The sequence below is a fragment of the Lutjanus erythropterus genome, chromosome 12 (assembly GCF_056507025.1).
Source record: "Lutjanus erythropterus isolate fLutEry1 chromosome 12, fLutEry1.hap2, whole genome shotgun sequence".
Taxonomy (NCBI): domain Eukaryota; kingdom Metazoa; phylum Chordata; class Actinopteri; order Lutjaniformes; family Lutjanidae; genus Lutjanus; species Lutjanus erythropterus.
Window position 1 is genome coordinate 38,240,520 of NC_139328.1, and position 60,948 is coordinate 38,301,467.

At 38.3% G+C, this 60,948-nt stretch overlaps 1 protein-coding gene across 1 annotated transcript; it reads right to left on the bottom strand.

Annotated features, from left to right (window-relative positions):
- Positions 1 to 38,889: 38,889 nt before the first annotated feature.
- cahz (carbonic anhydrase) lies at positions 38,890 to 55,947 on the bottom strand. The gene is made up of 7 exons (XM_084732631.1): positions 55,770 to 55,947; positions 54,416 to 54,613; positions 51,878 to 51,996; positions 49,814 to 49,906; positions 49,616 to 49,678; positions 49,326 to 49,481; positions 38,890 to 40,544 (listed from the first exon to the last, which is right to left on the bottom strand). The coding sequence occupies exons 1-7, from the start codon at positions 55,801 to 55,803 to the stop codon at positions 40,425 to 40,427; spliced, it is 783 nt and encodes a 260-aa protein (XP_084588757.1). The 5' UTR covers positions 55,804 to 55,947; the 3' UTR covers positions 38,890 to 40,424.
- Between the last annotated feature and the right edge of the window lie 5,001 nt (positions 55,948 to 60,948).

The window sequence follows — 60,948 nt, forward strand, 5'->3', positions numbered from 1 at the left end:
TTTCTGCTTTTATGATGCCTACAAAGTTCAGGTTTTGTTGCATAGAGGAGTTCATTCAATTATAAGGTGCAGTGTTTCCTCCATCCTGGTCCTCAGAGCTCACTGCCCTGCATGTTTTAGATGTTTCCCCGCTCAAACACACCTGATTCACATGATCAGCTCGTCACGAATCCTCTGCCTGATAGCCTGAAGCCTGATAATGAACTGATTATCTGAATCAGGTGTGTTGGAGCAGGGAAACATCTCATGCAGGGCAGTGAACTCTGAGGACCAGGATAGAGGAAACACTGAGGTCATGCAGTTAGTGGTGGTGTGGTACTGAACAGAATTACACTAATATTCTGTCCCCTTCATGCAAGTCAAAAGGGATGATACATGACTTAAATATTATTATGACTTAAATATGACTGAATTTACACATTTCTAACATTGTCCCCAAACACTGATCATTACAAGTTTTAGCATAACACTGCTTAATACACTGGTCCAGTGTTTCCTCTACATTCATTTAGGAGTGGCGGCCCACCTTCAAAACAGACTCCTGTCGGGTACTTGCGAGCACTAAGGTAAACTGCAGATATCTATCTTGCTCAGTATGGAAATATACTTGCGCGTGCTCATTTGCATGATGCTAGCGTTGTTTGGGGGGCGCAGTCATCAAGCACGTCAAGCACCTAGGCGACAGGGCAGAGTCAGAGGAGCGAATTCCCGAATTACAAATAAACAATAATTAATAATAATAATAAGCGAAATTACCGGCCGGAGAAGAGGTAGACGTAAGTTATTAGCTTGAGATAACTCGACATAGATTTTACAAGTTAAACAGACATTCACAATATGTTGATGACCAGCTAACGTTATGTAACTTATCGGTAGTTTAAGTTAATTTGGCCCGGTGCCAACTCAGTGTCGCTAATGTGAGTAAACTAATTGATAGTATTAGGCTAACGTTAATATCTACACACCATTATGTAACAACTGACTGCATTTTTCAGATGAGTTTATTGAAATATTTCTCTAAGAAGAGAAACGGAACGCCTGCCCCCGCTGCTGAAAAAAATCCTAGAGGAAACACTGTGGTCTATTTGTTTCTCAAGAGGAATTCTCACAAACATGTTAAATTAGAAGACAATATTTTAGTAGCATAAGAAATGTTTAACTTGTGTAGACAAAAAACTTGACGTCAAACATCTTAAAGGCTCCTCACACCCACACAGGTGTTCTACTCAGGTTGAAGGTGAGCAGAGCGATGGTGGAAACAGTATTTTCACATAAACCAGGAATAGGAAGAGTATGTGTGAACCAATTTCCACTTTACACTAAGCAATATGGTGTTAGACAGTCCAAACTGTGATCTATTTCATGATCTATCATTTGTGTTTTACAATATAAATATATTTTCGACCTCAGAGCACACATCTGCTCTCATTAACTTGTATTTTTATTTATTTTCCTCTGACAGTCATGTTCATAATATAATGATTTGATGTGCAGCTCAGCGGCTTGCTAATGACTGATAGAAAATGTTTATGAGCTGCCATCAGATTTCAAACTCGTTCTTTTGTCTGTTAGCAGAAAGACAAAAATATGCAACTGTGAAAAACTATATGATGAATTCAGCTGCATTAAAACACAGTGAGGATGATCAGACACTAAACAGAGCTCTCACTCTTCTCTCTCTCACTCTTCTCTCTCCCACACTACTTGCAAAAAATTAGTTTTACAGTGAATGTTTGAAGACAAAGTCAGAAACCACTGAAAACATTAAAAATATGTTTAAAGTCAATTGCTGATAAATATAGGCCTCTACATACAGACAGAGATCTCTTACACAGAGAGTGAGAAAGATGACAGAAATGATGTGAATAGTATGGGTGCAGCATAAGAACGACAGCAGGAGGAATGATGGGTAAAAGAGCAGGGCAGCTGAAAGGCTCAGGGAGGCTCTGGGCATTGAGGCCAGAGAGTCCATCTTCAGTATGGCAGGAATATAAAGTGCAGGACCACACAGCTAGAGCTTATGTATAATTTATCACAGTACACCAAAATATTCCCACTTAAACTTGGACATGAAGGGTGGCACAGGGGAGGTGAGGGAGGTGGCTACAGAGGAACACAGAGCCAGCATTTCACTGTGTGATGGAATGGGCCTTTACAACTCAAGAGCAGTGGGCGCTACATTTTGTCAACATAAGGAGTTTTGATCTCATCCTCAGTCCAGTCAACAAGTTTAACAGCTTGCAGCCATAGATGCTGCTGATTGCTCTGAAACGCATGTGATCCTGTTGTAATCCAGTACAACTTGAGTCGACCGGTGCAATACTGATTCTGACAACTGCATATGCAACAGCAGACATTTTGCTGATTTTGGTGCTTGTAAAAAAGCTAATTCAATGTTTGCAGCTTGATAACTCATCTGGATGACTGGGGGAAGCTGCTTCTTCCATTTCTGAAATTCACACACAGCTTTATGATGATGTCAGCTGAAAAATCACGCCCCTTCCAGTGTGTCATGTGGGACCCAACTTTGGAACAAAATATGAAAGGTAGTTTATGGCAGTCATTCCCAGAGATGGTTGTGGGTCACAGGAGATTTTATTTGGGGCGCCAAATAAATAAGACTATGAAAAGAAATTGTGCAAATTTAAGATTTATAGCTCCAATACACATTTTAGAAAGCATTTAAAAAGTGTATATTTCGAGCCTATTAATTTCACCTAAAGGCACTTTATGAAGAAGCTACAATGTTTTATATTGTTTTCATGATCAGAGGAAATAAAAACAATGAGATGGCCTGTTAATGAAGTCTAAATACATTTATTCCCATTTATACTGACTGATAAAGTATTTAATAAGGTTATGTTTTCAATAACATATAGTAGTAAAAAGTAGAGTAGTAGTGGAGTAGTAAAAATGGCCACGAATGTTCATTTATGCACAAAGTAACTCGTCCCAAGATTTATTGATAAAGCTGATTGTGAACTGGGTCATGAAAGAAAGTTTAGTCTGGTCTGTGGTAAGAGACAAATCATGTTTTGATCCCGTTTGATTTGTGCCATGAATTACACATATGATGTTTATACAAGACAAGAATTCTGCAAATTGGTTGTACAACTGTCTGAATTTTGGAGCTTTATGCAACCATATAGTTCTAATTACGTATCTTCACAGTCTGATACGGACAGTTTTATGACAAACGGTGATGTTGTTGACGTGTAAATATTATCTTTTAAATCAACAAACATCATAATTCATGACACAATTCAGACATAATCAAAAATGATTTGTCTCTTGCCGTTGACAGCTGTTCATATTATTTACGAAATAAGTACCCACGGTGGTCCACCAGAAGGGCCATGACTTTGCCTCTCTATGGACAGTTTTCTCTCTGGTTGTCTAGTTGACAGGAGATAATTATAAACTCATCTTTAATAACTAATTTATGCATTCATCATTAAATAATTAATGCCAATAGAAGTTTGTGCTGTCACTGATTCTTCCACACCATAAAAAGGCCAAAGAAAACCTTACAGTTGGTGTGTAATCATCTGGTATCACCTACTGGGAGTCATTAAAGTTCCCCTGCATGGTGTGCACTTCCAGAAGACAGCTCTGATATTCACTGTACACAGTTAATGCACTGTGACATCAGAACAAGGAACCCTGAAGCTCTTCTGAAGTCACAGCCGCAGCCTACTACTGTACTTATTATAGACTACATAGATGAAGTCATGAGTACTCACAAGTATGTCAGGATACCTTACATACTATGAGTAATAATGAGTCCATGTGAAGTTTCAGTCAGGAGTTAGAGAACCTTCATCTCCAAAGACACAGCACGTTCTTATTTGAAGCAGGCTTTGGTACAAGCTTCTCACTTGCATTTCCACTGATTTTTTTCAAGCCAGCAATTAAAACAGCTACAGCGGGACCAGTCTGACTCACCAGATGCATGCTGTTGGTAGAAGTCCTGCCATTGGTCGTTTGCTTCAAGTGACACTGCAGCGTCCACTATCTATGTTATCAAAGTCCTGGGAAACAAGAACAACCTCTGAGCCGAAAACTCACGCTGAAAACAGCAAGACAGTGCCTGGGACAGTAATGGTACAAACCTGAACAAGCTAACAGCTGTTAGCTTTTCTTCTGCAATAATGTAGTCATCTTAATAGATTTGGTTCAGTCAGAGCTGTGAATATTAAATCTAGGGCTGCAACTAACGATTATTTTCAGCATTGATTATCGGCCAAGTATCTTCTCAATTAATCGCTTAGTCGTTTGCCTATAAAATGTTAAAAAAGAGTGAAACGTTTTGATCAGTGTTGACCAAAGTCCAAGATGACATTCTCAGATGTCTTGTTTGGCCCACAACCCAAATTCAGTTTACTGTCAAAGAGAAGTAAAGGAACCAGAAAATATTCATTCATTAATTATCTGTTATAGGTATACATACATATTGTACATCACTGTTTTTTCTGTGTGCTCCTGCATACAGTATTATTCTTTAGTTTTCTGTCACCTTGTTTCATCTTTTTAGTTTAATTTTTACCCTACAATCTAAATTTTATGTCATGGTATATTTCTTTTTGTGACAGTATTATATCACAGTATTAGAAAATAATAAGGGATAGTCCACTCAACTTGATTCTATTTTTTTTCACTCTATTGGTGATTAACAGATGTGCTTATTGGCTCCAAACAGAATGAAAATGAAGGATGAAGCCTGATGTGTTTTTGGATAATGTACAGTAGTTGAATTAAGAAATGTTGACTCATTCTCAAAGTTAGGATTGGATTATGAATTTCAACTGAATGTATTTGGCAGAAAGCCCAAAGTATTTAAATGTAAGGACAATCGTCACTGTACCACAGTGCATGTTTATCGGTATTTTAGAGCAGCAACAAACCAGCACAGATCACACAACAGAGTCAGCATTCTTTTGTCTAACAACAAAACCAGCTGAGCTGAGCTTGTGTTGCAGTGTGAAGATCCACAAAATGTAACGTGACATCTCACATCAACCTACTGCTCTGTTATTTACCTACTCTGCTGTTATTTAACTGGCCTCAAATGAGACTTAACTTTCTACATCTGTCCCTCAGTATTACAACACTGGTCCAACATTGTCCCAGCCTGTGGGAGTACAACAGTTTGGCTACTAGCCACAGCCTGCAACATGCCAACACCATCTACAACAGGCTAACCTGCAAAATAAACAGTAAAGCTACACAAAATAGTGAAACTTAGAGCATCGATCAATCCTTGAGCTTCAGTGTTGAAATAGATCTTGCTTTGTGTTGGCCTTCATTAAGAAAGTATTTCAGACGACAGTGGTAAACACACATACTTAAGAGTTTTCCAGTTGTTGTGGAGATTTCCATCAAAAATAAAGTTAATCCTCTGGTTCTTCACAACCTCAGGTGGTGCGAGTTAGATGAAGTCAGATGGTCTGGGTCATCAAAGTTACATATAGAAACAATATATATATAATTAACATTCTGATTAATAACAGATGGGCTGCAGGTGCGTGGAATCTGTCTGTCCTTATCCGAACTTTGTGAGTGATTTAGGTACCTGCTTCACTCCAAACACTTCACTTTATGAATCTCACCTGTGTGTGAGACCTTTAGATGTGTAGTGGAACATAGAACATTAATTGACATCAGTTCCTGATGATCCTGTCAGATTTAAACAATCAGTGAAGTTAGCGTTGATGTGTATAAATTGGAACAGTGTTTCTTTTCTGCACATACAGCCTCATCCTCTTTCACCCACCTGCAATCAGCAGCTATTAATAAGAAGGTTAATTTTTATGGCACAAGGATTAACCGCAGTGCATCAGAAGTGGGGTGTACGCATCTGTCAGCAAACAGCAATGACAGCTGCGCTGCACTGTGTGACACCTGAAAATGTCAATGAGGTTGTCGATGCATCACTTAGAGTTTGGTTTCCATTAAAGGTTAAGTTGTTTAGGTTGTTTAGACGCTGGCTGCAGGCATGCTAACTTTAGCTGCAGCTGCTGTGGGGGACTTTCAGGCTATGAAAAGGGGTGCTCTCTTTAGCTTTCAGATGAACTGTATTTTGTGTTTGTTAGAGGTGCTGCCCTCGCCAGTTCTGCACTTCACATTACAAATAGTGCAGCAAGTGTTGTCTTTGTCGAGTTTTGAAAAGTTTAACCACACTTGTGACCGTTTTCAGCTCGTTATCGCCCTGACTCACTCACTCTGCTCTGTGAGCTGAACAAATTGTCACTGCTCTCTCTTTCCCTCGTTTTGTCTATACTCTCCATGACTCTCTCGCCCAGATGCACTCCCAGATATTGAAATTTGACAACAATTGAGTTAACATGACTTGGTATTTGATAGTATTAATGTAATTAAAAGTACAGAGTTTGATGCCCAATGCTAACGCTGATCCTTAGGTGTATTAGTGGCTCTCAACATGAGATTGACCCTTCAAAATAAAATTGTGGTGATGATGTTAATGAGCTTGTGGGCATCACAGGCCGTGGTATTGTGGTAATATAGTTATCGTAGCCCTTGTTACAAGTAAAGGCTAAAGCAAGAAAGAATGCAGAAGTTTCCTCTAGGATTTACTAAATCGTAAACAAAGGAGGTTTAAAAGATCCCAAGATCACTGGATTTGGCAGATAACAAATGCACAAATGGACTCATCATAGTGTTCTTTCTGTTAAAACACTGTCATCCAGTGTTTCAACTGTGTGCTGCTCTCCCGCATGAACAAGCTATCTCACAGAATGTAGGCAACCTGAGATGGCCCTGTGTAAACCACAGCGCTGTGGTCCATTCAGAGTGTTTCACCACATAACTAAGTGCTGCCTATTCCAATCAGTCTGACTCACTAACCACAGTTTGACCCTTATGCAGCCCTATCAGTTGGTGGCAGAATTTTGGACTGTTCATTCACTGAAAGAAATGTTTAAAAATGTAAAAATACATTTCCAATTTTTTCTCTTTCTGTCTCTTTTCAGCTAAACTCAGTACTGGTTCTGCAAAACAAAACCTAACAACTTTTATCTCAGCAATCCCCACTTGTCTGAAGCAGGTGTGAGGAACTGGTGTTGAGAAAAGACTTTCTGTGAAGTAGAATAAGTGAAAAGGCCAAATGATACAGGTTGAAGGAAACGCTGTCACAAACTAACTCCATGAGTGCAGTGAACATCGCACACTGAGTGGAACTAACAGTGGAGGAGTAACAGGCCGTTCAGAAAGAACTTGTCACGTCATATTCTAAGTGTCAAGTCACTCATTGTGTTCACACGAGATGTGTTGTCTAGGCAGCACATCAGAACCAAGAGCTGTGAAAGTACCAACAGGAATTCACTCCGACACCATGGGTGACTCATCAACTGGCAAATGTATTGAAATAGTTCAAAGAAGGTCAGAGACAAACTGTTCTCTCAAACTGCACTCGAGAAAAAGCAACAGAAGGGCTTAAACATATCTCATTAATCAGCACAGCTATTTCCTCTTCATGCTATTGTTTTTAAATGCGTGGTGGAAATGCTGGTAGTGGAATGCCTGAACACCTGATGAATCTATCCTCTCTCATACTGAGACCGGGAGCACCCGAGGTCAAATGTGAAGTTACACAGGTAACACTTAAGAAACATGACAAGACTGCCTGTTAATTCTAGCACTCAAACACTGATGGACACCACTTCTGTGAACACACACCTGTTTTAAACTAAGGTGTATTTGAAGATAATGTGATATTATCCAAGGGTGGAAGACAGTATATGACAGGGGTGGGCAATTATTTTTCATGGGGGGCCACATGAGAAATTGATCAGGCTGCTGTGGGCCAGACACAAATAAGGTCCTAAAAATGACCAAATCTCTAATAACTGAATGGTCAGAAGTGTTCTTTATAGACCACTTCTACTGTTAGTCACCCTTTCTGAATCGCCATGTGATGAACTGTGGGCTAATATTTTGTTGGCAACGTCCAAAACTTGATGCAACGATAGTAGCAGCAAAAGCAGAAGGCCAACAACATAAACAACATGGATGTACAGCACTGAGTGAGTAAAGTTACAGTTTAATATAAAGGATACAGTTCATTATCATTACCAATGAACACAGCACTGAGCCCTTTCAAAATAAAGGTCTGATAACAGTTCAATGATGGGCAAAATTCTAGATTTTAATTTTTGGTATTTCCATGATGGCCTTGAGGGCCACATGAAACCTTTCAGAGGGCCATATCCAGCCCCTAGACCATGTTTTACCCAGGTCTGGTATATGAGGTTGGCGTTTTTACATGCTTTACCTCTTTGCTTCAATCTAGATGAAGTGCAGGGCCAGACTTACACCGCCACATCACACACACCCAGTTCAGACAGTGTGCATGTACACATGAACGTGGCTCCAAGCTAAGGATCTACAGTGAAGATTCAGGCTAAAAACATGGTGGAAATTTTTTAGTCAACTTGTCATGTTGGGGCTTTAGGAGACTTGGATTACACCAGATGAACAGTATGAAGGCATTTTATTTTTTTATTCTGTTGTTTTTTGTTTTTTTTTTCATTAGACTTGCACCGATTAATCGGCAATGCTCGGAATCGGGCGGGTTTTCACGTGACTGGCCTTGACCGGTGACTGGCCGGTCAGCGTCACAAATCCGGTTCTGTGCCCGTCACTGTCACACACATGTTCTGCACGATGGTCACGTCATGCGCGCAGCAGACAAACTGACCATGACGTCAACACAGTGCTGATAACAGCTACACACTCAGACACACGTCTGCTTGAAGATGGTGTCAGAGACAGATTCCAAGAACAGGATAAAGAGAAGACAGACAGTCTACAACGAGACAGAGCAGCTGACAATGTCGCAAAACAGCCGTAAACTCTCTCGCACTTCACGCTAATGCTAGCAAGCTAGCAGCAGACTGCTGTTCACAGAGGGACAGTTAAAATCTCACCTCCTGTTCTGGATGAAGAATAAACAACCTGTGTTGATGCGTCTCCTCAAACAATTTCTCATCCAGACTCCTTTAACTTCTGCTTCTGTTTTTCTCACGGCAAAGTTTTACTTCAAACTGTCGCACCGCGTTAGTCTCCGGTTTGTTTACATCCGCTTCCACAAAAGATCACGTGAAATTGCATCCCGCTAAATCCCGCGAGATGATCTCGCGAGATCACGTTCACCCAATTCATAATCTTAATATAAAATTATAATAAGGCCTGGTTGTAATCTGGATGATTTTGGAGAAAGTATTAAATGTATATTTAATAGTCAGTGTCTTATTATGAACACATTTACAAGAAAAGTTGCAAAAATGTTTGTGAATGCTGTCAATTACAGTTCTTAGAAAGACTGAAAATCGGAACCGGCCAAAATCGGAATCAGTAGGTCAGACCCCTCAAAAATCGGAAATCGGAATCGGCTAATAAAGTTGAAATCGGTGCAAGTCTATTTTTCATTAGAAAACTGGTCATCATTCACTTCCATTGTTTGGAAAATTCTGCAACACTGTTTTCCTGTGAAACTCCAGCAGTGTTTTGTGGACTAAAAATCTAAATCCAACCTTCAATCAGCTTGAGGGTGAGTAGATAATGACTGATACAGGCACAGCGGTTTGACAGCTTTTGATCTATTAGTCAGGGGAAACCTCTGCGCTGTACATTTGTGTTTTATAACTGATCTGTCAAACACCAGTGCCAAAAAGGGTCTACTGAGGTTCCATATGCAGCCCTATTTACCTCTGTAACTTGAGTTATCCCTGATTTTATTACAAACACACATTTGTTTGCCTCTTGATTAGGGCTGCACAAGTAATCATAATATTATCAAAATGGCAATATGGCAAAGCACTACATCCAAATTGCAGAATCAGAACCTATTTTTAATTTTTTGAAAAAGGAAGAATGTTAGTAATAATATTGGTGTAAAAAAGCCTTTTTTTTTCACTTCAACAAAAGTGGCAGCCAGACATGCAAAGTTATTTTTATTAAGTTGAGTTAGATAGGTAGGGAAAACCCTGGGTGTATCAGAGAGGTTTAAGAATCAGGCTTGTGTTAATTAATAATCATGTCAACTATCGACGACTGAAAAGACTGCTGATGTTCCTGCTGAATTTAAGATTAATATTTTATTGACTTAATTCACTCACAACTTCCTGAATCTGTGTTTTACATTTAGAACTAGAAGATAAAATAAAGCAGTGTGAGCTGCAGTCGGCTCCTTCCAGTGGACATAGAGTATTGGTGCCATTGTATATAGAGCTGCAACAATTAATTGATTATTTCATTACTTGCCAAATTTTCAATAATTGATTAATCACTAACACTGTGGAGCTCCACACCTTTGAAAAGGGCTGGGCGAGTCATTGACAAGTTATCAAAAATGTCATTGTCTAGCCAACATAATTTCAGACTAATTTTATATTCTGCTGTATACATTCATTCCTTCAGGCTGCCACTGACCCCCTGTGATGCATCTCAAGTTACATCAACAGTACTGTAATCTGAATGAGGACACCATTGCAGACCGCTCCAGCTAAAAAAGGGCACAACTGGCCACCAACAAAGTTTAACAAGCCTCAACTTTTGCTGCAAGACAGTGTCAAGTACACACAGTCCATACAACACCTAAATTGATTGACCACATCCCGTTTTGTACCCACACTGCACACTGGTGGAAGCATGCCACATGCGACCATTAGTAGCCTGACTCGCCGTATGTAGACTGAGGGTTTAAGCCTGCTATTGGCTGCCTGTTTCAGGCAGCATCCATCTGCCATATCCCCTGTCTGCATTTTCAAAGTCATCATCGCTACAGAAAACACCAACAGCCTCAAAGCTAACAACCTACACACTGAAAATGGCAAGTTAGCAGCTGCTTGCCAACAGTACAACAAACAAGCTAGCAGCTGTTACCTTTTGCATGGATTTAAAAATGTTAATGCCAGGGCTCCCCTTGTAATGAGCAAACGTTCCATCAAAGCAAGTCGCTGCTGACACTATTTTGCAGGGGCACCGTCACTGCATCCCGGGCTTAGCACCATCCAAGATGACTGGCTTATTTGTTCTTAAACCAATCACAGAGTGGCTTTTTTTTTTTGCCTTACAGCAGAATGATAATGCGTGGAGACAGATTTTTCTCTAGCTCTGAACACTGTGGAGACAGGTCTGGCCAGTCCTTCCAGAAAGTTACAATGTTGTGATCGCAACAATTCACGCAAATTCAACCAGTCCCTGTGAATTCTGTGCAACTTTGCAATTTTTTCCAAGTTCTGAAACTTTTACCGAAATCTCCTGTGAGTTCCACCAATCACAGCCTCAAACATCATACATGTATGTCTCAATGAATGTTTTGCTTTATTATTAAGTGATTTTTTTGAATTCATATTTTTTGATTTTGTCACAGGTACTGAAAAGAACACAACATATGTCATTGTTATTGACATTTCTCCATATGTTGTGCACTTCTATTATACCCGCCTGATGCACTTCATTTACAAATAACGACAATTTTTTTTATAATTTTTGTAATTCTGAGCTTTTTTGATACAGTTAGTTAGAACACTTGGAACAGAGTGTAGTTTTGTTCTTCCTGGAACAAGTTGCCTCTGATTTTTAATGAATTATACAAAAGAATCGCATATTTCTTTTGCAATTTTCTCTTGGTCCTGCAATTTCATTGCAACAAATGCCTAAAAGCATTACAACATGCACTAGAGTTTTTTTTTAAAAAAAAGCTGCCACAATATCAGGCATTTTAGGCCGCAACAGTCCCAAAAAAGGCCCACGAAATCCTAGAGAGAGTATTTGGCTATGCAAAATGATGCCATCAGTAATTGTACCAAAATTTTTCGATTGACCCTCACCGTCCACCATCACTACAGTTACACTTGCTTATCTAGCTGGCTACATGACTGATAACCAGTACAACTGGTACAACAGAGGGGAATTTTCCTAACCACAGAGAGAGACCATTTAGTGTAGGTTGACCGGATCAATCTAAGAAGACAAACGAAGAGCACGGTGAGGTATGGTTGAAAAAAGATTACCACTAAGTGGCTTCATAGATTTGCAAAGCTAATTCGATGAGCTTGACTGTGTGGATGATGAAATGATGATTATGTTTATGGATTCAGTCACTTTAATGGAGTTAAATGGAGACACGTGCACTGTAAACGATCTGATACAGATACAAGCGTTCTTCCTACCGACAAGAGCTTCATGCTGTGCTGTAAGGGAAGTTAAAGTCAAATTCTGACTACGATGTATGAAACACCCACTGTAGATAGACTAATGTGACTAATTAAATACACAAATGTGCTCTGGTCTGCTGGTAACACCTCCTGTTTCTCACACTTTAATGTCAGACCTTTTATCAAACTACACATCAGTTTAATCCAACTGAGACTCTTAAGTGAGGCCAACCATAAGATGATGAAACCTAAAAGACATTGTTAAAGGCTACCCCACTGGCAGGACCTCTAAACTTCTCAACTTCTCAATGTATGGAATATTTTATAGAGAGTGAGCTTGTTATTTAGCCCTCCCTTACTGATACAAATGGGGTGGACTAAATAATAGAAACTCCTGTAGGTGTTTTTGATGGACACATCCAAACCTCTGGGGTCACCAAAGTGTCTGACAGTAAAGTTGATATGAATGTTAGTCCATTCAGCTGCAGCTCTGTTACTCTCCTTGATTAAAAATCTATCTCACTGGTGGTGACAGGAAGTGTTACCAAAACCCGAAGAAGCTTGAAAATGCTCAGACAGCTCTCGATTAAACATTTACTGCCACCAGGGCATCTTGTGGAACGACTGTGGCATCATCTCTGCCAAGAGTATGAGAGATATATCCACTAACAGGAGAACAGGGGAGGATTTTTGAAATGGAGATTGCAAAGCTGAAACGTGGGAAACGTGGAGGTGCCGATTCTGCAGAGCCCAAAAGGTTTCCAGACACATTACAGCCTCATAGTACAGAGAGGAGCTGAGGGAAAACCCAAAGCAGGTTAAGAGATGTTGATGATAAAAAAGTGTATGATATGATATTTATCACAACATCATTGAATAATAACCTGAATCTCATGTCTATAGCATTTTTGTCTGATTAATCATTAATTGATTAATTGCAATTAAGAATTTAGAAAATACTTTTTTTGTCCCTCATCTGACATTATTTTGTCTGGGATTTGTAGAATAAGGACAACTTCCAATGCCAAGAAAATGAGAATAAAAATGATTATGATGATTAAAATGGTGGTTTCCAAACTGGGGGATGGGCCCAGCTGGTGGGGCGTGGAGCCACTACAGGAGGACCAGGGGAGACATAAAGAATGAAACAAAGTTGAATGAATATGATCTATGTAGAGTTTGACGATTCTATCCTGCCAACCTTTATTTCACTTAAATTCAACGTTTGAATTCTATTTTTATCAGTTCCATCCCCAGTTATTGTTAATAACTGCTAAGTTCAGTTACGGAAAATGCAAAACAAAATTACAACTCTATTTACTGCTCTACTTGATGCTTTAAACTCTACTTTTAACTTAAAGCCCTTCTGCTTTCCTTATCATAATAAATAAAATAAAAGTTGCAGCAAAGACCAAAGCATGCAAACAAAAATTGTCTTTAGCAATGAATGCTTGAATTATGTTTATACAAACTGCATAACAAAAACAATGCCAAGTCCCTAGCAGTCCTTTAATAAAATAAAAGAAAAATTTGAAAACAAAATGATTAACCATCTAATGTATTTTTTATTGTGATATTCAATATAAGGTTATACATCAACAATGGGCTGAATCCATTGCAGACTGTTTTTTTATTTTTTGGCAAATTTTTGGGGCAATATTTGGCTTTTTATTTTGCTACTTTGTCACCACGCTCTCATCCAACAGCACAGGACACACCCAGTTCTCTGAGCTGGGTGAGGAGTGAGAGGAAAACAAGTGAAACAAGGATTTAATTTGACCAACCCAGAGATGGTGATTGTTAGAAAAGTGTTTTACGAGGAGTTAACAAGCCAGTGAAGCTCGTCTCGGTTCAGTAAAAGGGAGAAACCTGAATTCAGAAAGTGAACGGTTGTATTCCTCTGTTTAAAAAGGAAAATAGGTGAGAGATATGAAGATATCACCAGGCGCCAATGGAAGAGCTGACAATGGCTGGTTGGACATTTCTAACATACTGCCCAACCCTAATTCAATATATTGTTACATCATACATACAGGGTTAAATGCCCGAAACAAGATCTGTGGCTAACAAAAGCTTCCTTTAAAAAAAGAAAAAAAAAAGAAAAAAAAAAATATTTTAATGTTTTGTTCCACAACATAAAGTAACGTCATTAAACACCTCACTCACTCACTCACTCACTTTTACTCCTGGCGACTCTGTTTACACTCCAAAACCGTGGTGTTCTTTAGTGAAGATTAGACTTGTACCGATTTCAATTTTCTTAGCCGATTCGGATTTCCGATTTTTGAGGGGTCTGACCTACCGATTCCGATTTTGGCCGGTTCCGATTTTCAGTCTTTCTAAGAACTGCAATTGACAGCATTCACAAACATTTTTGCAACTTTTCTTGTAAATATGTTCATAATAAGACACTGACTATTAAATATTCATTTAATACTTTCTCCAAAATCATCCAGATTACAACCAGGCTTTATTATATTTTTATATTAAGATTATGAATTGGGTGAACGTGATTTCACGGGACGCGATTTCACGTGATCTTTTGTGGAAGCGGATGTAAACAAACCGGAGACTAACGCGGTGCAACAGTTTGAAGTAAAACTTTGCCGTGAGAAAAACAGACACAGAAGTTAAAGGAGTCTGGATGAGAAAATGTTTGAGGAGACTCATCAACACAGGTTGTTTATTCTTCAGCCAGAACAGGAGGTGAGATTTTAACTGTCCCTCTGTGAACAGCAGTCTGCTGCTAGCTTGCTAGCATTAGCCTGAAGTGCGAGAGAGTTTACGGCTGTTTTGCGACATTGTCAGCTGCTCTGTTTCGTTGTAGACTGTCTGTCTTCTCTTTATCCTGTTCTTGGAATCTGTCTCTGACACCATCTTCAAGCAGACGTGTGTCAGAGTGTGTAGCTGTTATCAGCACTGTGTTGACGTCACGGTCAGTTTGCTGCGCGCATGACGTGACCATCGTGCAGAACATGTGTGTGACAATGACGGGCACAGAACCGGATTTGTGACGCTGACCGGCTAGTCACCGGTCAAGGCCAGTCACGTGAAAACCGGCCCGATTCCGAGCATTGCCGATTGGTGCAAGTCTAGTGAAGATTAACTACAGTAACAGAACTTTTCTGCAACAGGAGTGTGATCCCTCACTGGCTTCCCATCCACAAACACTACCAGATGAGTTAGTGCAAGCATGTGACCAAGCTGCTGGCACTGCTGCTGGGAGGTGAACCTATCACTGCTGTGGTGGGTGGGTCTTTTACTTTATCTGACTGTCCGCAGACCAACAGAGGGATGTCACTCCAATGTTACTTCAATTATTGATTCATCTGTTATAATTTTCTTATCTGACCAGTGACTTATAAAATTTGGAAAATTGACATAGACTATTTCCAAAACTCAAGGTGACATCTTGCAGTGTTTTGTCTTGCAAACATTTTAAAACTCACAGGTATTCAATTTTCTACCTTGGAAGACTAGGAAAATTAGTCAGAAAAAATAAAACCAATTTATTGTTAGTTTTGCTTTTATACAATTATAAACTATGATGACATTAAATTTCTATCAACTGAGTCATCGTCTCAGCTGCACAAAAAAGGCACTTTAAAACTCAAAAGCATCTCGCCTTTCAGGAGGAAATGTCACACTCTGACTAATCCACAGACCTCTCAGTGTTTTCTTTGGAACTGCTTTGTACCAGTGTGGGTTTCTCTTGCCTTTTTTTAGTTGGTATCCTTGTTCCCTGTCAAGTCATTTTTTATTTATTATTAATATTATTACCCAAGTTAAATTAACCACGGCCCATTGGCCTTTGGCCTCAAAAATTTTTTCTGCAAGCCTTCTCCAACACATTACACTTCCACAAACATCCTGATTCCATCACACCTTTTAGTTCAACATTCTGAGCAGATCATCACTGGCTAGCTACAGATATGTCTGAGTTTACTGCTCCAACAATCCAACATGATCCTTACAAAAGAACCAAACAACATAAAAACACACAAAGGCTGCACATTAAAAAAAGCAAATACACAGCAAGAAGTGTTGGACATCGGTTTTTGGCTTCATTGAAAATGATATACCTGACGCTTTGTCGCCAGTTGTCTGAACATACCATAAGGATGTCAGTTTCCTTGACTAGCTGACAAGTTGAGCTTGTTTTTCATTCAAACACCACATCATAATCATGGGGAAAGTGGACAACAGTGTATCAAAGATTAAGTTAACATAAATTTACATCTGGGCCACCAAATTCAGGGGCTTGGTAGCTTGTGGGGTCAGTGCTTAAAATTATTAGTGTCCATCCCTGATTACTGAATTATTGTTAGGACTGAAAAATATCTAGTTGCGATTATTTTGACTGATATTTCAATTGCGATATGACTTGCAAAATCAGAGACAAAGATCATTTTTACATCATTATTCTTATTTGATTGAAAAACGTGTTAAAAATGACTATTGTGTGATTTTTTTTTGTGCCAAATGAAATTAGTTTTTTTAAGTCTGTAGAATCTGATGTGTAGGACAGGACATCTCTGCCTCAGGATCTCCATTCATTTAAAAGTTTTTTGATGCACATGTTGCCTTTAACAAATATTGCACCTCCTGCAATTTGAAAATTGCAGAAAACCACATTGTGATTTTGATAAGATTTGAATTAATTGTGCAGCCCTAATAATTGTTGTAATAAATGCCAAAAAAGAAATGCTAAGACAAATGACTTTGACTTTATTAAGAGCCACACAAAATTATTCAACACTCTTCACAATGTAATGAATCACTTTGTATTAGGGATGATAATGAAAAATCAATGGTTAAGAATTTGATCTTTTAAACATATTGGAGATTACTTTTATGAGCATGCTCTGCATGTTTTTTCATATTCCATTATATGTGTTAAATATGTTGCCCTCTATATTGGTCTGAAACGATTTATGGAGTCAATGTTCAACAATCTAACATTACTGATGCAAGTGAAAATATCTATATCATCTTTAAGGTATGCCTTTATTTTGAAATTCCCATGGCATGTCTGTGTCTCAAATGTCTGGAAGAGTTCAGTTCTAAAATTGTTGAATCATAATTTAGTTGCTTTTGGTGAGTTAGCACAAATGTAACCGAACTGAATTGGAATTGTTTTGTGAAAGACTTTGTGATATCGGCAAATAATGTATCATTGTCCAAACAATTGTGGTCCAAACCTGTGATTTACACCCCATATCTTCAAAGGCTATGACTTTTTCTTCTTGCATGCAATTACCAGTCATTAACAAATAACGGATTCTAAAAAAAGAAGAAAACTGAATTTTGTTGAAGTTAGTTCATTTAAGGTCAGTGTGATAGCATCAGTTAACTCTTGTTTGTTCATTTCCCTTGGATAAATAATTTTCAACCATATTCATTTAAATTTATATCACTCTATATTTCTCCCATGATCATATACGCCCCTGACTGCAGCCCCCCCCCCCCCCCCCCCCGGGGCACGGTCCACTGGTTTGGGAACCAATGGGTTATGCAATGCTGTCAGAGAATAAGCAATATGTGGCTGTGGGAATAAAGTTTGACTGAGAGTTTAAATCACTTTTGGTATTATTGTTTACAAATAACGATTAATAGACTAATTGATTGATTAATTAAATTTCTTATAATTAGCAACAACTTTGTATAAAACTGCATTAATGGATAAGAATACAATCATCTAGCATAATAGAAGTCCAGGCTGTAAGAAACACTAAAGTGATGGTGTATTACTGATTCACCTTGCCATGTTGAGTGGGACTAGAATAATGAAAAATTCATCATTTCCGAGCTGACACTCTGCCCACACTCTTATCATTAGCAGTTGGTCTTCTTGAATTAGAAACACGCTGGGATCTGCATGTCCTCTCATCCTCAGCCACAGGCGACAACTGACGCTGCTGCTGCTGCTGCTGCTCCTCTGAGCTCACAACTTCTCTGTCAGTGAGGCGGAAGATCCAGAGAATTACTGCAGCACACAGCGCTCCTCCTGACATCACATGAGAGAGAGCCTTTACATCTCATCTCAGCCACTGTAGCAACCGCAGGAGCTTCTCAGTCTCTCCTGCATAGCAACCCTCCATCCAGCTGTGCTGCTGCTGGAGCCGCCCCCCTCCTCCTCCTCCCCGCAGCATCCAGGAGGTGTTCCAGCATGTGCGGGGACCCCCTGTCATGGTGTCTGTGTGACATGGAGCCAATGTCACGTCACTTCTGACTATTCACAGTGTGGCTTTTAACGGTGCTGACACAAACCCTGTATTTTAAGTGATTATTAAAAGAAGAAAGCCTTTTATTTTGACCATACAGACATGAAACCACCGCACCTGCGTTGACGAGGCTCTGGCGTCTCATCAACACTGTTTCCTCCCACAGAAATGTTTGCTAGCAGGGCGACAGCGAGCTGTCAACGCGTCAATCAACCCGAAAACTTTCACCTATACTGAAAATTAATGTGGCTTTGTGTCTTATCTGAATCTTTCACCAGTTTTTCAGCGTTCACTCTAAGATTTTTCGCCATATTTTGATACACACGACGTAATGTTACAGAAGCGTTTTGGAATTAGCCAGGCGACAGCAGCGCGAGTCTCCCCACGCGCGAGGACGGCACGTATCAGGCTGCTGTGGAGCTTCCCTCAACCGCTGCAGCTCAATGAGCGGCATACGGCGATACAGAAAGCACCGTTTTCCTCACCGGTGCTGCTTCTCACCGGTGTGAGTCACCGGTAACAGCAGCAGCGGCAGTGGCGGCGGTTCTGACAAGCTGTTGAATCCTCACGCGCTCGAACCCGAACGTGTCGGTACGCGGTTCAGAGGCCAGCTTACCTGTAGCGGCTCTTCACTCCATCGCTGAACGGAACGGAGCCACCGGCGGCCGGACGGGCTGCTAAATCCAAAAGCACGGCGGCCGTTTTCTGCAAGCAAGACGTGCTCCACAGAGACTCACTGGTGGAATGTGTGTGTGAAGGAGCGAGAGCGTGAGTGTGAATGTGGGGGCATCAAGTGGCGCAAGCCTGCGGTCCGTCATCTGCAGCAAGTTAACCACAGTGAGATAGAGTGACAACGGAAAACAGGTGACTCTACAAAATAAAAGCACAAGAAACGTTTCTTGCGTGACATGAAAGGCATAAATAAAGTGTGGAGTGGAATGATAGAAGTTATCTTCTAATTTAAATTATCTTGTGTTGAAATAAAGAACATATTCATTATATCAACTTCTTACATGCCCCCATCTTTTGACTCAGGCCGTGGCAGGGGTGAAAAACAACAAATGGGCACCAGTGTGTAACATTGCCATGCATTTATGGTGAAACAATCACCATTTCAATTCCTGATTTAGTACTAGTGCAATCTACACTGCAGCCTATATGGCATGGCATCAGTTTTTCTCCACTTGAAGGCACTCTAGAGGACACCACCTCACATTCTGTCCACAGGAAGTGCAACCCAGAGGGCACTTTATCATGACTTCTCTGTCATAGAGGCATTCAAGAGGGCACTTTTGGGCTGTTTTTTGACCACTGGGATACTTCCTCCGAATGTGACAGCGGGTTTGCACCAGGTCAGTCCTCCAAGCAGGTATGTATCTACAGACTATCATGGCCAAGCATTAGGAGGAAGGAAAATGTTAAAAATGTTATTTTGAATTTTAAGTTGAAATGTTGGGAATAAAGTTAAAGTACCATTTTGACTTCATTCTTTCAGCTTTATTCTCAACATTCCGACTTTATCATCAACATTTTGACTTTCTTCTCAAAATGCAAAGTAAAAAAAAATCTTCCTCCTCTGATTTATTTTTTTTTTCTAGTGCCTGACGTGAATGCTGAAAGTTTGACTTTATTCTTCACATTATGACTTAATTCTGATTTTTCCCCTGTGTGCCTGGCCCTAATACTCTTCCATATGCATCAGATTTGTTTAATGCGAGATTATGATTATGAGTCCAGCATCTCTACATTTCAACATCAGTTTCTCCTCAGCTTCATAAACTTGAAAGAGAAGTGTGGTTGTACAAGGTTACTGTAGATAATGTACAGTATGTGCAAGCATGTGCCAACCAGATTATTTATTTATTTTACCTCAGCCTTGTCCAGAACAGGACAGATTAATGTGGGGAGGCTCAGTCTTACCTTTAAATCACTTTACTTCAACAGTACCTGCTCCAGGTTAACTCTGTCCATTTAGTTTGTTGTTATTTGATTAAACAGATTTTTTTAGAAATGGGACAATAAAAGTACAATAAGTACAATTATAAAGATATTCAACTACTTTTGTACATCAGCTACGTTTGACACAGGACCCCTCTACATGTCTGTGCCTCAAGATGAAGTCAAATGCAGGAACTACCTCAAAAGTCATTTCATTTTAATTTATACTGTTCTTTAGCAGGGCATATTCATGGAATGCCATTTAAGTCTGTTTTATAATAAATAGATAAATATGCCTATGAAATGAATATGGTTATGACATTAATATTTATTTATATATTACATACCTCATTTTTTTTTTTTACTTTTTTTTTAAAAACACATTTGCACATAAATCAAAACCAAATCCACACAAACGGCATTATGGCCCTCTGGTCTCTATGGCACATGACTGTAAGTCTAGGGTTCTAGCACAATTGGTAATTCAGCCTTTGATCCAATTCATTTCTGACACTTTTGACACATGAAGTTTGAGTCTCAAATATGAACTTTATTTTGAAGCAAAAAAGGAAGCAGAATGTTGTTACTACAGTGGACTTCACTCAGTGGACTTCATACATGTGAGAGTGAGATGAGGAGAGAGAGAGAGAGAAGGACGTTTCTTTGACACGTTGCTTATAAGACCAGAAATGGAATAAGTTTAATTCATTTCTATTCATGTATATGTGTACTGCAGAATCACAATATTTAGTCTTTAAGGCAAAATGGTCATTTGAAGTCCTTTCACTTTGCACTGAGGGACGATTTATCCTCCTTACACCATTTTTGCTGCTGGAAGAGAAAACTTAAGTGTCAAAACATTTATAAAGGTCACTTTGATTTTCAGTATGTTGTATTGAAAATATTTTATCCATCTCTGTCTCCATGGGAATTATATGATTTATGTGCCAAATCTTAACTGAAGGCATATATCTCTAATTTATGTGCTAACAAATTTGCCCTTGTGAGCTTGGAAAGTTCTTTAACTTGGAATGTGGCAAGGATCCAGTATCTTTTTCAACCACATCATTCTCCTCATCAGCAGATAGACTGAGACATGGTTGAAGGACATTTAAATAATATATATATAAGAGCCCCTGAAATAGCTTCTATTTCAAGTTCTTCTAGTTATATTTAAGATGAACAAACCAACAGAATTACTCCAACCACCACTTCATCCTCATTAAAGAAACTAATCCATATATCCTGAGCACCACATGTCAGATTTACATTTACACTGACAACACACTGATCCAGGGTGCAGTTTGAGTCTACACTCTTAAAAAATGAAGGTGATTTCTAGAACCATAAAGGGTTCTTTGGTGTGTCCCCAAAGGAGAGCACTTTTTGATTTCTGATAGAACCTTTCCACCCTCTCATGGAGTTCTACCTCAAACCCAACATAAAGGGTCATACCCAGAACATCTGTGAAAGGTTTCACCCAGAACCCCCTACTCTACAGAGAACCCTTTTATGGTGTAATGACTCCACCCAGAACCTTCTCTGGGGGTTCTATCTAGAATGGTTCTATCTAGAACCATTCCACCCTCCCAGGGTGATAGCAAGAACCTACTCAGGGAGTTCTACTGAGAACTTTTTTATATTATAAGGGTTTTATTTAGAACACACTTTGGGGATTCTACAAAGAACAATTTTTATATTCCAAAGGTTTTATCTAAATGTTACCCAGAGATTCTCCTGAGAACCTTTCTGTATTCAGATGGTTTTATTTAGAAGACACTCAGGGTGTTCTATGGGGAACCTTTTCTTATTCCAAGATCTTTATCTTGAACCCACCCAGGAGGTTCTGCTGAGAACCTTTTTATATTCAGAGGGTTGTATCTAGAACCCACTCAGGAGGATCTGCTGAGAACCCTTTTATATTCCAAGGGTTGTATCGAAAACACACTCGGACTGGTCTACTGAGAACCTTTTAATTTTTAGAGGGTTTTCTCTAGAACACACCAAGGGGTTCTACAGAGCACCTTTTTTATATTGTGGTACCAAGAACCTTTGGTGACAGGGCTCTTTAAGGATTTCAGCTATCCTTGAAGAACACTTTCTTCCAAGAGGGGTTCTTTTGATGAAAAGGGTTCTTAATGATACCCTTAGTCTTAGTCAAAGAACGCTTGAGTAATATTTTCTTCAAAAAAGGGTTCTTCAGTAGCAAGTGGTTCTGAGTAGAACCTGAGCCCTTCAGGAAGAACCCTTGTGGAACCCGTATTTATCAGTGTGTATTCTCTGATGATAACAGGTTGGTGTATTTAGCTCAGGGAGTGCTAATGATTAAACAGTTCACACAGCAATCAGCACTTCATTATGAGGAGCAGAGCAGGAGTCACCTGAAGAAAAGCTGTGAACTGCCTGATGAGGAGGGGGAGGAGAGGAGAGGAAGAAGAGATGATCTGCTACAATAAACTGGGAGAGCGGGATCGATCACATTAGCACTGATCCTCCGAGGGACATATTGAGTCCTCCACAGGACCTGAAGACAGGCTGAACCTCAGCTAATGAGACCATGGAGCTTCAAATACGCTAAAACTATAATCAAGTTTCCTACTGACTACTGGCTAGAATCATCCTTCTGTTACCAACCTCCTCCTCCCCTCTCAGCTTCAAGACTGATGGTGCAGAAACGTGTCAACATGTGCATTAAAATCTGACAGCTCCGACTTCATAATGTCTACAGTTCACTCCTTCAACCCTCATCAAGCTTTCAACAGCGTGGAACTATGAAATAAGTATGTCAACTCCATGCAGGTCAGCTGCTTTAAATGTCAGGCTGTGATATTTCAAGATTTCAAGAACACTAGACATAAATGTTTTTGTCTTACCACCCAGTGACAGCACTAACAGCTGTGGTAAACAACCCAGAGTGATGGAAATTAAATGGATAAATGAGAAATGCAAATTATCAGCAAAATGTACTTACAGGTCCAATGTGTAAGATTTAAGTGGCTCTATTGGAAGAATATAGCAGAAGTGGAATATAATATTAATAAGTATGTTTACATTAGTGTATAATCAGCTGAAAATAAGAATTGTTGTGTTTTCGCTGCCTTAGAATGAACCCTTTATATCTACATTGGAAGCAAGTCCTCTTCCACTGAGGCCGCCATATTGCACCACCATGTTCCTACAGCAGCCCAGAACAGTCAAACCAAACGCTGGCTCTAGATTAAGCCTGTCACGGTTTGCGCTAGTTTCACGGCCTCTGTTTGTTTTCCTACATGCCTGCGAGAGAAGGATGATATGAGGTGTTTGCAATCTACGAGCTCACCACTAGATGCCACTAAATCCTACAGACTGGTCCTTTAAAGAAGTAAAAGTATTCATGTTGCAATAAAATATTACCTGTCAGTGTTTTATGATAACACTTTATACTAAGGTCCTTCTAATAAGTGTTAGTTAATTGGTAATAAGGCCCTTATAAGATACTTATTAACATTAACATATGTTAATAAAACTATATAAAAGTTAATAATAGCATAATAAATATGTTTATTGTTAGATTACAAGATATTAACAAGGATTTATAAGGACCTTGTTAACAATGTTTATTACAAATAATTCATTCTTTATTATGCAGTTGTTAACAATTAATGCATTTTGGGGGTACTGGCTCTAAAGTGTGAACAAAGCTTATTATGGTTAATTAAGCATTTATTGTGCAGCTATTAACAATTAACCCAGGCATTTTGAGGGTACTAGTTCTAAAGTGTGAACAGTGCTTATTAAGGTTAATTAATCCTTTATTATGCATTTATTAACACTTACCTAATGTATTTTGGGGGTACCTAATCTAATGCATGAACATTGCTCATCAAGGCTCATTAATCCTGTTTTATGTATTCATTAATCATTATTTATCTATTTTGTGGGTACTGGAAGTGAGAACAAAGCTTAATATGGTTAATTAATCATTTATTATGAATCTCTTGACAGTTATCCATAATTTGTATTATTATTATTATTATTATTATTATTATTATTATTATTATTATTATTAATTTGTTTGAGTTGGTCTTAAAGCTACATGGTGTCCCTTGGTAGCTCATCTTTTATGGTGCATTCTGAGTCTTTCACATAGTGTTGCATAAAATGGATATACTGAAGTTAAAGTATCATAAATTTGTTCTTAAATACAGTTCTTAAGTAAATGCACTTCATTACATCTCACCACTGATTATAAATAGTTACACAAATTAATACGGACAAAATATGTAATATAACCATGAAAGTATGACAGAATCAAACTGATTTTATCCAATTAACAGATTTTACTGGATGTCATTTTTCTCATTTCATTCCAGCTGTTACTGTTCTTCTTCCAAATTCTGTTTTTATTTCACAACACCATCTTCTCAATCGCTGTCAATTGACTGTGCCACTTTTATTCACGTCCCCATCTGTCAATCAAGACCAACAGACCACAGCCAGTTATGGGACTGGCTGTCGGCTCATTCAGACCAAAGCAACAGCCAGTAAAAAGTGCTGGACTGAATTAATATGACCTGCAATAATCTGTGTTATTGAGAGGAGGATGAAGTAACATTTCATAAAAATGAGCTGTGTTTTAAAATGCACTGGGCTACTTCACAATGTCATGGTTATACAGTATATCTTTATCTTTGTTCAGCTTTATTTGTCCCTGAAGGGCAATTGGTTTTGCAGACAGACACAGACAATAAAAATGACAAAAAGTGGGTGTAGTTTGGTAGAAAGAAAATAGTTCCTCAATGAAACTGCTTACAACAGGCTCTGTGGATTATCCTAGGCAACTGGGACATGATTTTTTGGAAAGAGACACTGCTGTTGAGTTTTTCAGATGTATTTTTGGTGCTTTGAGCACCACAAGACTACTGTCATCTACTTCCGTTACATCAGACACAAGGCAGACATCTCTACAGTCGATACCCATTGTATCGTGTAAAACTGTCAGACCGCAATGTTAGTCAGGAAGTGTTTGAATCCTAATGATAACTGTTGTGTAACAGTAACTACGGGGTTATCTTATATGGTGAAATGACAAAGATCTGTCAGATTTTCAGTACGTGAGCTCCACCCTGAGTGTGATGTCAGAGGAAAATGGCTGCCACGTCAATATGATTAACGGGGTGCAAGCTTTATCAAGTGAGCTGCAGGGGTTCTCTGTCCTTATGTATTTATGAAGTGTTACTTAATGTGGGTGACAAAGAGCATAATTACATGGCTAATTATGATTCAGTAATGCTTCTTCAGCATTGATACATGGTTAATGTACATATTAACTAAATAATGATTTTATAACATGATCAATAATTTATAGGTTAGACTATAAGTGATTCTGTCATATCTCAACCTTTTCCAAAAATAATTTTGAGGACAGATATGTAAGTCAACAATTAATACCCTAAATAAACATTTAGAAAAACATTTTCCCTAAATAAAATGGCCTAGCTGAGAACTTCATGATAAAGATATGAATTCAACATTTTATCAATCATACACACACACATTACTAAGTACCCTAATTAACATGTACACCTTTAAGGAACATTTATTAACATTATGTTATTCTTATTACAGTGCTTATTAGCTGTTAGTTAATGCTTATCACTGTGTTTAAGGGATAGTTCACCCACAAATGAAAATTCAGTCATTATCTACTCATCCTCATGCTGACTGAAGGTCAGGTTTATTTTGTTTATAGAATCTCCCAAACAATGGAAGTGAATGGTGACCAGTTTTCAAAATGTAAAAAACAGCAGAATAAAAACATAAAATGCCTCCATACTGCTCCTCTGGTGTAATCCAAGTCTCCTAAACTCCTGACAGGTCGTTTGCACACCGTCACAGCACACACACCCAGTTCAGACGGTCTGCACGTACACATGAACGTGGTTCCAAGCTAAGGATCTACAGTGACGATTCAGGATAAAAACATGGTGTAAATAACTTCTTTTTTTTTGGCCATCTTGACGTGCTGGGGCTTTTTGGGACTTTTTTTTCATTTGTTGACTGGTCACCATTCACTTCCATTGTTTGGGAGATTCTGCAACACTATTTTCCTGTGAAACTCCAGCAGTGTTTTGTGGACTAAAAAACTAAACCAGACCTTCCATCAGCATGAGGGTGAGTAGATAATGACTGAACTTTCATTTTTGGGTGAACTATCCCTTTCACTAATGTTAATAGCATCTTGATAAACTATTAAAAATGTATGAATTAATGTCATATTTAACAGGGATTCTGTCAGTAAATGATTACTATACATATTAGTTAACTCATTAATTAACTATTATTAATACTTATTTTTGTATTAACTAAAGTTAATTTTGGGACACATATTGTAAAGTATTACCCACCAAACATCTACAGAAAAGACTACTGTATTTCTGTAGTTATAGCTCCCTTAAAATGTTTCGTTACAGAGGTGGTTTGGTCTGGAGGTGTATTTCCTATTGAACAATCATAGAAATATTATTAGTAAAGTCTCAGACCACACGTTGCTATTTGTCACTTTGATCATAACATGACACTCACCTGTAGAATCTATAGGCTCCAACAAAATTGAGTGTTTATAGTATATAGATTAAGGACAAACTCCCACATGGGTGGGACTGAGAGAAAAAGAAAACTGTCTGCTACTTCAGCACCACAGACAGCTCCATGGACTTATCAATACACAGCACAGTTAAACTGCTGATATGTCCTCCATATAATCCCAGTCAGGAACAGCCCTCTGTGCATTATGAATGACACACAAGATCTAAAGAACATGATCACTTTTTACCAGAAAATGATCAACACGAGGTCCAGCTTACTCGTAGTTTTAGAAACTTTCAACCATATCTTGTGGCCTTCTTCAGAACGTGAACCCACACAACAAGTTCACCAGTGAATAGAGGATGGTCAGCTCCTGTTCCTACACAGCTGTGTTCATGTCAAGGCTGACAGGAGAATAATGACCACAGTGTGCAAAAAAAAAAAAAAAAAAATTCATACACACACAGACCAATATTTGAACTTGAACTCTAAGCAGCACTTGAAAGCTCAGCGCTGAGGATCCTCCCACACAGTGAAGAGGAAGCTACAGACTGGCCCTCAAAGTCTGATCAAATGGTGTCAGCAGGGATCAGATTACTAAACATGTCATATCTCCTCAACGCGCTGCAAACACATTTAAAGGGACAGTTCACCCCAAAATCCAAAATACATATTTTCCTCTGGTCTATAGTGCTGTTTATCCATCTAGATAGTTTTGTGTTGTAGAGTTTTGGAGATATCTGCTTTCTTTCCAGTATAATAGGACTCAGTGGCACTCATGCTCAAAGCAACAAAAGAAAAAATAAATGAATAAATGAATAAATAAATAAAATACATTTTAAAAAAATCTTTCCAAAAATCATGACCTGGTTACTCAAGATAATCTGCTGATGTAGGAGCTACTTTCTTTCTGCAACAGAATCTACAGGAACTTCCTTAAAATCTACTGGAACTACTTTCTATTAGATTTGGAAAATGTGAGGAGTAGAAAGTACAGATATTCGTGTTCAAATGAAGGGAGTAGAAGTAAAAAGTTTTAAACCTGAAAAATCTATTTAAGTTCAGTAACAAAGTATTTGTACTTATTGAGCTGATGTACATCTAAAAAAAAAAGATCATTTTTTATCATTATCATTATTCTTGTATTTAATAAAAAGGGCCTAACATTCACTTAAATATAATTTGCCCATATTTCCCTGTGCTTTTAAAGGTTATTTTGTTTTTCAAATCCTTCCAAAATAAAGTGATGTTCTAAAAATTTTAATTTCTGTCTTACTATACCTGTATAGCTTTGATCTATCCTCCTGAGACCTGGAAGAAAAAGGTTTTAACATTTTTTTAAACATAATTTATGTAATAGGGATCTAAGGAACAGATTTTTTGAAAGATTTTATTTCTCCAAAATGTTGTTTATTTGTTTTAAGTTTTTTTAAGTTCCTTGTAGTGGACATTAGGTCAATATGTTCCACAGAAAACACATTACAAGGCATCAATTTGGTAAAGATACATTTTCATTTGCTCTGCATTTCTATTTTAGTCTTTCATTTGTTATTTTAACAATGGAATTTTTAATGATAAGTAGTACTTCATGCAAAACTCTGCTTAACTGGTAAATCTTGACTATATAGGTGAGTCATGACATGAACATACTTACATGTCATGAATACTACGTTAGGAAGCAGTTCTTGGTCTCTGTGACACATGTAGTACTTTACAGACTTCACAAACATCTACACCATTTTGGAAAGAAAGAAATGCAGGATGGTGCAGAAAAAGAAAAGAAAAGAAAAACAGTAGAATAGAAAATGCTTTAAAATAAGAAGAAGCGATGTCCTGGTAGCTCAGTCAGTGGAGTGTTTGTCCCCATGTACCAGGCTGTGAGTCCTCTACAGCGGCTGTGGGTTTGACTCTCACCTAAGGCCAGTTGTTGCATGTCATTCTTCCACTCTCTCCCCCTTTTCTGCCATATCGTCATCTTTTTTTTTAATTAAAGGCATAAATGCCCAAAAAATATTAAAAATGGAGGGAGAAGAAAGAGAAGTAGCAACCCTGCTGTCCCTCATATAGGACATGGGTTAAAATGTGTAAATCTGAAATCTGAAAGGCTTAAACTTAAGACATACGTACAAAATCTTAATATAATACAGTTAAGACTCCGAAATAATAAAAAAAAAAACATCCTAATGAAGACCAGAACAATTTATTATTATAAATTTGATCACAGAACATTCTTACTGCCAAAAACATCTTTGCTGAAATTTCTGCCTTTTTGAAATAACAGGAGTTGTGCTCTGTTGGCCACACCCAGGTGTGTTACATCACTAGAAAGCACATGATGTGCTTTTAAGAGGACATTAGGACTCAGATAAATGACACACATGATGTTTGTCCACAGAGGACAAAAATGAATTGCCAGGTCTTCAGAGGCTGTGTTGGATCTTCAGACATGAGCAGTGAGCATCACAGCGATCTCTTACTCTGCCACAAGATGGCAGCAAATAACCAGTGTATAACAGGAGGTCAAGTCAGGTCAATTTTATTTGTATAAGCTATTATCACAAAATGAGAGTTTGTCTCTCCCTCAGGGGGCTTTACAGTCTGTACAGCACAGACACCCACTATCCTCAGACCCCTGAATCAGAGGACAGATGAATTAGCTTTCAGTAAAATTAAAATTAAGTATTAACTCAGAGTATTATATCAGTGTTATTATTGTTGTTAATATTATCATACATACATACATATTCTGTTTCTGTGTTTCATAATGATACTTCCAGGGGTGGAAGTAACTAATTACAAATACTCAGATTACTGTAATTAAATCATTTTGGGGGGTGCTTGTTTATGAGTAGATTTTCAAGGCTGTACTATAACTCACACTTAAGTATGCATTACAAGATGTAATCTACTTAATTACTTTCAAACCCACAGCTGAGTACAATTTGGAATAATAAACAAACCTTTAATCTGCATTTTAGTAGTCAGTCAGGTGATCTGATCACAAATGGGCCGATGAAAACAAAGATATACAAATGAAAAACAAAAAAAAGGATGTTAATGTTAATTTTGACTATTGATTAAGGAAAATGCATAATATTTGCAACCCTAGTCTGGAGAGGTGATGTGACATCAACAGATAAAAATAACTAATACTCTGAGTAGTTTTTGTGAAAAATACTTTTTACTTTTACTTAAGTATATTTCTAACATCAGTACTTTTGCCTGTAACTAAATAATAAGCAATGTAACAGTACTTGTACTTGAGTAGAGATTTTCAGTACCATTTCCAGCACTGGATACTTCACAGTTACGCCTGTGGCAAGTTTATTAGTGGAGACTCTTCATTAACAAGACAATTTATCCTGCTTTACCTCAGACATCAAGAGCAGACGTCAAAGAAACAAGGTGATATAGAGAGCAGAGATTGTTCCAAATATGTTGTGAATACAAAATGAAACCTTCTCCATGTTCATCAAGTCCAGACCTGTGTTGTATATTCCAGGAAAAAGAAGCAGGCCTGTGAGCTAAAAGCTTTAAGATTTAACCAGACTGATGAAACAGTTTGTGCCTTCGGGCAGTCATTGGTTTGCAGTGATATTGTGTGTGTGTGTGTGTGTGTGTGTGTGTGTGTGTGTGTGTGTGTGTGTGTGTGTGTGTGTGTGTGTGTGTGTGTTACACTGTTAAAATTCATGCAAGAACCTGGTAGAATCAACTAATCTTTTCTCATTAACTATACAAGTTTTATTTATTTACATTAAGTAAACTTAAAAATTCTATTTATTTTAAGAACACATCACAACTTATTGGCATGTGTTCTTCAAACTTGAAGTATTTTGACTTAAAATGCTAAGTTGAATGAATATTCTGTCAACAGTTAAATCAATGTATTAAATTTAGTTTCTGGAGTTCATTTAATTAGAAAAGTTTATTTGTTTTGAGTCATTACAAAATTACCACAATTTTTCTCCTCAGATTCAGTCAACTTTAAAATTCTAGGGCAGCCAAGACACATTTTTAAGTTTGTTTATTTTTCCAGTGTACTTCAGCCATATTGTGTGATGATGGAGGTGAAATTGCATTTGGCTCATTTCAAAAAGTCTTCAGAGACCATGGTTACTGTGTGTACAATCTTAAGATGGTGATCACATCCCTCCAAAGAGTCTGATGTTTGAACCGCAGTGAAACAAAGTCTTTGAAATCTGGTGCAGTGTGTTGTTCTCTACCTGTTCCCTTCAGTGTCTCACCTGTGGACTGCCCACTGTCACCGTGACACTCCAGATGCTACCACCAGGTGACGTCAAAGACAGGAATTTTCACACAGTGGATGTGTTTAGTGAAGAAGCTCACTGCCTTCTAAATGTAGCCGCTAAGTGGCTAATCTGCACATCAATAATAAAACAAGTCATTATCAGCCACTTTAATTCTGAATTAGTCATCTGAACAATAGGAGTGTCCACAAGATTTGTCTGCTTGTTTGTAGTCTATGTCAGTTATTCCCAAACACTGGGTCGTGACCCACAGGTGGGTCACAGGAGATTTTATATGGGCCACCAAATAAAGAAAAGATTTTGGAAGAAATTAAGCAACCTTTAAGATTCATATCTGCAGTACACCTTTTAAAAATCATTTAAAATGTGTGTATTGTTTTACTGATAAGACTAAAAAACAAGATCATATTAATTTCACCTAAATGCACTAATTTTGCCACATTTATGAAGTCAGCTAAAATGACTTGTACAAAAAAAAAAAAAATCCAAAGCAACTTACTTCAATACATTTTTGAGCCCAATTCAAACTCTTAGGTCTTGGCAAATAATGACAAATCAGCTCATTGTGAATAATTTTTTAAACATATTTTTTTGGAGTTTCTCCATAAAGTTTCACATTTATCTAAAGAAGAAAACCCAGCTAGGCTGGCAAAACTTAAGAGTCCAAGTTTGATTTAAAATTCAAAAATTTGTTATAGTAAGCTGGCTTGAAATTTTGAGTTGTATGAACTTTTTTTTGTTGTTTTTTTCTATTGTGAATTGAGTCATGATGGTTTGTCATTTTTAAAAAGTGGGCCCCAGAAACTCACGGAGGGTCCCCAAGACTTTGTCTGCTCTGAGGTTGTCAAAATTAGATTTGCACATGTTCACCAAAATCACCATTTTATACAGAAGTCTGTATACAAAAATACCATTGTAGTTTTTTGCGGGGGACAGAAAACGGGATCCCACAGACAGCAATGCTTTGTTGCTTGTCTGATGTATGAAGCTAGACTTCCTGATGGGGACGCACCTGAATATGAATTCAGAATTCGGGGAAGCACAAATAATGGGATGGAAATAAATATTTCTTTCTATCTTAAATTGCACATTATTATAGTATTGTATAATTTTATTGCAATCCAACATATTTTGATACTATCAGTTTAATTTTTCATCTTTGCCTTTTTTGTGTGTTTTAATTGCGCAAAAATAAAACTAAACTACTGTGAAAAGTCAGCTCCATAATTACCTCAGCATACTTAAAAAAAAGGTCACATCAACATTTATCAGTGACTCCAGGATTAGTCCCTGAAGGATATTTTCTTTATAAATCTGTATGTTTTGTTTTGTTTATATTTATGTATATGTATTTCCCTTTCAATGCAAAACATAATCTTCTGATTTCTAATGTTTTTTTCAGTTTCTGTCTTTTCAGTATCCCTCAGTTAAAAGGATTGTTATGGTGAACTTCAGACAGTCCAGAGAACTAGACATATGAAAGAGAAAGATGGATGGAAAGTACAGTGTGAGGAAGTGGAAATGACAGACAGACATAATTAATTATAAGCTAGTATTAAACCATTTGATGTTTTGTGTGCACAATAATTGCATTGCCAATGAATGTTAGATTAGAAAATAAAATATTTGTCCAGTTCAATATGTCAGTTCTACCACTAAGGGTCTCTCATATTAAAACAACAAGAAAAGATGAAGTAGTGGTGGATCATGGGAGCTGTTGTTTTCATTGTTTAACAACCACAATTGCTGATGTAAATCTATTTGACATGACTCAGGCAGGAGTCATGTTCAGGTACTGTATTAAAGTTTCATTTTGTCACTTTTTTTTCTCAGTTGCTATGTTACCCAACAAAGCTGCTGTCACCAGCCTCATGTGTGTGACACTGTATGAGGATCTAGGCCAGTTATGAATCTTTGAGTGTGTGTCACATTATACACAAAGTGTAAATCAGTAAAACAAAATGTTGTGCTTTTACATCGTACATATTTCTCATGTTTGTCTTGTCTTTCTAAATCTGAGTCATCACCTCCCCCTCCCTGCCGTCCATCACTGCAGCTGAAATACTGACAGAGACATTTGGAGACAAAGTGGCCGTTTAATGGCCAACTGTCCAACAAAGAGCATCCAGCTAATGGCTTGTGATGATGACGACTAACAAAGGAGTGTTGGTAGAGACACCAACAAACAGCCAAACAGTGTTACATAAGACCATCACTCGCCAACACCACTCATCCCCTGCCAATACTGCAGCACTCTTCCATAATAGAATCATAACCAGAACTCTATTCTATTTATATGAAAGTCTGCATCGTGTCAAGTCTTAAAGTGAAATGTGTTAATTATTAATTTTACACTAAATCTCAACACAGCATCCCATCCTCGCCTCAAAATGTTAACAAGCTGATGTTTAACAGGTATTGTTTGACAATTTAAACATCTTAGCATGTTAACATGCTACAATTTGCTAACTGACACTAAACACAAAGAACAAATGAGGCTGATGGAATGTCACCACATGCACACTGTGGGTATAACCCCTGTCATTGGTTGTGGTATTGTGATGTCCGCCATCTGTGTCCCCGGGAAATAAGAACAACCTCATAGCTGCAACATACTGGCTGAACACAGCAAATTAGTGCCTGGGATGCTAATAATATGAACATATACAAGCTAACAGCTGTTAGCTTTTATTCTGCAGTGGTGTAGTCATTTTAATTCCAGAACTCATCTTCCAAAGTGCAAATGTTCCATCAAAACAAGTTACACCTCAACACTATTTCGCAGCAGCACCATAACTGCATCCTGGGTTTATCTCTGTCCAGATATGTTTGTGATTGGTTTAAAGAAAAGCAAACAAGGCAAAGTGGGTTTTTTTTCCTCTATAAAAATGTGTTTATCTGGAGCCAGACCTTTCTCCAACACTGAGCACTGTGGAGAGATGTCTGACAATGCAAGACTAGCTTTGTGTGTATTTAGTCATAAACCACAACATTGACGATGCAGGAAGAAAGTCAGAGGATCACCATCATCCTGAAACCATGGATACTCAATTACATGATAATCCATCAGTCAAGACATTTCTCTTAAATCCATGAATGTCAACCTCACGGTGGCACCATGCAGCGACCTCCAACATGTGACAAAACCTGCACTTCCTCAAAAAAGCCACTTGAGGCTGTCTCCCAAAACTAGTCAGTTCACGCAGAGCCCCATGACCCCCATGTTCTTGACAACTGTACAAGGCTTTTTTTTAAATATATAACTCACCACAATCATTATTATCATGTAATAATTTCTGTGTGCGTGAGTCTGTGTGATCACTGTACTTCCAGCTTGTCAGCAGCTAATCTCCAACACTAAAGAACCTACCAAAGTAATTTTTTTTTTTCACATTCATGACTGTATGCTGAAGGACCTCTGTGATTCTGAATTATTGAAAAACCTTTAAAAAAAATCAACTGTATTCCTTTATGTTTGTACAACCAGGGACATTTTCAGATTATCTCATTCTTGTGAACAAGACATCTCAAGAATGCTTTGAGGACATTTCTTCAAACTTGACACAACTGTTCACTTGGTGCAAAGATGAACTGGTTTTTGGTGATCAAAGGTCAAGGTGACCTCACCAAACACATTTTTGACCCTCACAGCAATCAGGATGTGCACCTCATCACCAGACTGGACAACAAGGCTCTGAATTGTCATGTGTTTTTGACACCGCAGGGAGAAGTATGATGCCACTTCCTGTCTCAACTAGCTGGCACTACAGCACAGCCACTAATTATATGTTATATCCTGGTATATTAAGTGTAGACAACACTGAAAATTTCATGCAAATCAGATGAAGACTGTCACACAAGGCTTGCTTCCTGTTGCCAGCAGGTGGCACAATGAGTATAACTCCTGATTGGGATGTAAATGTGATCATGAAGGGATTTTTATCAAACATGTAAAGGGGCTGATTGGATCATTTATACTCAAATTACAGTAACTTCCTGTTTCATGGCGAGACATTAAAACACCATGCCACACCCTTCAACAACAGATAAATCTTTTGATCACAAACTAGTCTAGATGACACACACCAATTCTGAAGTCAATCTGATCAATTCTCTAAAAGGAGTTTGTTAAAATAACGTGGGAAGCGCCAACATTGATAATTCATTCATAAATGGCCGACTTCCTGTTGGGTTTAGTCTGTGGCTCCTAGAGGCTTTTTTGAACGCCTGGACATGAAACATGTGCCCACTGATTTTTGTACATGTTGATGAAACATACCGTGGGGGCTGCTTCATTGAAATATTGTAGGGGGCACAATGGGGCCATTTTACAACACTGACTAAATATTGTCCTGTAGATGTATTTAGGCTGGGTATCTTATCAGATGTGTTACGTATGTGGTTGATGAAGTTACAACAACTTCCTGTTTCATAATGAAACATCAAAACTTGACGCCACACCACAGTGATGTCCTTCAATGATAGCTAAATCTTTTAACATAAGGTAAATTAAAAAAATACCTGTGGTGAGAGGGGTGCCCACCCCTGGTAGCCACCTTGGCTTCTTCCAACATGGCGGCCAGGCTCAGATCTTCATTCCAGAATCTTTCAGACCTCTTTTACAGCAGCTGACACAAGTTAGGTGATATTTTTGATGTCAATGAAACATGCAGCATTAGAGACACTAATGCAAATAATTTGATTTCAGTTATATTCCAATTTTTATGTTGAGGATGATGATGACATGAGTGTGTTCAAGTTATTGAAGTTATAATTTAATTTCTCAGAAGTTATACATTTGAGTTAACTTACTAAAGAGAATTTTACAGTGTTTACTATTTACAATTTTACAGAGTTAACTATACAACTATTACAATATCATGTTCACAGCAGCATCTTTAAAAATTGGAGAAATGAGAGAAATCAGTCGAAGTAGAAAGGAGGACATTTGGTCCCACTGGTTTCGACAGGACATTAATGTATAAACTTGCTACAGGTGATGTGGACATTGTGGACTACAGGAAATGGTGGAACATGTAGTTTTAGATTGCTCAAGATAGACATGAGACACTTAAAGCTACACTTCAAATAAACTAAATGACACTAGACAATAGAGTCTGATGAAGTCTGTCTTGTGCAGACTGGACAAAAGCTTTAAATATACATGTGAGTTCAGGACAGAGACACAATGAAATGGAGGTTCTCCTCCATTTGTCTCCTCTAACATTAACACTAAACATTTCATACAATGAATGAATTAATTCTTGAACGTACCTGTGAGTCTATAAAAAGCCTCTTTCATGGAGCAGCTGTCTCTGTGGCTGAGGAAGGAAAAAAAAACTGTTGTGGATCCAGCAGTGAACATATATAGAGACCAAGTCAAACCAAATAACACACGAGGGGAAAACAAGATGGACGTCAACTACAACTAATACAAGACAAAAACTAAATAAAGCCTGACCCCCCTCTGACTCAGCAGCACATGGTCTGGTCTCATGAGCTGGCTTTCAGATTTAAGAGGCCCCGCCCCTCAGACACACCTTTTGTTCAACCAGGAAGTGAACCACCCCCAACAACCACAGTAAGTCAAAGACAAAGAAACACATGATTAATATAACAGAAAAGAGCTGGTTTAACCCCACAGTGTGAGAATGTGTTCACTCCATTTAAACAGTGTGAGGATACAAACAAATTATTCATATCAAACAATCTGTGTCATGTCAATTGTTTGGGTGTGTTTGACTGCAGATGAAATGAACATGTGCAGCTCAGTGTGAATACTGTTAGCATGTGTGACTGTGGTCATTAAACATGTATCACTCTTTTTATAGACACCACTCGTACAGAGCAGCAAATTATTCTCTGCCTCTCCAACCGTGTACAGAAATGAACCACAAACGGTAAAACTACTGGCGTTTAAGTGTTTAAAGGGACATTCATCCCAAGATCATTTTACTTCTTCTTATCTGTTTACCCATCTAGACAGTTTTGGTGAGTTGCAGAGTTTTGAAAATGTCAGTTTTCTTTTGATTATAATGGAACTAAATGGCACTTGACTCATGGTTAAAAAAAAAAAAAAGGCACAATATCTCTTTCTCCAGTTTCATGTAGGAACTATTTTCTTTCTGCAGTCGTATCTACAGGTTTTGTCACGGTTACTTTAAAAATGTATTCCAAGTTACTAATTACCTGTTAAAAATGTAGTTGGTAACCTAGTCTAAGTATCACAATATTAAAGTAATGCAATTTTATTACTTCCTGTGACTTTTGGATTGTCTCAATATAAAATATGGTGAAATTGTTTAGCCTGCTCTTTAAAGGGCGTAGCCAAAGACCATTGATGAAAGTAGTTTCATATATTCAGGCCTGGACTGTTTCAGGGAGATTTGACCACTTATACTGAAGTTAATACTACTTCCTGTGTTTTGACAACATATGGAAGTTTGCCCTGCTGTCATGGCAACACTGTTTGATGATACATCACAATTTTCACAATATATTATTACCAAGGTCTTAAGGCCTTTCTGGCCAGATTTTGAGTTGGATATGATCAACCAGCTAGGAGGAGCATGACAGAGCCCAAAACATGACCAATATTTGGGCTAGTTACTCAAAAAAGTAATATATTACATATTACATATTACTCTCAAAAATAGTAATGCCTTACTTTACTTTATTACTCCCTGGAGAAAGTAACTAGTTATATTACTGGTTACATTTTTTTTCTTAATTACTGTATATTTGCCTGAGATGCATCAGATGGAGGTAGAACAGACAAAGGACTTATCTTTCGAAAAGACAGCGATTCGACGGTAGAAAGAGGTAACATTTCTTCTACTACGTATGAGGCAACAAGCTTATTTATCTCGGATTTTGATGTTGGTAGTACTTTATGTTCAAATGAAAGTTTTTGCTGCTTGCGGGGCTGCTTGTTCATGTCACTCCGTCGCTTCGCAACGAGTATGTATGTTTTTATCTTTGTGCATGTGCACATTTAGCTGCTCAAAAGTGTGGCTGAAGAGGATGAAAAAGAAAAAGAAGAAGCAGAGCAAAACCAATTCATTTGGTGCTCAGAACAAAATTACACACAAATATCTTACAGGATAAAATGATGAGGCAATGCCATTTTATATTCAAAAGGTCAAAGGTCAACTTCACTGTGACTTTATAATAGTCAGCTCTCTATCCTCTCTAAAAATGTTTCTCACTAGAAATGATTCATTTTGCTGCCACTGCATTTTATTTAGTTTTTCAGTTGTATGTCCTTGTTTTCACTGGCCCATTTGTGATCAACAAAATACAGATGAAAGGTTTGGATATTAATTCAAATTGTATTCAGTACTCAACTTTGGGTTTAAAAGTAACTATGTAGATTACATCTTGTAATGCATACTTACGTATGAGTAAAAGTACAGACTTGAAAATCTACTATACTAATTTAAATACTAATTTGAGTATTTGTAATTAGTAACTTCCACCCTGATGACAGGTGGGTGATGTCACAGATGGCTAGCTGCTTCATCTGGCTGCCTCAGCTTCCATCATACTCCACCTCTGTCCAGTTTTTGATGACCTGAGAGTTTAGGTTAAAGTCAGACGTGCCAAGATGGCAACAGCCAGACTGCTAACATTGCTAAAAATACTGAAAGAAGAATGTTGTGTTGAGTCATCCTGAAGTGTGAATGTGAGGACTGTAAGAAATAAGGAGACATGTGCAAGTTATGAGTTTTTATTGATAAAAATGATTTTTCCATTAATGACATGATGGATTCAGGCAAAACATTTACCCATCTGATATCTGACAGCAGTTTGACATGATACACTACATTTGTTTCACAATAGCCACACTCTGAAGCTGATGTTTTCTTTTTTTTAAAATAACATTTCATCTTTTTGTAACACTGATATAAAAGCTAAAAAGTCACATTGCGCTGGTCTGATCTCAGTTCAGTTGGAGTAATGACCGCAGACATTGCTGATAAAAGTATACTGGTTTAATAAGAAATTCTATCATATATGGTGATACTGTAGCATGTGTATATGAATAGTCATCAACTATCCTTTAAATTATTTCTTTCATTCTTTAACATAACTGTGTCTCAAATGAGGACAGTGTTTAATGCACTGTGGTGTTAGGTAGTTCAGTTGTCATAGTTGTTATAAAAAATGGAGTGACACTTGTGTAGAGCCACTGAGCTTTAGCCACTCAGTTGGCTAAAGCCTTGACCACAGCAATGCACATGTTCAGAGGGTTCTGGATCATTTTTACAAAAACACTCCATTTATCCAGAGTGGACAGAACAATGACACCTTTTGTATTTCCATGCATTAGTGTGGACGTGGTCCCAGGCTGGACCATCAGCCAATAACTGGGTAAGATGGTCTGTACAACATACTGGAGCGTTCCATTAACATAACCATCATGAGCTGATCATGAATCTATAAAGCTACTTGCATAGAAGTGGCAGCTGTGTAGTTCCCGCTGACGAATTTCACGTCCACACTCGGTCTGATCACTTTGTCTCAGACAGACAAAATGAGGCATCAATAAAAACATTAGCTTTCACAATCTGAGCAGCTGTCTGCAGAATGACTCACAACACAATAATGTGCATAGAGAGGCCTTCAGAAAAGGATAAACAAGCACATAATATATATTTTGAAATGATAAATGAATTCTTCTTATTGTTGTTATTTTTTGTTACATATCCCTGCATGTAATTTTGGCCTACATCCACCTTGGATGGGCTGCGTGTGCTTTTCAACTGTAATATATGACCACATGATCCCATAATATCCAGTTGCCTACGTAGTCTTTTCTTCAGTGCACTAATGCTAACAAAGTATATTACTGTTAATTAATTAATTAACTATTTTTTTTATTAATTAATTGATCTTATAGTTATTAATACTTACTATAATAAAAGAAACATAACTTCTCCTTTTAGAATATTTGAATTTCTGTGAAACACTTGAAATAACAAGTATAATCAGAGCCTATGTCTCAATAGTGTCAAAGCGTAAAAATCACGTAAGCTCTTTTATTAAAGATACATCCAGGTAGTCTATGTAGTAGAAAGCGTAAGCAGATGGTTTTTATTCTATTTTCAAGTTGATGTCAGCAGAGCTGATATAAACTAACTAAAGACTAAAGCATGTGGAGAGCACTGGGAGGAAGAGGTGAAAGGTTTGAGAGAGGAGGGACGGAGAAGCACAGGGGGGAGAAAACTTAGAAGATGAAGCAGGGTTTATCTGAAGGAGGCGCGGACCTGACGGCCCTTCAGAGGCTGCGGGGGCCGGTAGTTGTCCACCATGCAGCACGGAGCTTCTCCTTCTGCAGTGAACAGCAGGCTGCGGAACGTGGCCATCTAATGAGGATGGAGAAACAGAAATGGAGAGACAGCCAGTCAGTGTCTGATTTCCATGGACTGCATTTGCATGAACTGAAATATCAAAAGTGTCATTTCTAACATGTTTAACACCATCATCACCTGCAGGAGCACAGCGGGATTACCAAATGACAGGGCTGGAGGTACTAAGAGCAAAGTTTAAATCAATAAACCTAACATTACACAAGTTGCAAGGTCCTGTGAAGTACACAAGGGCCCTGCCTCACCCTCGGGTGTCAATGTTCTCAACTTTGATGTGAGGATGAAGCAGAACTAAAGAGAAAATAACGCCACAAGAGCGAACAGTAATCAGGTAAACTTGTGTTTCCTCCTCCACAAGTTAAGTTGATGTGACAGTTTGCAATATGTGATGCTCCTCCCTCTGTCTGTCTGTCTGTCTGTCTGTCTGTCTGTCTGTCTGATGTTAGCTGTGCTGCAGGCTGTCTGTCTGTCTGTCATCTTACAGACACATCCAGGGCGGCTCTGTGACTTTGTGTCTGACAAAAGTGAGAATGAAATATAACTATTTATCACATTTGATGAGCACCAATGTGCAGTGGTGTTCATAATCTATAGCACAGAAAACATAACCGTATCATGCATGAACATGCATTCATATGCGTTCATATGCATTCATATGCGTTCATATGCGTTCATATGCGTGTGCACACTGTCCTGCAGCAGCTTCTGTGGAGGCCAGTCTGTCTGTCTGTCTGTCTGTCTGTCTGTCTGTCTGTCTGTCCAGACAATATATGGACATGAAGTGACTCCTCTGAGGTGACCAGGAGTGTAAAAAGTATTCAGATCCTTTACTGAAGCAAAAGTACTAATATGACACTGTAAAAATACTTCACTACAAGCAAAACCTTTACTGAAGTAAAAGTATGGCAATATTATCAGATAAATGTTAAAGTAAACGTATTCATGTTGCAGTAAAATGCTTCTGTCAGTGTTATTATGTCTGATGTTTCTGTATTTATATTATTACATTAATGTTACTGCTGTTTAGAGGCCACTGTGGTTTAATCTACTGCAATATATCATGGTCTATAAGACCAGCAAATGTCTGTAGAATAACTGTCCTGTGAAAACCATGTATCTAAAAAATCAGAAAACAGCCTTTTTCAGGTTTGTGGATTAAAACGTTTTGCCTCTGGGATGTAGTGTAGAAGCATAAAGTTGGATAAAATGGAACTGTATAAAAATAAGTACAGTACTTGATATAACTCTGGACTGACCGATGATTGATTAAATATTGAATTTAAAATAAATTAACTGACTAATTACCAAACATCAGACCCAAAGATCAGTATTATGTTTTAGTATTTTCTACATTTTAAATATTCTAAAATTTCTTATTTATGTTAATGCAAATATTTACTTTTCTTAAGATTCTATACAAAACATTCTATTCATTAAATATTAGGTGTTTTTTTTTTTGTACCTCATTCTGTTCTGTTCTGTTCTTCTTTGACCAACAGATGGAGCAAACTGTTTCAAAGTAAGGAGGACTGTAGTGGGAGCACTGGGGTGTGACTGTGTGGCAAATGGTTTACATGACTGTCCGGTCAGTTAGTTGGGCCCCTAAGCAGAATTTTGCTCTGGGCCCCATGGAGGTCAGGACCGGCTCTGCTCAGGCTGTCCACTTACAGGCTGTTCACACATCAACTCAAGCTGGGAGATTTAAAAGTTTTCCACCATCATTACAGGGACATTCCACTACTGGTTCATACCTTTAATTGTTGACAGTTACACACGTCAGACGTCATATTTTACAAGTCCTCCTACATCTATTTCTAGAATGATTCGTATATAACCCAGTATCATAAATCACAATTTGCCTCAAGGGGCTTAGTTATGTTACAGCAACAGTAGTGTAGTCTACTGAGTTCTTGAACAGGCCACACTGTGCAGGGACACAGGGGACACTGTCTGAGCAGCACACAACCAAGCATGGACAGCAACATGCATTCCTGAAGGCAGCGCAGAGCCAACCAGCAGCTACTGTCAGACACTGTGTGTCTCCTCTGGAGTCCGGTGGAGCTTTGACGGTCACTAGAAGAGACAGCTGCTGTGTGTGTACCTGTGCTGTGGCGGGGCCAGTAGCTCTCCTACGAGAGGCTCTCCCTCTGACAGAGTGTGTGTCTTTGAGGAGGGGCCAGCACATAGTCGTAGCCCTGCTGTTTATCATGGTTAACATTACTGTGCCAGTCAGAGTATAGCATTGCTATCTGAGGGGCCACATGTAGGGAGGGGCCAGAGGATTCAGCTGGGGTGACCTTTCAAATCCAAATACAAGTGAGTTCTTGCAGAATAATCAGTTTTTAAACACAATGTGTGTGTCACCTATATTACTATAACAGTCAACAAGATCAACAATCAACAAGAATATGTGATTTTATGTCACACATTTTTGAGAATTATTAAAAGTATTATTTTTATTTTTATTTTATTCTTCAGTTGCTGTAAAATATATTTTAAAAGATCAAACTCTTGACTATTAAACATTGTAACAGGCCAACCTCCTAGTGATTATAATTTTTATTAAATGCTGACATCAACTTTGAAAGATAATAAATGTTATGTTACAAAATGTTCAATTTTTTCATTTCACAGCAGAGTCGCAGTGAGCGCTCATTTTATTTTTTGAAGTGTCTCAGAGTCTCTTAATGTTAATCAAAATACACATTTTTAAACCATAATTCTAATTAATCTTTGATTTAGAAGGACCACAGAGTCGACATGTTATGGTGGAGACACATCTGACAGAAATATTATTGAATGAATTTGGCTAAAAATAGAAAGTTAACCAGAGCTTGAACAGTTCTGCCTTTTTAAGCCAGGAAGTAAGACAGGGTTTTAAAAGTACAGCTGACCCTTTTTATGCCTGATTAAATCAGGTTTTTGTAAAAGCATGTTGGAAACCTGAGACTCAGCTTTAAAGAGCCAGCAAAGATTATTATAACAGCACATTTTACACCTATGTTTATCAGTAGGAATTGTTAGTTTTGTATTTGAAGGCATTTGACTCATTTAAATTGTTTAAGTTGTGAATTATCATCTGGGACAAGGCTGTTTCCTGACACAGAGCAAATTTAGAAATTAAAAAAGTTAAATCAGACAAAAATTCCATATATTTCATACATATAAATACTTAAAGAATACATTTTCCCAAAAAATGGAATCACAGTGTTGGTATTAGTTACTCTGTAAGTTCTTTTGGTAGGACATGATGTGTCCCAGTCCTCACTTGCCATCAGATCAGTATTTTCAGTCTCTATAGAATCATGTCTCTGATGCAGATGGGACACGGTGTGTGTTGCATAAGAACCATGATGAAACATTCCCATGAGCTCTGTTATCCTCAGTGGGTCAAATCAAAGTAAACTTGTGTTTAAGAAAACAGGTCAGCAGTGTACTGCACACTCCTAGTACCTGGGTCATGTTAAATAGTTACCTGTCAGCACAAATGTAATATTTAATGCAGTCATCTTGCTTCTGCTCCCTCACACCCTCCTACACCACAGTAGGAGGGTGTGAAGGAGCACAAGCAAGATGACTGCATTAAATATCTTTATCTCACATGTGCATGTGGTGATGTTAAAAAAAAAAAAACAGCCCTCCTGACACTGAGACTTGTCAAATTATGCACACAGGAGATTGAAGCAAAAGTTTTTAAGGCTAAATGAGGATAAAACTGAGATTCTTAACGGCCAGATTAAAATCAACATCACAAACATCACAGTGTTATTAAAACCTTCTTTTTAATATAGGAATGTTGCCTTTTTTAAACTCAGAAAGATGTAGAAATACTTATGCTTTTATTACTAGTCCTTTAAACTACTGTAATTTTTTTCTTACTGGTTTGCCCAAAAAGTCGATAAGAAACCTACAGCTACTTCAGAATGCTGCAGTCAGACTTTTAACCAAAACCATGAAATGGATCACATGACCCCGCTGCTTAAAGCACTACTCTGGCTTCCTGTATCTTTCAGAATTTGTTTTAAAGTTCTTTTATTTGTTAATAAAGCTTTAAATGACCTCACTCCTCCATACACCTTCTTTCATTTTATGTTCCGGCCACATCACTGAGGTCCTCCACCACTTTTCTTTTAAATGTCCCTCATACCAGTGAGAGCACCTTCTGTTTTTATGTCCTCAAACTGTGGAACTCACTTCCTCTGGACATCAGAGTGGCAACAAGCTCTCTCAGTATTCTTAAAAGTAAAGACCCATCTTTTTAATCTGGATTTAAAATTTTAATTGAGAATAATGTTATAATCTTGGTTTTTAAAGCTTCAATCAGTTTTTTATATAATTTTAGTCCCTTTACTTCATCCTACTGATTTTCATTTATCATTTTTTCAACATATTTTTTAAAATATTGTAATTTTAGTTTTCCTGCATTTTAAATTTGTATTTTTATTATAATTTTGTTTCTATTTGTTTTCCTGATTGTTTTGTCCATTCTGTCCTTCATTTACCTGCAAAACAAAACACATTTCTGAACACTAAGTTTCAGCAACCAAGAGGACATGTAAAGTGGAAAGACCAGGGTGTGTGTGTGCGTGTGTGTGTGTGTGTGTGTGTGTGTGTGTGTGTGTGTGTGTGTCTGTGTGTCTGTATGCGCGCATGCATACATGCGTGTGCGAGCGACTGAAGCAGCAGTGTGGCATAAACAACAGCTCCTCTGGGAGTCATTTAGCCTTCAGCTAGCTGGTGAGCTTGGATTTAATTTCCCTCAGCAGACTCACTCAGCGATGCTCAAGTACAAATCTGCACTTCAGTGTATCATTGTGTTCATCTCCACATCATAGGAAGGAACGAACATCTTCTACTTGTACATCTGAACTTTATTTAGAGAGCGAAAACTGAGCATTAAACTTTCAGAGGAAAAGCCCATTACCTTCTGTCTGTGGGTTTAATGTCACATGAAGGTAAAGTGAGGCTGTGCTAATTATGTAAAGAGATAGAGTGCAAACTGCCCACTGGAGATACTGCACTCACTGTAATCTAAGTTAAAACACAGGGCACACACCCACCCTGCTCTAAAGCATGATATGGCCTCTTACACTCCTGACCTTGACAATGTTTGACCAACAAACTGGCTCCTTAAACCACTTAAACTCTTAAAGGGGTAGTTTGGACTTCTTGAAGTGCTGTTGTGTGAGGTACTTATTACTCAGTTAGTATTTCTGATAGTGAGTAAACCCTTCTCCATCGACCTGTGTTACCTACAGTAGATGGTGGTCAACACATTTTCAAAACAGGCTCATTACTGAAGTTTTGAAGCATTTGAGGGAAACTGTTGATTATCTTTATTCTGCATCGTTCACAGCTTTCCTAACATCAGTAAGATTTCAGCCTAAATACGTGGGACAATAACACATAGAAAAGATTATTCCTTGCTGTATCCAAATCGAATCAAGCACAACAGACGTAACGAGATAAAAAAAAAAAAGACGTAACAAAATGCAAAAGACGTAAAAGACGTAACAAGATAAAAAAAATATATAACAAGACAAAAAACACAAGATGTTAATGATGTCACATGATGTAAAAGATGTAACAAGACAAAAAAGATGTAACAAAACGTAGAAGATGTAACATGACAAAAAAGGCTCAACAAGACGTAACAAGACAAAGGACGTAACACGTCAAAAAATGCTCAGCAAGACGTAAAAGACAAGACAAGAAACAATGTAAAAGATCTAACAAGATAAAAAAAGATTAAAAAAAAATGTAAAATAGGAAAAAGACGTAGCAAGACGTCACAGCCAAAGAGGGCGACTTTTTACTTTTAGACTCTGAGTTCATCTCGGTCTGTACATTTTCACTTTTACTGCAGTTAAGAAGTTGAATCAGTACTTTCAGAGAAGTATCTGTACTTCTACTGTAGTAAAGAATTTGTGTGCCACCCCTGACTGTAGGTAATTCACTGACTATGGATAAGTACCTCATACAATCCAGTCTCATACACAGTCCAGCCTGTGTATGAGACTGTTTGGATATACTGAAACAAAGAGACTTATGAGGAAACAGTCAGCTCGTTAATTCTGCAGTAATTTACTGGCTGTTTTTTCTGTCTCTGACTCCCTGATGCGCAACACTTCACACCTTTAATTTTCTCATTTGAAGATGAACACTTTAAGCTTCCTCTGGAGACTTGAGCAGCACTCTCAGCAGACCACATGATTGGAAAGCTGCACTGAGGCAGCAACATGTCCAACCCACAAAGCAGCAGTTGGGCTGTCAAAAAAAATGCCTGTATTTAAGAAGTGCCACAAATACACACAGGCTACTGTGTGCGCGCTCATGCACATACACTCATGTGTTATTATACTTACATCCATACCCATGTGACCTCTCCTGACCTCCCTATATTTGAATTAAATGCAGTGTGTAATCCAGCTGTGGCCTTACTTCAGTTGTTTGGCTCTCAAACTAAAGTTCAACACTACATTTATTTGTGTCTTTATTACACAGTGCAGACCAGACTTCATATCTCAGAACAGTGATAGCTGAAACAAGAGCTTGTTCTCCTCTATGTTCCAGCCTTTGGTGTCGTGGGATGTTCAAGAAATTGCTGCTGTTTTGGTTGTCATGTTTCATAAGAAACAATAAAACTAACAAGAAGAAGAAGCTATCTGCAAGACAATGACAGCATCATTTCAATTGTACATGCCCAAATCTGGATGATACATTCACATCTTTTCCACTTTTGTTTTATGTTGAAATTGAAAGAGTTTTTGAGACAAAATTTGGATTGTGATTGATAATAAATGATCATGGAAACAATATACTGAATATATCAAAAGAAAAAACAGACACAAACAGACAATAGCAATCCTGTATAAATCCTGGGATACATTAAATTATTCTTAAATTATATTAAATTAGGCTTTGTTTATTGTTCACTTATACTTCCTCATTTATCTTATTTGTGTATTATTAACAAGGCTGGTTACTATGATTACACTAATCCACTGTTTATAAAATCCAATGTTATGTAACATTTAATGATTTGGTATATTATAAAATAAAGCAAATATGATTTCAGATGTTTGTAAATTCACTGTGCAAAGAGCTGAAGAAGGCATTTAAAGAAGATGTATTTGTATTGTTGGGGTTAAATTATGGAACAATGAACAAGGCTAATATAAATTTAAAAATGTGTAACTCACTCTAGGTTTTGTAAAGCATTAGTTCCCAACCTGGGGTCCAGGCCACCCTTAGGGGTCACCAGAAATCACAGGGGATCCCCAAGACTTTGTCTGTTCTGAGGTCCTCAAAATCAGACTTGCACATGTTAACTAAAATCACAATTTCAGGGTTCTTGCACCTTTACCAAAATCAAATTCAGGCTCTTTTCAAGCGTTTTCAAGGTTTTCCAGCTCCTTGCAGCTGTGGTAAATTACATATTTATATACAAAATTAGTATTTCACCTCTTCATCAAATTAAATCACATGTTATTGTGCTATTATCAATCAAACATATGTTTCATGTTTGAAAGTGTCATCTGTCTGTAAGTAGACTTGGCTTCCTATGAGGGTAACACATTTTGTGCATTTTCCTCAGTTGAAAATAATAACATTTTCTTTTTTGTTTTTCTTTTTTTTTAGTTTCCTTAAAATTAAGTGAGACTATAAAAAATAATAATTATAAACTTAAATTACATTTATTTATTTTACATTACAGTTTTCCTAAAAAAATTGTTAATTGAGGCCCATTATTGACATTTCTAGACTACTGATTAATTATCAGTTAATACATATTTAATCAGTTAAATTCTTATTTGGCAATTAATCAATTAATGATTATTCATTAAATCCTATGGAACCTGGCTCAGCAATATCTGACTTTCTTTATTTCTTTAGCTAAAAACTTAACAAGCTAATTCAGTCAGGCAGCAATTTATTAAGGAAGTAATCTGATTACAATTTCAAGCAGTTCAAGCACTTTATCCAGAATCCAAGAACTTTCAGTCCTTGAAAACACAACATTATTATTCAAGTGTTTTCAAGGATTTCCAGCACAAACGCTGCAATTTCTACAAAAGTCCTTGCTCAGGCTGGGGGGCTCAGTTAGCCTTAGATACAAGTAGGGGAGCTTTGGGGAAAAAGTTTGTGAATCACTGCTCTAAAGAAGGTTCCAGGAGACTGTTTCTGAGGGTTACGAGTGTGCATACATTTTTATCTTTCATTATTATTTGTATTTCTGGAGGGTATGGAAAAAATGATATTTCTACTGTCTATATTGTTAATATTTATTGTATATTATACTGTATAATATATACTGTATATGCATACTGTATATGACTGAATTTATACTACTACTACTACTACTATTACTATTGTTTATGGCTTGTGATATACTTTTTTAACCATGCATACTTGTAGAAGCTGTAGTGTTTGTTCCCTGCATTATTGTGAACCTGCAGGATTCAAAAACATCTCTGATCGTCTGCAGGTCAGATCAGACAGAGACAGTTCACCCTAAAATCAAAAATACGTATTTAATTGTAGTGCTACTTATCCATCTAGATAGTTTTTGTGTGAGTTCCTCAGTTTTGGAGATATCAGCTGAACAGATGTTTGTCTTCTCTCATATATGCAATATTTCTGACAATGAGCAAATTCTTCAAATACACATCTCTCCTCTGTGTTGCCTCAGGGTGTCCTGATTCTCTGTGTAGTGTGTTTTTCTCTTACTCGTTTTCATTTGATATAAAGTGAGTGTATGTGAAGCAGGTGAAGTACCTGTACAGGGCTGACACTGATTGGCTCCTTGAGGACGATCCAGGTGACACTCTCCAACAGAGGGGGCGTGGTCAGAGAGCCATCATAGGTCCAATAATCCAGAGAAGCAGGAAGGAGAGTCCTTGCGTCAAAGTTAGCAAAGGTGGTCTGCTTTCCCTGAAAGGATGGAGGACAGGGAGCGAGGAAGGAAAGGAAGAAAGAAGGAAAGCAATCGTCAGTCATTGTTATGACAGTACTGTTGTTAGTTTCCCAAGCTTATGAAGTGTTATGAGCAGTCCTGTTGGTTTTACCTTGGTCTTAATGGCATCCAAGGAATCCAGAACTCTCTGAATCCTGGGGTTGGCAGCACCAATCTGCAGCACAACACACATCGTGTTCATAATTTTTCTTTCCTCAGGACATGAATATTTAAAGCAGTTTCCCACCCTGAGCTCTGTAGTGCAGTTACAGACTGACAGACTGTCAGTGATGAATCACTGATGACTCACCTTGAGAAAGACCCCGACCACAGCGAGTCCATCAGGCTGACTGGCTGCTTCTCCAAAGCTCGGGTACTTAGTGTTCCAGTGCACCAGGTGAAGCTAACAGGAAGAAGAACCTCAGTTTGACTTTTAACAGACAGAGTCATCTTATCCGAAACGTAACATCAGAAACAGTGAGGTGCATCTGTGATAATGTAGTAATTATTTTACTGATGTCCTGCTGACTTATTCTCCTCATGGCAACTTTTACATTGCTTATGTGTTCAGTTAGCTGTTTCAGCTGCTCATCTGTAAAGTCTGTTTCCCTGTGAAGATGCTGTTAAAAATCCTCTTCACACCACAAGGAATTAAATTCTGGTGGAGGAATACTGAATAATTGATTTATTAATTTATTTATTTTCTTAGCTTTTTGAAAGTATAAGGTCTAAAGATACTGGAATCAACTAATTAACTGTCTGCTAGGTAGATGCACCTCTGTCCCACAGCCAGGATCAGGGAGTAACAGAATGCATGTAACAGAGTTATGTAATCAGGATATTTAAGGAGGTGACTGTATTCCATTGCATTTACAGAAAAAAATATTGAATCCGATTATAGCACACACATTACAGCCTTTCAGTGTCGAGTCTCACAGCACTGCTCTGCTCTGATGAAATCAGCTGATCTTACAGTCAGTTTATTATCACATCTAATGAAAAAACACTTTGACAGGGTGGAAATTTCCACATTATATAAACTCAACATCTAATCTGAAGAAACATTTACAGGTCAGAACAACTGCTAACATTAGCTACACAGAAATCCAGTTACCTAGCTAACCTGTCAATCCCACCATTACTATTGCTACTGCTGCTAATAAATGCTTTGGGGCTGTAGGTGTTGATGCTGGTGACATGCGGGGGTAAAAACAGAAGCCCCAGAATAAGTTTATGGGAGCTTACTTCAAGTTACTTAACAAAATATATTTATCTTATCTGCCATTAATCTAAACATGCATTTACACATAACAAAGGAAAGAATGTCTGGGCAAACATTAAACATTATATTGGGCTGAACAATTTCATCATATTTGGTGTTGAAGTAATCCAAACGTCACACAAGGTAATCTAGTAACATTACTTTAATACTGTGACACTTGGATTAGGTTACTGACAGCCTTCTGAGCCTTGTGCATGTGTGATAATGTCGGCCTTATCTGACTGATTTCTTGTTTGCCCTTTAATCTCCTCATGGCCACAGTCATGACCCCCCTATTTTGTCATTGTGCACACTACTCACATGTTTCAGCTGTTTATCTGTACTTTCTATTTCCATATGAAGATCTAATGCTAAATGTACATGAGAAGGGATTCAATTCTGGAGGATGAATTCTGAGTCTAAAAACAGTTACATTTGAATACACGTGGTCTAAAGATACTGGAATCAATCAATTCATTGCACAGTGCAATTTTATGTGTAGCTGCACCCCTGCCCTACAGTCCTCTTCCCAAGTTCTTAGTACTGTATGTGAACAAAATTCTAAGAATCATTCTAAAAAGAAATTACTTTCAAATTTTTTGGCAAAAACAGGATTGTTCCAGCATGAACACCACCCATCCTAGTTATTTATTCCATAGCAAGAGTGAAGGATGTATATGCAGGGTTGGGAGGGTTATTTTAAAAATGTATTCCCATACAATTACTGATTACTGATTGTAGTAGTAGTGACAGGCTAGCTAGCTAACTGTAACTGGATTTCTGTGTAGCTAACAGTAGTGGTTGGTCTGTGTAGCTAATGTTAGTGGTTAGTCTGTAGAGTGTGCACACTGCATGTGGTTAGTATATTGTTCTTTATGTTAAAATGTATTTTAAAATAGTAATCCATCTAAATAATCCCCATTTTTGCTAAATGTAACTATAATCTGATTATGTCTTTTTTTTCTGTAACTGTAATGGCATACAGCCACTTTTTTTTGTATTCTTATTACGTAATCCTGTTATATTAAATCTGTTCCTCTCTAAGCCTGTGTGTATGTGGTGATTGTAAGCATCTTTGAATCCACACTGAGGTGAGTGCAGCATCTTGAGTACCTCACAGGGGAACGTGATGCCGTTGACGGTGTGCTCAGAGCCTCTGTCATCACTGGCTCCCCAGTGGAAATGGAACTGCTTCAGACGGTACGTTCCAGAAATAGGACCTCCAGTCAGGGCTGGTTACAACAGAACAACACAATCATTAGAGATGCACTCAGGGGGTTTAACATGCCAGTCAGTAACCTGCACATTATCATACAGTCAGTAAGCACATGGTGGGACTTGTATAAGTTAATATGTGTTCATTTTGCTTTCACTTGTTCATATTCTTTTCAGTGACTTTATTGACTATTTTTAATTTCAAATGCACATTTTTTTTACTCCACTGTGTAACTGTTGTTGTTATGGTGCAGTTATTTCAGTCAGTTTCATATACTCTTTCAGTCAGAGGTGCAAACTCAAACAGTATATTTACTTTATTTTAACCACAAAACATAGAGAAACACTATTTTCCCTAAAGGGGCAATCCACCAAAGTTTACACGTACAGGTCAGATGTCAGTAAAGGTTATGGTTAGCACTACTCAGCCTGTGAAAACAGTTTGAGGAACTCCATCAGGTCTGAGTCCAAAATTCCATACTAACATGTTAATTAGCCTGCTGAAATGTGAGATTTCTTTAGTGTGTCCAAAACCCTTTTAAGAAATCAGTGGTGGACTCACATTGCCTGCAGGGCAGGGGTGAAAAATAAAAATAAAAAAGGCAGTAGCTGTGCAACGCGTGGCAAAATTTGTGGTGCATTTATGGTAAAACAGTTTTAATTCTGGTTTAGATTGACATTTTATTATGTAACTTAAAGCACAACAACTGCTACCACAGTGTAATTAAACATAGGAAATTATTATTTTATTACTATTATTAAAACATTTAAAGGTACATAGAGGCATTTTGTTGTACGTAGAGCAGCCTATACGGCACTTCACCACATTCACTCCACTTGAAGGGCACCCTAAAGCGCACTTCATCATGTTTCATCTACTACAGGGGCATCCAATAGGGCACTTTTGCATACTTTTTTCAGATGGGGGCACCAAGGGGGTTGGTTGCTACCCCCGGCCCCCCCTTGATTCCACCAGTGAAACCAACAGTATGTGAGGTGCATGCTATTTCTGAGGAAATATTACAGTAATGTAAGCACTGGACACAACACTGGCATAAACATCCCACAATGCAATATGGTAGTGATGACAACAACAACTTCATAACAGACAAAAACGAACAGCACTCAAGGCAGCTCTGGTGTAACATAGATAATGCTTCAATGAAAATGTAAGTATGTAAGGTTTCACTTTGCTGGGCATAACATATTTTTTTAATTAGCTCATTGCTGGCACAGGTTACCATGGTTACTCTCCAACTGGCAAGGTGGCTCTCAAAAAGTCATGTGGAGTCGATAGCACACATTTTGGGTATGAAGTGCATGGTGTGTGGTTTTAGACAGCATAAGAAAAAAAACACTTGTCATTGTGATGTCATCAGCTCAGGTCTCTGTCACTTTAATTTAGACCTAATCCTGTTGTTAATCTGTCTCTTGTGTGTCCCCCAGCCACTGAAGTGTCGATTTAATTGGAGATTCCCTTGCATGTAGTTTCAGCCTCTGTTGCACCTTTCTGTGTCTTTCCTGTCATGATGGTTGCCATAGTAACTGGCTTCTCATGCTTCAGTGTCTCTTCTGTTCATTCCTAGAAAACACTGCTGGTATTAAATGTGAAAAAAACAGCCTGTATTGTTGTTTATCCATCTAGATTTTTTGGTGTGAGGTGCAGAGTTTTGGAGATGTCAGCTACAGAGACATCGTCTATAATGGGACTAAATGGCACTCGGCTTGTGGTGCCGTGAAAACTACATTTGAGGGGTTCAAAAACAGTGTATCCTTCCAACAATCCTGATTCAGTCACTCAAAATAATCAACAGATCTTGTTGTGAGCAGTTTTGTGTGTTTTCTTTCTGCAATAGAATCTAACAGCACTACTTTCTTTTCTACTACAAAAACATACTTACAAACTGCAGACATCTCTACGGCTGATATCAAAAAAACTCTGCAACCCACACCAAAACTATCTAGATGGATAAACAGCACTACAGTCCAGGGGAAACATGCTGTGCGTATTTTTGTTTTGGGGGTGAACTGTCCCTTTAAATGTCAGTGGTTGGGAGAAAATTTGGGGTCACAATAAATATCTAATTAACAAAAAATGTATGCGTTTTATCATTTGCACTGCTGAATGAATGTTGAATAAGCAGTGTGAGTGCAGCAGAGAGGTGGAGTCCTGTAGATGTCCTGCTGAACTCCAGATAATGATGAGGACATTTATCAGAGTAAACTGACACTCTTATCTGCTGCAGTACACACAGCAGGGTGGAGCCAGAAACCAGACAGATCAAGTTTACTAATACTACTGTAACTTTTATTTGATATTACATTATTGTATATTATACTATACTATTATGTTACTGGCAGCAAAAAGAGAATATTTACGCTGGGGCTTGGATTACAGATGTACATAAGTAAATGAATAAATGTCCAAACACTTACTGGAGCTGTCTGTGTCATCCAGAAAGTCCACCTGGAAGGAGTGTCCGTTGTTGAGGATGTTATTAGCGTTGGATGGTTCATACCTGAGTTTCAGAGGCCTGAGAGAGGAGTCATACTGGGCCTCCCTTGGGACAATGTTGATGGGAGACTGTCTGGGCCCATCAGCTATGGGATAATTCTCTCCCCACTTGTCAGGTCCTACAAATACATCATTCAAATCAGTTTATGTTCATACAACACTGTGTTTTCTCCTTATATTATGTGCTCTGTGTGGAGCACTTCAACACCAGCCTCCTCAAAGTAATTCCACCTCATTTATGACTAAGAATTATGACTCTCTTCTCTCTCCTTCACCTCTGTGACTCGGCTCTTGTCAGGTACTCGTGTACAAAGACATAAACAGATACTTCACATGATGTCACAGTTGAAAAATAATAATCCATTAATAGTGAAGGTTATTCAAAAATAAGTAAAAGTACAGAAGTATTTTCAGTATAATGTAAAAAATGTAATGTTTTAAATTGAAAATGGACAGTAAACAGAAGTACTGAAGTCATAGTTGTACTTGAATACATAATACATGTACCTCAAATTCAACCACTGATTGCAATAAAAATAATCCTCTGGTGTCTATCCTTACTCTTAGGGCTGCACAATGAAGTACAATCACAATATGTCAGAGTGCAATATCCAAACTACAATTTTTGGATAAAGGAAAAATCTGTGAAAACACAGCATTTTTATGAAGTACTGTGGTGCTTCAGAGATGTCCTTACATACAACATTTTTAAGTTAGTAGAACCTCTAAACAAAGTTCAAGTTTTCACTTCTTACTACAAATAATCAGTGGTGGAAAGAGATTGGGTTATAATATACTGAGATAATTTGAGAATTGGGTTTTACAGTGAAGCTATTTTCAGATCCTTCACATGATACCTCAGTTCAATTATTATAATCCATAATCCAAATAATTAATAGCAAATGGGAAAATTAACATAAAACATCCCTTGATCCATTGATGTGTAATATTTTAATGCTGTAGCTAATATAGATGCTGGTGGAGAAGTTTCACCTTTTAAAAAGTTTGTCTTATATATTTTGCATGTACAATCTGCTGAGGGGCTGCAGCCCATACACACTGAGAATGCTGTTATGTTGTTATTACTGTTATGTTGTTAATGTAATAGAAGTAAGACAGTGTTACTGAGGAATGTGAGGGTGACTGCAGTGCAGCCTGCTGTCTGCACTGATGCTAAATGCAGCCCAGCATGTGGCAGCATGTAGTGAACCTGTTACATCCAGTGTTAACCTGCACATCCAGCACATGAGAGCGGCTGGATGCTGTGATCCTCACCGTTAGTCGGTCCGTATCCCCATCCATGAGACATGGCTGCTGCTGCTGCTGTGTGGGTCCTGATAACACAGAGGAATGATTAGTCCCAGTCAGAGTGCAGGTCGAACAGCGACACTAGAGGCGATGATGATGATGATGATGATGATCTGCTGACTGACAGCCGCTGAACGCCGCTGCTCGCTTTTATATAGTCCTCCTCCTCCTCCTCCTCCTCCTCCTCACTCAGAGCGGGGGGGTTGGCCTGCCGGTGGCCGATCCTGCGGCGGGCCGGTCAGTCACAGGACACAGCAGACATCCAGAGAGGCGATGGTGGCGTCCGAAATTGTCTCCTCCTTTCCTTCTCCCTCTTCGGGATATTCAGAGCTAGCTGAAAAGATACGGTGGTGATTTCTGTCCGCACATCATCCACACACACACACACACACACATCCATCAGCTGCCCTCAGATCTGTTACAGGATCAGCTCCAGCGCTCTGAGGATTTTGATCGCAATATCCTGAAATCCACATGTTCTTTCACCTCCTGCCAGCCTCCACTGATCCTGATCCAGCTCCTGTTGTACGGTTTTATGAAGGCTGCGTGCGGCTGCATGGTGTGTGCATGCCTGTGGCTCTGTGCAGGGCCGGACAGAGGTTCTCAGGGGCCTGAAGCAGAACCCTCCACCAACCCACAACTATCCACCCACTCATTCATTATTTATCTTCACTCTATATTTTCCTTTTTTTTTTTGGATCGCTATTCCTTCCACATTATTGCAGGTAGACACATTCAAATTTTTGCATATAAAGCATATCCTTCTTATGGGTGCTATTGCTTTTCATGTCGATGTCTGCTACAGTCATTTAAATATTCATTTTTTACTGTAATGGCAGTCTGTGGGAGTTTGCTTATTTTCATCAATATTTCAAATACTATATATGAAAAAGTCATCATATCTGGTTCACAGGTGCTCGATGGAGCAATAGCGCCACCATGGGGATGATTATTAAGCATTTATGTGTTTCCGCCATTTTTGAGTTTTAGGTAAACAAATGTTTTGCTTCTTTTGGCACGTATTTAATCCAATTTTCACCAAATCTGGAGCAAATCATATTTAGAGCCCTCCAAACAAAGGTTATCAGTTTTTTTTATATATGAAATCTATTTGTCTGTAATTGGTTATCAAACTTTTGGAGGTGTGGCCTGATAAGCCTAATATGCCAATGCCAATGCCAAATTGGATTGTGACCAAATTTTGAATGTTGCATGTACAGCAACATTAAACTGTTAATATGTGTAAAATGTCATACAATTCTACCAACAGGGGGCGCTACATTGTCAGTAAAACTGGATATTTCTACAGTTCCCTTGTCTTTAATGACATAAAACTTAGTACACAGCTGCTCCATAAGCATGTGCACAACATATTGAAGCCTGACAACAAACAGCACCCCATGCGGCCATTACTAAAATACCCTCATATCTCTTGAATGGATTATTCAGTCACAACTGATTTTGGGGGATATTTTCAGACGTGCACTGCCAACACGTCTTACTGGGACTCCTTCAAAAGGTTAGCAATCAGAAGCAGCAGCAGATGCAGCAATCACACACTTTTTCTTCCCACAAATATTCTAGTTATTCATGTCTTCCCTGTAGACAAATGAGTCACACACATACACAGTAGCCTAGCTGATAACCAGGTTTAGTGTAAAAAATTGCTTAAGCATTTCATAACTGTCAAATTGGTCAAACTAGCAACACAGGAGGCAGATTACAGCCTACACATACTGGTGGAATCAGCAGGACTTACTCTTTCTACTGATAGTTCCTCTGATGTCTGTTGAGGATAAACGTGCATAAATATATCAAAATATGATGTAAAAATGCTCTTTATAAGATACTGTTGCCTCAGAGTCATCAAAATAAGACATTTCCTGTAGTATGCAGTGATCCATGTGAGTGTAACCATGGCAACAGAACTGGAACTGCCAGCAGGACAGATGCTGCCTTCAAATGGAGCTCATGAACTAATTATTATAACATGGGAAGTTGTCATGAACTTTGAGCTTTCAGGAAACTTCTAGTTCACAATGTTGTGAAGACAATATATGGACTCTTCTCATAAACACTTACAAAACCTCATTTGAAGGATGCAACAGCATGAGGCTTGACATTTATGTTGCAGATTTGCCAATATGTTAAAACTTTGGACTAAAAAATGTAGCAGCGTCACAGAAACAAGAAAAAGATGGCTGGGAAAAATCCAAATCTGTAATTTCATTAATATTTACAAAATCAATTATTTAACAGCACTAAGGCAAAGACAACTCCCTGACTCTCTCCTTCAGTGGTAGAAGCACTCAGATCTTTTACTTACTTCATCCCAAAATCAAACATATATTTATTTTCCTCTGGCCTGTAGTGCTATTTGTGAGTGCAAGTTTTAGAGATATCAGCTGTAGAGATGTCTGCCTTCTCTCCAGTATAATATGACTAAATGGCACTTGGCTTGTGGTGCTTAATGTGCCAAAAATACATTTGAAAAAAATCAAAACCAGAGTTTCTGTCCAAAAACCAGGACCAAGTTACTCAAGATAATCCACAGACCTTGCAGTGAGCACTTTCATGTAGGAACAACTTGAGTAGATTTCACTGCAGAAAGGAAGTAGTTCCTACATTAAACCTCTCATTACAAGATCTGAGGATTATCTTGTTTTATGTAGGGACTACTTTCTTTCTGCAGTGGAATCTACCAGAACTACTTTCTTTTCTACTAGAGAGGAGGTAGTTTCTACTTGAAACTGCTCACTACAAGGTCTGTGGACTACCTTGAGTAGACAGGTCATGATTTCTTGAAAGAGATGCTGGTGTTGAGTTTTTGAAATATAGTGTTTGGTGCTTTGAGCATCACAGGAGTAGTTGCCATTTAGTTCCACTGTATTGGAGAGAAGGCAGAGATCTCTACAGTTGACATCTCCAGAACTTTGCAACTCACAACAAAACAGTATAGATAGATAATAGCACTAGACCACAGGAAAAATGTGTATTTTGGATTCTGGGGTGAACTGTCCCTTTAAAAAAAAAGTAGCAATACCACAGCGTAGACATACTGTTGCTGTGTGGCTAAAGTGCTAACTGCTACACCATCAAAAGTGTTTAACACGTTTCAAAACAGTGTGTTAGCTTTTGAAAAATCTTAAAAAAAAAAAAAAATGTAAGCACACTAGTTGAGTAAATGCATATGCAATAGTTTATATAGAGGGTGTGTGGTGACACTCAGATGGAGGCACACATCACTGCCTGGCCTGGCTAACATCTCACAGTGCCCCACCTCCAGCTCAACACTGAGCTTGTGTTCCAAGCAAGGAAAAGGTCCCCTTACCAACACCTGACAAAACCACTCCATGGTGGTACCAACTCAGCCTTTCTGCTGTGAGCCACCATGCTGTTACAGTAATATGCTCATATGTTGTCTCTTTTCTTGGCTGTCTGTCCCCTTGCATATAGTTGCAAGTGTGTGCTTGTAAAGGGTGAGGTCCTCTCTGTTATCATCCTGCAGCCACAGACTGAGGGTTCAGAGAGAAACAGTTTCTCTATTATCAGACACAGACACTTTGAATGTCTGTAGTCCTTGCTGATGCTATCCTGCTGACCTTTAATTCACTTAAATGAAACTTCTGAATCCTTTTTTTAATCAGTTTCATCCCCAATTATCATTAATGATTGATAAAAACTGTGTGGGTGCACCAACTTTTTCCAGATTCTGAAAAGGGGGCATGTCGGAAGAAGTCTGGGAACCACTGCTTCAAGGGGAAATTTCTGTGCTTTTTCTTCATGTGGATGTCCAGTCAGTGTTGAATTTCTCAGTGCTGCCATACTGACCAAGAAAACTGCTGCAAAATCTGTTGTTGTTCCTGCATCCAGTGATGTCACAGTGACATCATCAGTGTTAAGGAAGAACTACAAGCTATTTCAACTTGGATTTCTGGTCTCCTCCTCTGGGTTAGGGTTAAGGTCAGGGAACTCAGCTTTCTTGGTCAGTATAACAGCACTGATGTATTTATTGCTTAAGTTGACTACATTTACCATCAACACTGACTGGACATCCACATGAAAAGTGGTGAATATTACCTTGTATGTATGAGACGTCGTGGGCTGCTGATGTACTGCAAAGATGGAGGAAGCCCACATAGACGCTGGGGTGGGTGGAGGGCTCAAACAAATGCAGGACTTTCACCCAGGAGACCGGGGTTTATGTCCCTTGCAAAGTCAAAATGTTATTAAAAGTTGTAAGAAACATAACACAGGGGCGTGTCCAGACTTTTACAACAGGGGTGGCCCAAGTGAGACACTGACTTGACTGACTGCAGGGGTGCCATGAAGTGTGCTCACATATGCACATGCATGCACACACAGGCACACATATACTATTGACTTTGATTACTAACATTACAGTATGGAGCAGTTTCTTACTCCTGTGTTTAAAATTTGTAGGTCAAAGCTAAACAGCACACCAGTGACACCATATATACAAATATAATATAAATCTTCCATATTTTATTCTTTAAGTCTTTGAAAGGAAATGGTACCTCCATTGTACATCTGTCCTTAGGCTGTGATACTCAAGTCTCTCATCTTCCACAGTCCATCATAATAAATATTTTATTTTTGTGATTTATTATCAAAATATTTTATTGATTTATTAAGCAGGCTAAATTATTCATTAATTCATTCATTTTCTGTAACCGCTTATTCCGTAAGGGTCGCGGGCTGCTGGAGCCTATCCCAGCTGACATTGGATGAGAGGCGGGGTTTACCATGGACAAGTCGCCAGTTCATCACAGGACTGACACATAGAGACAGACAACCACTCACACTCACATTCACACCTACGGGCAATTTAGAGCCACCAATTAACCTAGCATGCATGTCTTTGGACTGTGGGAGGAAGCCAGAAAACCCAGAGAGAACCCACGCAGAGGAGAACATGTAAACTTCACACAGAAAGGCTCTGCCCCAGCAAGCTGAGGGATCGAACAAAGGACCTTCTTGCTGTGAGGTGGCAGTGCTAACCACTGCACCACCATGCCGTTAAAAAAAAGTAGGCTGCAAAACAAAAGAAAACATGGCACACTTAAAAATACTCATCACACAAACAGTTTGATGAAACTAAGGTCCCGCCTCTCACTGGACAGAT

Excerpts from the sequence above, each read along its gene's own strand:
- cahz (XM_084732631.1), bottom strand. The coding sequence starts at position 55,803 with ATGTCTCATGGATGGGGATACGGACCGACTAACG. Across the intron at positions 51,997-54,415 it reads GGATGACACAGACAGCTCCA|CCCTGACTGGAGGTCCTATT; the intron begins GTAAGTGTTTGG and ends TGTTGTAACCAG. Across the intron at positions 49,679-49,813 it reads TGGTCGGGGTCTTTCTCAAG|ATTGGTGCTGCCAACCCCAG; the intron begins GTGAGTCATCAG and ends GTTGTGCTGCAG.